Source organism: Silene latifolia, chromosome 9 (assembly GCF_048544455.1).
Source record: "Silene latifolia isolate original U9 population chromosome 9, ASM4854445v1, whole genome shotgun sequence".
In the NCBI taxonomy this organism is placed as follows: domain Eukaryota; kingdom Viridiplantae; phylum Streptophyta; class Magnoliopsida; order Caryophyllales; family Caryophyllaceae; genus Silene; species Silene latifolia.
The window spans coordinates 7,859,739-7,931,827 of NC_133534.1; the positions used below are offsets into that span (position 1 = coordinate 7,859,739).

General features: G+C 40.8%; 2 protein-coding genes and 1 long non-coding RNA gene across 5 annotated transcripts; 2 read left to right on the top strand and 1 right to left on the bottom strand.

The window, feature by feature from the left end:
* The first annotated feature begins 5,155 nt into the window (after positions 1 to 5,155).
* Positions 5,156 to 6,426, top strand: LOC141600548 (protein SIEVE ELEMENT OCCLUSION B-like). Its single transcript, XM_074420792.1, has 4 exons — positions 5,156 to 5,499; positions 5,588 to 5,694; positions 5,770 to 5,891; positions 5,980 to 6,426. Exons 1-4 carry the CDS (start codon positions 5,363 to 5,365, stop codon positions 6,424 to 6,426), a joined length of 813 nt encoding a protein of 270 aa, XP_074276893.1. The 5' UTR covers positions 5,156 to 5,362.
* Positions 6,427 to 16,376: 9,950 nt separating this feature from the next.
* LOC141600549 (uncharacterized) lies at positions 16,377 to 18,350 on the bottom strand. Its single transcript, XM_074420793.1, has one exon. The coding sequence runs from the start codon at positions 18,348 to 18,350 to the stop codon at positions 16,377 to 16,379; it is 1,974 nt and encodes a 657-aa protein (XP_074276894.1).
* A 20,097-nt stretch (positions 18,351 to 38,447) lies between these two features.
* On the top strand, positions 38,448 to 47,410 carry LOC141602387 (uncharacterized). Of its 3 annotated transcripts, XR_012524421.1 has the most exons (4): positions 38,448 to 38,840; positions 38,938 to 39,045; positions 45,157 to 45,264; positions 47,045 to 47,410. It is a non-coding gene; the product is annotated as an uncharacterized LOC141602387 (long non-coding RNA). The 3 variants fall into 3 exon arrangements; XR_012524423.1 differs by lacking the exons at positions 45,157 to 45,264; positions 47,045 to 47,410 and adding an exon at positions 40,819 to 41,235 and having other exon boundaries at positions 38,652 to 38,840; XR_012524422.1 differs by lacking the exons at positions 38,448 to 38,840; positions 38,938 to 39,045 and adding an exon at positions 44,871 to 45,059.
* Positions 47,411 to 72,089: the final 24,679 nt, after the last annotated feature.

A 72,089-nucleotide genomic window follows, 5' to 3' on the forward strand; every position in this document is an offset into this window, starting at 1 on the left:
ATTTTTCGATAATTTGTTAAATCCCGAGTCGAATGTTTGGAATGTTAGGATATTTCCATTCCATATTTCACAAATTTTATCTTTTGGCAAATAATATCCCGTAATATTCATAAGATAATCGAATTAATTCCGTCCTACCATAACTTAAACACGGAAATCTTTCTTAAACAGGAGGAAACCTCATGGGAATAGACGCAACGGCCAGTCTTTGCACCTCTTCCAAGAGACGCAGTGGCGCTGCGCCTCTTCCAGTGCCCTTCTTTGCATAATTTACGTATCTTTTTTTTATATCTTTCCGAAATTCACTTCCAAAGAGTCTCCAAAACCCTATTCCTTCACGTGATTAGTATAAATAGGAGCCTTCGTTCCTCATATTTCTCACGCGAGTGTCCGCCCTTCTCTTCTCCCTTTGCATTCTAGACTTCGTTCTTACTAATTGGCGCCTACGTGCTTGGACTTCCGACCACGTAAGCTCGGATCTTCCGGTATTTTGACCTCTCCGTTGCATGACCGACCAATTTGACCACTACACTCAATCAATCTAATTAATCAACTTGTTAAATCGTTTTCCTCTTTCGAGGGCACTCTTTCCTTACGTTCGCGTCGAGCATCACTAATCGATCTTCTTAGTTCTTCTCGTTCCGTCAACATGTAAGTCTGAGGGTGTATTAATCTCTCTTTTATTTATTGTATTTTATTATTGTATAACAATTGTAAGGTTTATGTCGAAAGTACCTCATTAAAACCGATTTCTAAAACCGTCTTCAAAACCTTTTTGCGGATTTCCGGTGAAGACGGGGCGTCGAGAAAAGACGCAGCAACGCGCGCCTCTTGAAGGAGCGCGCACACTGCTGCGCCTCTTCGTGAGGCTGCCGCGGTTCTCGCTTCTTTTCTTCTTCCTCCGTCTCTCGTAATTCGTATCAAATTTGTTTCTTTTGTTTTGTTAAATCTGTTAATTCTTCATCGTGATAGTTTAATAATTCACATGTATATTAACCACTCTCATTAACATGTTTTAATCGTCATAAATCCGACTCAAATCCCAAATAATCAATATTTGCGGGTTTTTCGTCATTAAATTCAATTCGAGTTTTAGAGATTCAATTCGTTCATGTTGAGTTTCTGGGATTCATTGTTGATATATTTTCACCTGTTTAGTCATTAATCCGTCGTCAATTCATCATGTTTAGTTAATAATTCGTTTAGTTAGTTAGTTCATTAATCATTCATTAACATCGACCCTTCACATAATTAATTCGTTTATTTCCGTCTCATCCATGTTTTACTGTTTTATGACCTCAATCATATGTAAATAATCTGCTAATAACTTTCATCCGAGTCTAAAATCGCAATCAATCCATTAATTTACCAATTAACATTAACGGTTTTGCAGGTTAAAGCTATGACGAGAACTCACCCTTGGAACAGGCGCAACAACTGCTGCGCCTCTTCCAAAGGGCGCAGTACCTGCTGCGCCTGTTCCAGGATGAGTTCTGTCTCTGAATTCCTTTTCGGCCTTGACGTAGTTTAATTAGTTTACGTATTAATCAACTAATATTCATATTATCACCTTCTGATCTGTCGTGTTTTATTCGTTTATTCCTTTTTCTCAAATTGTCCGTTTTAAGGGTATTTTCGACATAAATCGCCTATTTCAATGTAATTAATGTAATTTTAATTATTGTAATTTTCTTTTATTGTATTTCTTTTATTCCTTGTATGCTTTCACATGTAAATGAACATTAAATCCAACTTCGACCCAATTGTATGCCTAATTAATTGTTCACCGACTTAGTCTAATCTTCACATGTTAGGATTAATCTATGGATGTTGCATTGCATGCATATAGCCGACGATATATCGAGTATAAACAACTTCCCTAATCATTAGTAGAGGCCGCTATCGAGGCGGGCGGGATTAGGTGTTCGATCAAAAGAGCTTCCTAATACGTACCCTCACCCCTTACTCCAGATCTCCGTGAGCACCCGTGTTCATTGGCATCCACGAGAGTCATTCTAGACATAGAATGCTAAGGGTAACGATTGCTTAGTGTTCATGTCTCTACTTTGTGTCTTGACATGACACGAGGTATTCGAACGGTTCCAATTTCCCATAAAAATTGGTGGCGACTCCATACAAAATGCAAACGCTTGTTTTCGAGCCCCTTCACCAAGCGCCCCCGTGGGCGGCCCGCTGTCCACAACTTGGTGCTGGAAGGACCGGGGGAGCGGATAGTCATCCGGCACTTCGACATACACCCACCGCCCCTTCCAGTCCTTGCAGGAAGAAAGCTTATCAACAGAGACGTAGCCCGGCTCCATCTGCACGCTGTACCACCCCATTTTGCCAGGGGTCGATGCCCGAATATGATGAAGCCGGCGGAATAAGTTAACCGTAGGGACCTCCCCCTTAAAAAGACAGAGCCACACGAAGCCAACTATCGTCCTAATGGCCAACGGATGCAGTTGAGCCACGGCGACGTTCATAGCTTTGATGATGGCCGTGACGTATTTATTCAAAGGAAATCGGAGCCCATACTCCACGTGCCTGATATATACGCCGATATGACCCGGGGGAGGGCAACAGACCGCCTGACCCTCCTCAGGGATAACAATTTTGTACCCCTCGCCGAAGGAGAAATGACCCTCGAAAAGAGTTCCATCGGAACAACTGGCGAATTTATTGGTCCAGGCACGGTCAGGACCAGTCATGCAGGCCTCGCCGTGATACAGGATATGCGGCCTCTCATCACCAGCAGGAATCCTTTCCTCACCGACATCATCATCGTCATCATCAGCTTCATCCTCATCCTCCCAATCCTCCAAAGCTTTTGGATCGACTTCGGGAGAAGGAGGCCTAGGGCCCCCAGACCTTATCGGGATGGCATCTAGTATCTCCTCCTCATCAAGACGCGACAGGGAACCCCCCCGGTGCATGGTTACTAGGTCCGGCATCAGCGGAAGACATGGTAGCAACAATTACTTAACAAAATAAGAGAAAAATCTGTTTGTTTACCTTGAGGAAAAGCACTAGCCGAAGTAACGACTCCGAAGATTAGAAGAGAAAGAAGCCCTTGAAAGTTTAGAGAGAAGAAAATTTTAGAGAGAATGAAATTGGTGCCCAATTTCAGGGACTAACTGCCCTATTTATAGAGGAAAGCCCATGAAGAGGGTCCAATCAGGGCACAGCCCATGAAATGTCAGCCAATCAGCGAACAGACACGTGTCAGACATGCAACCACGGAATGTCAATCGTTGCAACAGTTGAACGTCAATCAATGCAACAGTGACCAAGCGTCTTCAACACGCCCCTTCATATCTCTCTGCCTGTTCATCTTCCTCAACAAATTCCTAAAGTATCTGTTATCCGCCGGCCACATGATCAACCAAGCTAGATAGCACCGGCCGGGGAGGCAATCGAAAACAACCGGCACTCTCAACCCAGGTCTCAGCCAGCGTCACTTTCTTTTCCACATCGGATTACACATCCATGTGGAGGGGGGATATGGTACGGCCTAAGCAGAACCAAGCCGAGGTAGAAGAAGCCGGGGCAGAAAATTTTTTACTTAACACAGAATATACGCTCAACATACATCGGAGCCCATACCACGGCATAGACTACGCTGGGGGCAAATTGATGGGGCATATTCTGCACCCGCTGACCGAGTCAACACACTGAGCAAGGTCAAAGATATCCACAACAAGTCAACGACTTAGACAGCCTAACCGACGCAGCCTGTCGGCCTGTCTCTTGTGCCTCGGCTTGGACAACTAGCCGGCCGGGGCACATATCCGCGAACTCATATCCAAGACCCCTCGGCGGCGAGTCAACATGGCCCGACGGCCTGCCATGGGTCCCTCGGCCGAGGGTAGATCAGTCTTTCCACCTGCTAGCCACTTGGCCACTTAGCCACTACGAGACAAAAGGTGAAAGTCTATAAATACTCCTCAACCCTCATTGAGGAGAGGATCCACAATTTAACCTAAGAATCACTATTCATCTTGTAATATCTTCCTTATCTCTCTACAATATATATTTCGCCAAGTAACAACTTATCTCTCTAAGTTTACTGACTTGAGCGTCGGAGTGAGTTCGCTCGGTACAAAGCCGAGCCCACAGTTTGTTCATTGTTTCAGGAGACCGCAAGGAGGATTCAATCAAAGACGTCATTCTACAAGCACGGGTGGTAACAAATAACTGCTCTGGAATTACACCCGGAACAGTCATATATAGCTCCAAAAAAGTTTTATAGTATGCTGAAAATGGATGACATGAATCACATGATAATTAATAATTTTGCTACCCCTATTTTTAAATCCTGGATATATGAAAGCATCTTGTTTTTTTCATTTTCTTTCCTTTTTCTTGTCAAAATATTTTATTTTGATATATTCTGTAGTAAACAACTGATATTTGTGCGAACTTGGTGATATAGGATGCCTTATTGGAAGGCGGTAAGGGAACTCATGCTCTTCAGGCTTCCGAAGTTGAACCTTTCGAGCAGCTACAATTCGAAACCTAGCTCACCTGGTACCTTGTAAAAATACTCGTTGATTGCTATTTTGAAATAATATTAATGGTCGTATATCATATAACGATCTATAATAACTTATAAACCTCATTCATCGTTATAATTGAAAATGAGGCACATAAGATCATATAATACCGTATATTTTAATTTGTTTCTCCATTTGTAAATCATAAAAATTTTGAACCTGAAATAAACAAAACCATAAAGAGGAACAAAATAATATGGAAAACAAAAGTTTTATTATTGAAAGATTGAAGGTTACAATTTCGTAACCATCTCTAGAGATTTAGGGTTTTGATAGTGCTACGACGATCTTATCGACTTAATCTCGTAGGGAAATGATGAAGTCTTTTTTTGACTTATTCCATCCAACCTACAATTTGGTAGTAGGAAGACGGGTCGTTTGACTTAATTCATCTACTCCCCTCAAGCCCTAATCACAGCATCTATATTTATTATAGTTGCAGTAGCTTAAAGGTCAATACAATAAATAAATATCATATAATATCTTAAGATATTATCACAATACTTTTTTGATAATTATCTCGAATACTAAATATTATTATATAATAAGTAAATACCAAAAATATAAAATTTTGGTCTCTAATACACCATTGCAGGTCACAAGTGAGATTTTAAATGGCAAGGATGCACACTATATAACAATGGAGGTGTTGATACGTTTATCATACTTCACTTGGTACAAGAAAGTGCTGCTCGTATTAACAGCATTGGCACTGACATTTGGAGATTTCTGCCTCCTTGTTCGGATTTACGCCGATAATGCTGTTAATGAACCCGCAACAGCTGAACAGGGCGAACTGACATGTGATGAGAAGTAAAAAGCTTATAGAAATCAGTTCGAAGCCAATGAATTCATCAATTCCACTACATGTCTACTGGATAGTGAGATGTGCAATTGTTGCAGCAACTCAGATTATTATATTGTCTAGCGAGGGACTTGATCAGTAAGCCAATTGTTGCTCAAATATGTTAATTTAATAATTTTCCATGGGGTTATGCATGACGACGTTTTCTCTTAATTGTGATGGATAGATATTTGGTAGGTAATCAGGGATTTCCAACCCTAAAGGAATTTGAGAAACTCAAATTACTCAAAGAAGAAATGGAGCTCAAAATATCTGAATCAGAAAAGCTCGAGAGTAAGTGAATTATATTCATTTATCTGACCCAGTATTTCAAATACGAATATAAATCTCGAGTGTGATACAATGCAGAGGGATGGGAAGCTATTAAAAGTCGTCTTGTAGATAAAAATGACATTATGATATTCATGAAGAGCCTTATGACCTTAGATAAGGACGTGCCTCCCTTGTACCATGGTGTCACTAAGAATAAGGTATGTGCTTAATTGAATCGATCTAGGCACATATAGATACAAAAATGGATATATACTCGTTATTTGACTTGTGTAACATATATGGCAGGATCACCTTGACGTCTTGAATGGGAAACGTGTGCTGCTACTTATTTCAGGGCTAGACATTGCTCCTGAAGATATAAAAAATCTTAAGAATGTTACCATTGACTCTAATACAGATGAAATTGTCTGGATACCCGTTGTAAACCACTCGATTACAGGGTCAGACCCCGTTGAAACTCAGCTAGAAACCTTGCAAAATTCGATGCCATGGTACTCTGTCCATATACCTTCAAAGACGGTCACAGAAGACACAATTAAGTTCTTCACAAAGGAATGGAACTTTATTAGTAGTCCAATTCTTGTTCTCTTAAGTCCGTGTGCAAAATTGCTCAACAAAAATGCAATCCACATGGTGCGGATTTGGCAAAACCTCTCGGTTGATAAACTTACAAGCGAGATGGAGCCACAATTATGGGAGAAGGAAACATGGAACCTCAAGCTTCTCTATTAGCATATTATTCGGATTTTATTTGGTGTATAGTTAACTGAATAATATGGTGATTGTGTAAATAATTTAGTTCCTAGTTTACGGGATTCGGTTTAGGATATTTGTTATATTTTCCTATTTTACAGCCTTGTATTGTTGTATATATTATAAGCCTTTGAACGTAATACGACACACAAGAATATTTCTTCCACATTCATATAATCGTTTCTAAGTTCCTACATGGTATCGTGAGCAGGATTAAAGATCTTGCGATTTTTTTTTCTTTTTTTCTTTCCAAAATCTTTTCATCAGTCTCTTGATCATTCATCATGACTAATGATCAATCGTCTGGTGTTATCGTTTCTGGCCATACCGAGAGCAGGTATTGGAAAAAGCATGGGTATCCCGACAACCGCAATCCTCGTCGTTCCAATCAAACAGGGGAGGGTTCGACTTCCACTGCCACTGGTTCGCTTCAAGCGAATGTCGTACATGGTGAGCCTCAAGTTGTGACTAATATGGTGCGCTTAAATGGTAAGAAAACTCTTACTTGGATTATTGATACGGGTGCATCGACACACGTTTGCAATAATGAAGGATTATTTGAATATTGCTATCCTATCACGTCTATTAATATTGGTTTACCGAATGGTACGAGTTTGATCGCTCATAAGGCTGGCAATATACGACTCAATGACAAATTGATTCTTTATAATGTCTTACTTGTTCCTTCATTCACTTGTAATCTGCTTTCCGTGTCACAATTATTAGCCTCGGAACAATTACATATACAATTTGCTAATTCTCAATGTGTGATACAGGACCGTGCCTTGACGACGATTGGTGTGGGTGAGCTATCAGAGGGGCTCTTTTACCTGACTATGGAGGAGCCAGTGCGTGTTAATGTTGTGTCATGTGCTGCTGACGCCAACCTATGGCACCAACGAATGGGCCATCCATCATTTCGGGCATTGGAGCATCTTCCTTCTATTTCCCATTTCAACCGTAATTTCATTTCTGAACCTTGTGATATTTGTTTCCGAGCAAAACAAACTCGTACTTCATTTCCGTTAAGTGATAATAAAGCTGCGAATTTATTTGATTTGATTCATTGTGATGTTTGGGGGCCATATCAACCTAATAGTGCTTGCAATTCTCGCTATTTTTTGTCCATTGTTGACGATTTTTCTAGAGGTGTTTGGGTTTATTTGATGAAAACTAAGGATGAGGTACCTCGTTTATTGCGTGAGTTTTTTGCTCTTATAGCTCGTCAATTTATTTCTCATGTGAAAATTTTAAGGAGCGATAATGGGACGGAGTTACGTGGTTTAATTCCATATTTTAAAGAACATGGCATAATTCATCAAACATCTATGGTAAAAACTCCTCAACAAAATGCTCGAGTTGAACGTAAACATCGTCACCTTTTGAATGTTGCTAGGGCTTTGCGTTTCCAGAGTTCCTTACCTATTGATTTTTGGGGTAAATGTAACGCCCCGTAATTTCGGACCGTTAATATATTTCGAAAATAATTAATTAATCAAGTAAAATTTGACATTAATGTATTTAAAGTAAAAATAATTCAAAGAAATATAATTTTATTATATTTTGAAGAAAAGTATTTATTTTGATAGTTTTGAAATGTTTAAAAATAGTTTAAACCGTGTAAAACTTTTTATTTCGAAATAAGGGCGTATCGGGGGGAAAATAACAATTCTTTTGAACGTTGGGTAAACGAAATTGGAAATGGGTCGTATGAATACTCAATTTTCTTGTAATCTCGTGTTTAAAAACTTTGGTCTTGTCGGAATTTGCATTTGACTTACGGTTTTAATTATTATCGAACAGAAAGCAAAAACCGACTCGAAAAATCCCGACTCGAACTCTCGACTCCTTCCTTTCCTTTCTCCCTTACACGGCTCCCCTCCCCCTTTCATTCTTTTTTTCTGATTTTTCTGGTGTTCAACGTCCTCAACCTTCCAAAACAAACCAAAGCACCATTTTCAACAAAAATCAAGCTATTTTGGCCATAATTTCTTCGTTTCTTATCGGATTTTCACGAAATTTACCTTTCCGGAATCCCCTCGACGAGATCTACAACCTAGTATGTTTTAATTTTAATTTTCTTGAAGTTGTTTTAAGATGAAATTTCGGTAAATTCGGTTTTTAGGCTTAATTATTGTGTTTTTATTGTTTAATTAGGTGAAGATTTGGAAGACGAGTTTGGGGACTCGTATATTGTCGAAGAAAGCGGATAGTTGTTGTTAGGGTTTGGGTTTTTGAGGTGATAATTGCTCTTTTTCTAGCTGAAGGTAACATATTTCGAGTTACTCGACGAAAGATCGTCACATGTTTTTGATTTTTGTATGTTTGGTGAATTTTTGTTTGAGTAGTAGTTTTCACATGTTAAAATTTGTTGCATGTATGCTTAAATTATGCCTTTTGTTAGTTTAAATTAACAAAGTTGAATTGGGAACGATTAATTAATGTTCAGACGGTCTTTTACTAAATAAAAATGGAGAAAAATGGTGGTGTAGGGGGACGGGCAGCAGGCCGGCAGGCCGTGGCAGGCCCACGGCTAGCCCACGGTTGGCCCGAGTCGGTCCGTTGCTTGTTTCGCGGTTTTCCATGCAAAATTTGTCATTTAAGGTTTATTAATGACATAGTTAGTATGAGTACACTTTAGAAATTGAATCATATAAGTAATAAAAATTATGTTAATGGTAAAATTGTGCTTATATTAATAGTTATCACATGTTAGGATAGTTTACAAAATGAAATTGTAATTAATAGGCTCAAAATGAAATTTTATAGCGATAATTGTAATGTTTTGCTGATTGTGCCGAAAACTGAGCCTTAGTCCCTTTGACTGATGCGATGTCAGTTAATTGAGTGATTGGTCACCGCAATTTGACCCGCACTGCCGCAGGTGGGGTTGCGGGTAAAAATTCGGTTGAATGAATTAGATAATCGGCCTTTTTCTTGTTTTAGGCCATTTATTATATCTCAATTTCACATGTGTAGTTAGTTGAATTTAAATAGCTTCTTATTTAGTTAGTTGAATTTAAATAGCTTCTTATTTTGTAGTAATGGCCCTAGATTCCCCTAAAGCCTTTAATATTGTTAAAATTGCTAGAATTGGAAGTTAGTATTGAATTCTTATTGAGGACACTGTTGGATTTATCTGCTGAATAGACATTTATATAGCCTTTCACATGATAGAATGTTAGAATTTATATTGGTAAGTAGGACTTTTTGCCTTCTTATGGTTAAGTGGGTGTCTTACTTGACTTGTGTGGTGAGTCTTGTGTGGTGAGGGCTAAAGTATTCAAGCTGGGACTAGCTGGGACTAGGTCCTAGGTGAGTATTTCGGCCTTCATCATAGATAGGTCTTTATAGTCTTTGACGAGTATATGTTCACTACTTGATAGCCTTTGTGTTCCTGACTAGTGGATGTTTATCCAAGTTGGGGCATGACCTCAGTTACTTATTTTGATAGTAAGTGGTCAGCTTAAGTACTAGCCAACCCTTTCGTGGACTCCTTAGGGTACTCACTTCACTTGTTTTAAAAAAAATTTGTGGGTCTTGGGTGCGGTGGTGTGTATCCGCATGTCTAGGTCTGCGCAGATTTTAGGCTAGGGTTGTGTTGTCTCTTGGCCATGTTTTATTAATATTAACCGCTGAGCCAAGATACCGGTTCGATTACCTTCCCTACCTCGTGGTATAGACTCGAGTTACAAAGTGACTATTGACCGTGCTAAGAACTTATGCATGTCTTTGGTATATTGCCCTTTCTTGTATGGTGATTTTATGAACTGTAATAGGTGAGATGTAAGCCGGTTACAGTTGATAAAGTTTGGATTACTATTTGTATTATATGATTCACATGATAGTTAGTTTGGTCAGTTTAGGGGTCATAGGTTAGATTTACTTGTTAATTACATTGATTATCATATTGTTTACATGTTTTACTACATGTTACATTAATTTTGACGATTCGTGGTGGGAGGACTCAAGTTACTCCCCACCTGAATTGTGGCTTTCGTGTTTGTATAAAATGCGATTGACGGGTTGATGATGCTTAGTTGGGGTCACTGGACGAGCTAGTGAGCAAGGAACCTTGGACCTAGTTTGGTTTTCTTTTGTAGAAACCTTTTATCTTTTGGTTATGTATATAATCTTTTAACTTTTGGTTTGTATATAATTTGAAGGGACATATGTCTCCCTTTTCCATTTTGGGTTGTATCATTATGTATTTTCTTACCTTTAGCGGTGTTAAGTAAGTTAGATTGTAGCAATTGCAGGTTTTGGCACCCGTCTATTGGGAATGTTGGATTGGTTGTGAATGGTTTAGGAAGAAATTTTTTTTGAAATTGCAGGATTTGATCTAGTTGAACCATTTACAAACATATCCTACCAGTTTTTCCGTAGAATTTACGCATTTAAGTAATTAGATAACGCTAATTTTTAAGGGTGTCACAGTAAATGTGTGTTAACGGCTGCTTTTTTAATCAACCGGACCCCCACCCGTATTTTGCATAACAAAACCCCTTTTGAGTTGTTATTTGGTCAAGTACCGGACCTTAGTCTTATTCGGGTCTTTGGATGCTTATGTTATGCAAAGAATCTTCATCCCACTGATAAATTCGATTCTAGAAGTCGACGTTGTGTTTTTCTTGGGTATCCCTTCGGAAAGAAGGGTTGGCATTTGTATGATCTTGAGACAGGGGTCTATTTTCAATCCCGTGATGTTCATTTTGTTGAAAATACGTATCCCTTTGCTGCGCCAATTAACCCGAATATCGAACCAGTTGCCACGTCTTTAAATGAGGTTGATGATTCGGTGTTTGTCGAGGTCCCTCCACTCTTGGCTAATGATACTGTTGCTGCCGAGGGGGGGATTTATCCATCTAGTACCGAGGCCACAGATGGTGACGAGAACCAACTTAGCTGTGAGAATAATCTTGAGCCTACACGAGGTGATGGTGATGGTAATGAAACAGTTGAAAATATAGAGGAGAATGATACAGGTCCCACGGTTCCAACGGAAGAAATGGGTCGTGGAAAGCGTGAAAAATTTGCTAATTCCCGACATAAGGATTTTTTGCCATGGGACGCGCTCCAAGAACATATTAACACGACACTGGCTTCCTCCACTCCGTCACCCACATCGATTCCAGTCTCAGGTACACCGTATCCTATTGCTAATTATGTTAATTGTAATATGTTTTCTTCTGCCCATAAACAATTTCTTGCAGCAATTACCACAGAAACCGAACCTACCTCTTTCAAAGACGCAATTCGTAATCCAAAATGGAAAAAAGCTATGGAAGAAGAAATTAATGCTTTAGAAGCTAATATACATGGACCGTGGAAGATTTACCTCCAAATAAGACGGCAATTGGTTGTATGTGGGTATATAAAATTAAGCATAAGTCCGATGGTTCAATAGAGCGGTATAAAGCTAGACTTGTGATTTTTGGTAACCATCAGGTAGAGGGCGTCGATTTTATTGAAACTTTTGCTCCTACTGTCAAAATGGTTATTGTTCGAACTTTTCTTACTCTTGCTGCAATTAATAATTGGGAATTACATCAGATGGATGTACACAATGCATTTCTTCATGGCGATTTATCTGAAGAGGTGTACATGCGACTTCCTCCGGGATTCAGTCATGGCTTACAAGGTAAGGTTTGTCGTCTCCGTAAGTCTTTGTATGGACTTCGTCAAGCTCCAAGATGCTGGTATGCCAAACTTGCCAATGCCTTGTGTTCTTATGGTTTTACTCACAGTCCGTCTGATCATTCACTCTTTATTTATCGCAAGGACGATGTTGTCCTAAATATACTTGTTTATGTTGACGATTTGGTGATTGCGGGCAATAATGGAGCAGCCATTTGTGATTTTAAAGCTTACCTAAGTCGATGTTTCCATATGAAGGATTTAGGTAAGCTAAAGTATTTTTTGGGCCTCGAGGTTGCACGAAATTCCACAGGTATTTTTCTATGTCAACGGAAATATACTCTTGACTTATTGGCAGAAACAGGACATCTTGGGTCCAAACCCGCTTCTGTTCCTATGGAGGAAAATCATCATTTAAGTCTCTCTTTAGAGCCATTATTTTCTGGTCCCTCGAAGTACCGTCGTTTGGTTGGGAAATTGATTTACCTTACTCTTACTCGACCAGAAATTAGCTACTCCGTGCACATGCTGTCTCGGTTTATGCAAGCCCCTTCACAGGCCCATTGGGATGCGGTTTCACGCGTCCTTCGTTATCTCAAAGGTAATCCGGGGCAAGGTATCTTCTTACGAGCTAATGCGTCAATAGAGCTCGAAGTTTACTGCGACGCTGATTGGGGACAGTGTCCCGATAACCGTCGCTCACTTACGGCCTACTTTGTTTTTCTCGGTGGTTCACCAATCTCTTGGAAAACTAAAAAAAGGGCCACTTTGTGTCTCTTTCTTTCGAGTCGAATACCGTGCTATGGCTTCCGCTACGTGTGAGATACTTTGGCTTAAAGGTCTGCTTCATAGTATGGGTTTTGATCATTTGAAACCGGTTACTTTGCATTGTGACAGCCAGGCTGCGATACACATTGCTAATAATCCCGTTTTTCACGAACGAACGAAACATATAGAGATCGCCTATCATTTTGTTCGTGATGAGATAGTTCGTGGTACCCTTGCACCGACCTATGTGAACACCACCTACCAGCTGGCTGATATTCTTACGAAAGCTCTCGGACGCTCTCAATTTCATCGTCTGCTGGGCATCTCGAATCTCCATGCTCCAACTTGAGGGGGGGTATTAGCATATTATTCGGATTTTATTTGGTGTATAGTTAACTGAATAATATGGTGATTGTGTAAATAATTTAGTTCCTAGTTTACGGGATTCGGTTTAGGATATTTGTTATATTTTCCTATTTTACAGCCTTGTATTGTTGTATATATTATAAGCCTTTGAACGTAATACGACACACAAGAATATTTCTTCCACATTCATATAATCGTTTCTAAGTTCCTACATTCTCGTAAATGATATTGATCCACTTATTCAAAAATGGGTATGCTCCACTTCCTCATTAGCCTCGACACTATTTTCATTTTTGAAACTTTCGTTTTTAGGCGGAGACGAGCGCCCCTCTGCTAGCCTCTCTTCCCTCTACCACTTGATTGACCAAAACCGATTTGAATATGCCATGATTAATTTGGGAGTTGCTGTCCAACGTCTGAAAATTTGATGCAAATGCGATGTCTTTATAACTTTCGCAAATTCTTATTTCAGACGGGCTGTTTTCCTGTCTGAAATAAGACGGATAAAATGTTGCCATTTTTTAAGAAAATGTTGTTATTTTCTAATAACATGTTTTTCAGCATATTTCCAGCATAATTTTTTCAGCATATTTTGTTGTTATTTTTTGATAATATGTTAACCCGATCAAATCTCGCCATATTTTCAGCATAATTTTTTACCAAAAAAGTGAAAACAAAATTAGTCTAAAACAATGCAAGAAAAATAATACGGAGTACAAGCTTTTTGTTTTACAAATACCCTAAATATATAACCTAGGGATTTAAGTCTGGCTCATGTTAAACAGATTCAAGATGAAACGTACATTTTCTTGTATGGAGGTAACGACATAGACTGGATACGCACGTTTATACGGCAAGCACGTTCTGTAGCAAGTGTTCTACATATCCATATAGAGATCGTGTATGTGGGATTAAGCCAGAATAAAGACCAAGTTTGCAGGTTGCAAGAAATAATAATGACGGAAAACTTGAGTTATTGTTGTTAATAATAATAATATTACAAAAGATAAACCAATATCCTCCTCTCCATAAATCAAGGAAACAATCAATCAAATTGATTGTCTATTATCATCCGTATAGCAAGTGTATAATATGCATACAATTCCTTCCTTTTATTCTCCACAAATCATGGTATATGATTCTTGATTGACTGATACCTCTCCCATGTAATTAGTATATAAGAAGCAGTGCATTGTAATTGTAATTCATTCAAATATATAAAACCTTATTCTTTACAATTGTTTACCTGAATCGAGCAGGGCATATTTCCGGTCACGACTCGATAGTATGATATACTCCATAACAAAAATTGAAGATATGGGATTAATAGAAAAACTATATAAAATTGAGGGAATCGCGGGTAAGATATCATATTTTGTTATTCCAAATGAAGGAATGGGACTACCGATAGGCTTTGCTTGCGAAAGGAGTGTTGATAAATTATTAAAGGAGATTCAAAGGTTTCAGAGCCATGAAGAATGGGCTTTGCTTGCGAAAGGGTCAACAATCTTAGTCAATGGGTCAGGTCGAATTGCCTTAAACGTCCTTGAACAGATAGAGAAATGGAAGACGCTTTGAATGACTGAAGTAATACTAAAATTTGTGAGGAGACGATCTCCCAGTCTCTCACTACAGGGGCGGCCAATAAATTATGGAGGCCATGTTCAAAGTATTCGGTGGAGGCCCTAAATTACAACCACTACAATATTAATCATCCCTCTGCGCATTAGAAATGACCCTTCTTCATTTGCATGCATTAAAACGCAATTACATTCGAGAAAATATATCAAATTCTAAAGCATAAACTTGATAGATTTGAGATAGTGACCCTAAAACTAAGTCAGTCAGAGTAAATTTATCAACTATATTAATCAAAGAAACCGAGAAAGAAAACAATGAAATTATGCAACCCATAACAAATAACGAAGTAACAAAGAAACCAAAATATAGAAAATTAAAGAAAAAATAATATCGTAAACCCAAAACCAAAAGAAATAAAATTGGAATAAGCTTATACTCCCTAGTCCCTATGTCCCGGTCATTTGTTTACCTTCGGTTTTGGCGCAAATACAAGTAGATAATAGGTTATGTGGATAATTAAATTACTCTTCAAAAATATACCAAAATTAGAAAAGTAAGCAAATATAACACACTCATAAATAGAACACGTAAACAAATAACGGGAGAACGAGTATAATTATTCTTCTACGGAGTAAGAAAAGAGGTTAAGGTGGAAGATGAGAGAGAAAAACAAAGAAAATAATGAAGAAGGAAAAGTCAAATAGTCCGAATATGGTGGTATTGGGTTTGATGTAGGCCATATTTGCGGAACAAATAGATTGTTGTCAGTGTATTTTTTTGGGCCACAATAATTATGATCAACCATGGTTATTTTTCATTCTACACATTAAAGGGTCGGACCCAGAAATTTGGGGTCCTTTATCTTATGGGCCCCGGTGCGTGAGCTGAATTGCTCTACCTCTGGGCTGCCCCTGTCTCACTATGTTATTGAAAGACCATTTTATGGAATGCAAAGACAATAAACGATGTGTAATGTATGTGCCTTGATTGTCTGTGTAACATGAAGATCTGCTGCCCTATATTTTCGTAGCCTTCGCCCTTCTGTTGACGAATCTCTTCTTTGCTTATAAGACTATTCAATTAGTCTCACTTTAGACAGGTATATCGTCTAAAGTGGTGACATCTCACCTGTTGTTTGTCTTATTATTATTATGAAAGTGGTGTGATATTTGAACCGTCTGTAACTTTAGACGGATAGTGTCCGTCTAAAGTGAGAATTTGTGAAGACTATTTTATTAATTCTTTCATACATAATACAAACCTTGTAAATTAATACAACCCTTATAAATTAATTCTTTCATACATAATACAAACCTTGTAAATTAATACAAACCTTATAAATTAATTCTTTCATACATAATACAAACCTTGTAAATTAATTACAGCATAATGTCACTCATAAATATAACGATTGGCGGAGCCAGAACCACTTAACAGGGGTTAAAATTTTCAACAGGGCGAACAACTAATACAATAAGATAAACTCGAAAAAAATCAAAAAATTTAACTAAAAAAATCAAACATTTTATCTTCCAGCGGGAGCGAGCAATACTGTAGACCGTAGAATATTACTATTCTCAATCATGTTCCATGATCAATTTGGTCCAACCAAAGCCTTGATTTTGTCCAAAACGTTCGCCTAAACCGAGTTGAGCCATACACAACCACACCAACGTAATGAGCTCGCCGCCTTGATTCAACCTTGCAAGATGCGATCGAGGATTACATCTAATAGCAGCATAACCAAGCAACTCCACCCACACCTTACTTGTTATCTCCCATTGTTTCTCCTTAAACATCTTCAATTGCTTGGCTAAACGACACGCGTCGAACAACACTGATTTGCTCTTATCTCCCTTGGCTACAATGGGTTTGAGTATCGACTTGACTTTGAGTACTTCTTCGCAAAACTCCTTAAGAAGGACCTCTTCTGTAGTATCTCTTTGATGTATTTCTGTTGACGGCCTGCATTTGCAATTCACCTTCTCGGCGATCTTTGCAAGAATTTCCTTAGACCAAGAATAGGACTTCTTGTAGAATTTTTTAGCCTCGGCACATGTGTCTTCGAATCTAATATCGGAGATGCCTACCACAGGCGACATGAGTTCTTCTCGCTTGAGTAGGAGATACAGCATGTAGTCGGACAGTTTCTTGCTAAAGTCACGGTGATCAAGTGTCGCATTTTGACCAATAGTCTGATCAGGTGTAGCGTTTTGACCAATAGTCTGATCAGGTGTTACGTTTTGACCAATAGTCTGATCAGGTGTCGCGTTTTGACCATTACTCTGACCAACAGGTGTCGTGTTTTGACCATTAGTCTGACCAGGTGTCGCGTTTTGACCATCAGCCTGATCAGGTTTCGCGTTTTGACCAATAGTCTGACCAGGTGTCGCGTTTTGACCATCAGTCTGATTATGTGTCGCGTTTTGACCACCAGTCTGAGCAGGTATCGCGTTTTGACCAATAGTCTGACCAGATGTCGCATTTTGACCATCAGTCTGATCAGGTGTCACATTTTGACCATCAGTCTGATTAGGTGTCGCGTTTTTACCAATAGTCTGATCAGGTGTCGCGTCTTGACCACTAGTCCGATAACAGATATCGGTAGCTAGGTGCCAAATAAGAAGGCTTTCATCATAATCAATGTCGATAGTCCAAGGACTTAAGCATTCGGAAATGAGGTAATAATCCTCTTGTAGGACTAAATTACCTCTAGCCGAGCACACTTGGTGAGTCGTGTTGTTATCTTCTGCCATCTCGGCTTTTATTTGAAGCTCCTTAATGATGAACTCAATTAGCGTATCGTCAAGGGGTTTAGTACGAACATACATCCAACCAACAAAAATATCCCTCACTCGCTTAATCCTAATGTAGTCCAAGATCAAAGGTGGAACCTTGAAGCAACGTTCTAAAAGGTTGTAACTTGATATAGACCTGTCGCTTCGACAACATTTAGGGGTTCGAGCCCATTTAGTCCACTCATATAACATTTTCATAGGTGGTTTAATGAATCTTGATCTGTCATTAATAAAAGTGATAATAACCCACCAGTCCGACATTATGAACATAGCCATCGCGCATATGTCTAGCACGATGGCTCCTCCCAGTAAGGTGAAGGTAATTGTGACATCAACTTCGTAGTAATTCCTCTTATCCTCGAGAGAAAAAAGCACTAGAGATGCTATAACCGAGAGGAAACAAAAAAGTCGCGCATACTGTAGTTTTTTGTTGATTAGAAAAACCTTGGTGTAAAAAATATCGTACATGAGATGGAGTTCAGTTGTTACGATTTTTATAAATTCAATCGGTTTTCTCTTTTTAAAATATTCGCGACTCTGTTTTTTGTCCTTTAGACCTAAAATTGCATCAACTAGAAGGCCTTTGAACTTATTATAGAAGTAATAAGCAATTTTTACCTTTTCAAGATGCTTGTCCTTGTCATTTAATTCGAGAAGCGAATCATCTTCCTTATTATCGGAGGGCAAACTATCCCCCGTGGGTTGACGATCAGAATTTCCATCGGCTGGACCGCCTATGCCATGAATGATCATGGGAAGATGTGCACTTTGAGCAGAGGAATATTCCTCAACTAACCGGGCGTAGTTGGGCCCAAGCTTTTTTGGCAGGCCTCAACGAGTCCCGAAAACTATCCGAACTTGCATAGTACAAAGCGCAAGTACGCTCAAAGTACTTGGTACATCCATCGATTAACATAAGCAATGTGGGTACCCATAATAGCCGAAAAGGGTCTGTTTGCAAAGATCGCCCAAAGACATAAAGCGTAATTGTTACCTGGGTCGCTAAGCTCAACGCGTGCCTATGCCACAGCTCATTATCCGCTAATGCCAGGGCCGTGATCGTGTCAGGCCCACCGAGATGTAACAGAAGGAATGGGGCCCAAAATGGGAATATACCCACTTGTTTCGGGTCTTTTGGACCCGTATCACTCGATATTTTTCCGATTGTGAACAGAGCAACTGCGTCAGCAGATAAATATAACAACCACAAAGAAAACGAAAGAAAACTGTTTGACGAACGCTTTCTAAGAGGTGCTAGAGTTGTAAGTAATATTTGAATAAGGAGACTTACAACCATGAACGAACGTACATCCCATGTCTTCCATAAATCTTTCATACTATTCCTCATTATTGCTTCGATATTTTGATTCTCCATTTAATTATTAATAATTATACTCGTACAAGTACTTTATAAGTATATTATCGATTATTAATTATTGATTATTGATTATTTATTGAGTACGAGTATGATATAATGTTAAATTATTAGTTCCTATGGGATAAGGACATTTATATAAGTTTGTAGGATACTTTGCCCATTTGGGAAATAGAAGTACAGTAGTTTAAAGCAATAAAATATACTTATCTGAAGGTGTAAGATTTGCTTTTACCGTAACAGTAGGAATTAGATTCAATAACTGTATTAAGTAATTGTGTGCATGTACACTTTATTCGACTACTTTGTAAAACTTGTAGCTAGTACTACTGACCAAGATGTTCTAGAATGGACCCGACTCAGTGGATTTTGACATCAACAGCTAGCATAGCTGGTAAAGTCATGAGGAGTGGTGGTAGTGTGGTACTCAACAACTCATGAGTCATGACCTGGGTTTAATTCCCGTTAGCAAAATAGGTGTTTGTAGCGAATGGTTCAAATTTGTCTCAAGACTCTCAACAAAGGTGGAACTTGTAATGGAGAAAACACTTAGTCATTTTTTACCTCTCTCGTCGTGAAGAGTTTACTTACTAATTACTCCGTATATGAATTGGTTGAAGTAAACCTTTAGCCTTTAGGGTGTAAACGAGCCAATCTGAGCTTGTGCTTGGATAGGCTCGGAATTTTGAGCTCGCGCTTGGAGCTTGTCCGACTCCAAAAATTGAAGTTCGTGCTCGGTTAGTTAATACTTCGTAATTAATTATGAATACCAAAATGGTACAAAAGTTTTAATAAATGAGTTTTCTTTTTATATAATGGAATACATAATCTTTATTATTCAGTTGTAATCTTCTTGTTATTATTGTATCTTATTGTTAATATTATTTCCTTAGATTTAGGATCCTTAGTTATTCTTTTACCTAAGTTATAGCTTCTAGTATCCTCCTTTATGTATATATATATACATTGTAATTCTTGTTAATAATCAAGTAATCGTTTAACCTAATACTCTTCCCTTATATGGTATCGAGCTAACGATCATCTCCTTCTCCAAAAATTTTTTCGAAACCCTAGCCACCATGACGTCTTCTACAACATCCATTCCCAACTCCTTTGAACCTCTTTCTCCCTTCATTGTTGTCAATCTCAGTCAATGTATCAAACTCACTCCCCAAACATATCGCTCCTGGACTACACATGTCACTGACTTCCTTCTCGGATTTGATTTATTCAAATTCGTAGATGGCTCTCATCCTTGTCCCTCCTCTACCAAAACAGATACTGACAAGAAAGAAGTCCCGAATCCGGCGTACCATACCTGGGTTCGTCAAGATCGATTCATCAAGGGTGCCATCCTTGGTACCATTGATCCGTCTATCACTCCCCTCCTACTCAATGACAAAACCTCTCATGAAGTGTGGACCACACTACGCTCCACCTACGGCAATCCGTCCCGGAGTCACATTCTCCAAGTCAAAGATCGACTCAAGTCGATATCCAAGGGTGACAAGTCTGCCACCGTCTATATGCAAGAAATTCGTACTTGTACGAATGAACTGGCTCATCTCGGAAAACGAAAACCAATGGATGCTGAAGACATTATTGGTCAGGTAATTGAAGGTCTTGATTATGCGAAATACAAACCTGTTATCGACGCGGTACGTGCTCGTGATACTCTTATCTCCTTCGATGCTTTTCATGAAAAATTGTTGCACCATGACCTCACTTACAAACCCGAAACCCCCTCTCCCACCTTCCCTGCCTCTGTCCATTATGCCACCTCTAACCGTCGCCCTCCCCCACCAAATAACTCCCCTGGTATCCTTCCCAAACCCCCAGCCACGTCCTACAATCAGGCCTCCCCTAATCCTCCCTCTGTCAACTTTAAAGGTAGATGCCAATGGTGCCATAAACCTGGTGACTTTGTTGAAATATGTCGGGACTTCAAACGTCGCTTTCCCAACATCCAATTCCCCCCCATGCCCCGCTACAATTCCCAACCCCAGGCCCACACTGCCACGGCAGCCACCTCCTCTGACCCAAACACCTACCTACTCGACAGTGGTGCCACGCACCATATCACCAATGACCTCAATAATCTTGCTCTCCACAATGCGTACGACGGTGTCGATGATCTCATTATAGGAGATGGCTCCTCCCTCCCAATTGCTAATATAGGTTCTTTTTCTTACTCAAACTCCTCCATTCCGTTACACTTTACTGATGTCCTTCATGTTCCGTCTATTTCCCGCAATATTATTTCTATTCCTAAGCTTTGTTCTGACAATAATGCTCTAGCTATTTTCTCACCCTTTTCTTGACTTATTAAGGATATTCAAACCGGGACACTCCTTCTTCAAGCAACCAAAAAGAACGGCCTGTTTGAATGGACACCGTACCCGCCACAAGCCAACACCAGTTCTCATGCTTCTCTTGCGCTGTGGCATCATCGTCTCGGTCACCCGTCTTCCAAAGTCCTCGTCCATCTCAGTCGTCTAGCTGATTTTTCATTCAAAAACACTCATCTTGAGTCGTGTGCTGCTTGTTCTATTAATAAGAGCCATAAGCTCCCTTTTGCAAATTCTAGAAACTCTACTGCTCCGTTACAACTTATTTTCTCGGATGTTTGGACTTCGCCTGTTTTATCACATGATTCATTTAAATATTATGTCATTTTTGTGGACCATTTTACCAAGTATGTCTGGCTATATCCCCTAAAACGAAAGTCCGACACCGAAGCTACCTTTATTCGCTTCAAAGCCCTTGTCGAAAAATACTTTAATCGACCCATCATTCAACTTTACTCCGACAATGGCGGAGAATACATCAAATTAACCCCTACTCTAGGGACTCACGGTATTAGCCATCTCACCTCCCCTCCCCACACTCCCGAGCACAATGGTTATGCCGAACGTCGTCATCGGCACATTGTTGAGACTGGTCTTGCCCTCCTTTCTCACGGTCAGTTACCCACCACTTATTGGCCTCACGCCTTTACCACCGCCACTTATCTAATTAATCGAATGCCCACTCCCACTCTTAACAATGTTTCCCCTTACTTTAAACTCTTCAATACTCAACCCAATTACACTAAACTGCGTAGCTTTGGGTGCCTTTGTTATCCTTGGCTTCGCCCCTACACGTCCCATAAACTCGATCCCCGCTCCCTCCCTTGCATTTTCGTTGGATACTCCTCATCTCAAAGTGCCTACCATTGTCTAGATCCCAAAACAAATCGTCTATACACATCTCGCCATGTTCAGTTTGTTGAACATACATTCCCGTATCACTCCCTCACTTCCTCGACATCCCCTGCCCTACCATCCCCCTCCCACTGGTGTGATTTTTCCCTCACTGTCTTACAGCCTACCCCGTCACCAACTACACCTCCAAACTCTCCCACACCCTCCTCGACATCTCCCACTGCCAATCCCACTCCCTCCACTCCCCTGTCCTCCTCTTCCCCCTCTGATTCCTCACCACAAACCGTGTCCAACCCGTCCCCTGCCCCAACTCAGTCCCATGTTTCCTCCCCGTCCTGAGAGTCGCCACCTTCAACTCCTACCACTGACTCCTCTTCCTCCCCAGAAACCACACGGCAGCACACTACAATATTATCAAACCAAACCCAAAGTATGCTAAGACTGCCTCCCTTACTAGCTCTTCTCATTCTCTCCCTTCTACAGTCAAACAAGCTCTACTCGATCCGCGTTGGCGTGCAGCCATGGAAGACGAGTATAAAGCTCTCACCAAAAATGCCACTTGGTCCCTTGTTCCCTCTCAATCTCATTTTAATACTATTGGCTGCAAATGGGTATTTAGAATAAAATATAAACCAGACAATACGGTTGATAAATATAAAGCCCGTCTTGTTGCCAAAGGTTTTCACCAACGACCGGGACTAGACTATACTGCCACTTATAGCCCCGTTGTCAAACCCGCGACCATTCGTCTAATTATGTCCATTGCTCTCGGTAATTCCTGGCCTCTCCGTCACCTTGATGTCAATAACGCTTTCCTTCAAGGCTCTCTTACTGATACAGTCTACATGTCCCAACCGCCAGGCTTTACTGATTCCTCATTTCCATCTCATGTCTGTCACCTTCACAAAGCTATCTACGGTCTCAAACAAGCACCTCGCGCGTGGTTTAATGAAGTCCGCACTTACCTCACTTCTTACGGTTTCACTAACTCTATCTCTGATCCCTCTCTCTTTTATCTCACTCACACTTCTTACTCACTCTATCTCCTTGTCTACGTAGATGACATTATCGTCACCGGGTCCTCCACTCCCCACCTCACGGCCTTCCTTCATCACATACATACTCGCTTCTCCTTAAAAGATCTTGGCCCACCGTCGTACTTCCTTGGCATTGAGGTCACCCCAAACCCCCACGGTCTTCTCCTTACCCAAAGCAAATATGTTACCGACCTCCTTACCCGTTACAATCTGTCAGACTCCAAACCCACCCCAACACCCCTTCACTCGTACCCTCCTCTTACCACAACAGACGGCCCCACTATCCCTAACCATTCTGAATATCGTGCCATCATAGGGTCCCTCCAATACCTTGCCTTCACCCGTACCGACATTGCTTTCACCGTGAATCGCCTCGCACAATTCCTTCATGATCCCAAAGAGTGTCATTGGTCCGCGCTTAAGCGATTGTTACGTTACCTCAAAGGTACTAGTGATCTTGGCCTTCAATTACATGCCCGCTCCCCCAATGTCTCTCCATGCATTTTGCGATGCCGATTGGGCAGGTGACAAAGCTAACTCCATCTCCACCACGGGCTTCCTTGTATACCTTGGTCGAAATCCCATCTCATGGGTCTCTCGCAAACAGAAAACGGTTGCCCGTTCCTCCACCGAAGCAGAGTTCCGCGCCGTTGCTGATGTTACTGCCGAACTTCTCTGGTTGCGCTCTTTGCTTTCCGAATTGCACATGCCGAGTACCTCCGTTCCGGTCATTTACTGTGATAACTTGAGTGCTACCCATTACTCGGAAAATCCGGTCTTTCACTCTCGTATGAAACATGTGGCTATATCTTTCCATTTTGTTCGTGAACATGTTCGAAATAATGATGTCCGAGTTCAGCATGTCTATACAAATGATCAACTTGCAGACGCTCTAACTAAACCTCTGCCTCGACCTCGGTTTGTCTCGCTATTATCCAAGATTGGTCTATCCTCCGGCTTGTCCAACTTGCGGGGGCGTATTGAGCATACATAATCTTTATTATTCAGTTGTAATCTTCTTGTTATTATTGTATCTTATTGTTAATATTATTTCCTTAGATTTAGGATCCTTAGTTATTCTTTTACCTAAGTTATAGCTTCTAGTATCCTCCTTTATGTATATATATATACATTGTAATTCTTGTTAATAATCAAGTAATCGTTTAACCTAATACTCTTCCCTTATACGTCTTACATTAGAGTTATTGATAATTTAAAATTAGTATGATTTAAAAAAAACTAAAAACAAGATTTCGATCCAGGCTTTGCTGAGCTCGGAATTGGGTCGGATTTGGATGAGGAAATTGTTTAGCCCAAACCTATTTTCACTCCACTTGGGCTTAGACCAGGCCGTTACGAAAATAATGCATGGGTTTCTCGACTAGCTGAACTCTTCGTTAATTTTCAACGTAAGCCCATGAATGATTTTGTAAGCCCTATTGGTAAAGGTCGTCGACACCTTACTTTAAATTATCGAGAAATTTGATAAACGCCCCAAATTACTCCTCCCACCCCAAACATTTTAATTCTACAATCGACAACAATTCTATTGACAAATATAAACTAACGAACTAATATCGAATACCAGACAATTGAAAACCCTTTCATTTGATCCACATGGGAATACTTTTTTTACCAAATATGTTAATTGAAATATAATAGTTAAACCCGTTAATAATCAATTGACATATACTTCGTATCAAATAATTAAATGTGATCACTTGTTTTGTGCTTATCATCAGTAAGTCTCCCTTAAAAGGACACTATTTTTTTAAAGTTAAAACGGGTCATAAGTATATATATCACTTGTGTATGTAAGAATGTATAGGAAAACGCAATAAATTTATCTTAATTACATATACAAGTAATATGATACGTGATCCTTGTACCATCTTAAATGAAAATATTTGTGTTTATCAGCAGATCATGTGGAGGATACCACGTCGAATTAATAATAGAAGGCGTTGGTTAGTCGATTTATGCAGCTCAACTGATCAAGTACGTGGTACAATAGAATAGAACACTGATACATGTTGAGGACACTGATATCCCTTGCATATTTAGGTGCATGCAGGGGAGGAATCAGGAATAAAATGTATCTAGGGCTAGATTAATAGACTACTAAATTGTATCTAGGGCTAGATTAATAGACTACTAAATTGGATATGTTAAAAAAAAATTATTTGTGACATACCTTTATATCGAGATTGATATTTTACTAGTTTAACTAATTAGTACTATGATACATACACGAAAAAATATATCATGATCGATATGGCAAATCGATAGTAAAGATTAGCATAAGGAAAGGCGGTTTAGAAAACCATTTTTATTTAGAAAACCGATACAAGTATACAATAATTTATATAAAAAAAAAAACGTATGTTAGGGGACTTAAGGAGTACAATGCTTAGTAATACCACACAATCAATAATTATTTGATATAAATAAGTAAAATATTAGGACTTATGGAGTACAATGCTTAATAATACCACAAAATCAATAATTACTTGATATAAATAAGTAAAATATTTATAATAGATTGTCCAATAAGATTAGATTTTTATTCGAAAAGTAAATAATATTAGAGTGTGTATATGACTTGCATTAAAAATTAGAGATAAATTTCCTCATTTGTTGTTAAAAATTAATGTGGTAATAATGAATAAATGACGAGAAAATAATGGGCGCTTTTTCTAACAACAAAAAAAATTAATTGAAAAAATGCTCTAAGTGGGAATCGAATTCCCATTGTTTGGTTGGCGAACAACATACAAACCATCTATTCTTTAGTATACTCATGTAATCTTTGTTCACTCAATTTTTTATGTCAATTCATCCAGGGCTATAGCCCTAGTAAATATGGGCTAAATCCGCCTCTGGTTGCATGCAGCTTCATTTTTGTCTACTTGTGCTTGATTTTTCAATTGTCCATGCCCCCTCTTTTTGAAGGGGCATGAAATACGGGTTTCAAAGCATAAAAAATATTCACAAGTTTATTGAATTTTCGAGAACTTATTGAGTTATTTCTACCCACCGTGGCAGATTTTTTTATAGTTGGAAGTTGGAACTTATAAAGTGCTATTTAATGGATTACGTATGCTGATATTTTTACCTAGATTTAAGATTTTCTCATTACAAGAAAAACAGTCAATAGCGACGAAAATATTGCGACGGATGCAAATTCCGTCGCAAACAAGACCTTGCGACGGAAAATTTAAACTTGCGACGAAATTTGATTTCTGCCGGAAATTTTAACACGCTTCACTTACTCCAATTGTTATGTTTCATGACCTCAACCATCAAATCATTTACGGAGTATATTATAGACCTGGCAAACATATCGAGTCGTGTCGGGTTCGTGTTCGTGTCACATATAAACGGGTCACAAACCCTCCAACCCAAACCCGACCCAATTAAATATCGTGTCGTGTTAATGTCGACCCACTTACATAAATGGGTCATCAAGTCTCAACCCTAACCCGTTAATTTCGTGTCGGGTTCGGGTTCGTGTCGTGTTTTCGTGTCATGTCCATATTTGGAAAGTTTAAGTATATTTATATGATGGAGGACCAAAAAAAATTGGATTACTTGAGTAAACAGGTCATTCGTGTCGGGTTCGTGTTTAAAGAGGTCAACCCAAAGCCAACCCAATTAAATATCGTATCGTGTTCGTGTCGACCCACTTACATAAATGGGTCATTAAGTCTCAACCCAAACCCGTTAATTTCGTGTCGGGTTCGTGTCGTATTTTTGTGTCGTGTCATTGTTTGCCAGCTCTAGTATATTACAAGCATGTCTCATTTTTTGTTGACATCCTTCTTCACTACATTCCAAATATTTTGGGATTTTCGAAACTTTTAATAAGTAAGTACTCTATCAACAATCACACGATTATATTCCAAAAATTTTGAGCTACGACGAAATGACACCAAATATTATACTCCCTCCTATTCTATATATTCTTCCCTATTTCCTAAAACGGATTATTCAGGTTTTCTTCCCCTTTTTTATTTTGGAAACTTTTACTCTTATTTTATTCATTTCTCTCTCCTATCACCAAACCTCACCCAACTCTTTTACTCATATTTTATTACTTTCCTTAATATTTTGGCCCCACCATTTCTTATTTAACTCATAATTATTCATCCCTCTCTCCTACTACCAAACCCCACCCAACTTTTTACTCTTATTTTATTCTTCTCCTTAATTCTCGTGCCCACAAACAAGGGGAAGAATACATAGAATTGGAGGGAGTATCATGTATTTCATGATTCAGAATTTTTTGAAAAAATAGTTAAATAATGTTATAGTACTATCAGATAGAATTGTTCAACAAAATATAAATCCAATGTTTAAAATATGTCTAAAATATAAAGAAGTTTAAAAATATACTCATTATTTATAAGTGGTTGGCTGTAGGGGCGGCCATTAAGTTTTCGTGGCCCTGTTCAATATTTAATACTGAGGCCTTAATACACAAATAAATTTCACTTTAAGGAAATAAAACAAGTCTAAAAATGTTGTTTTAGGAAAAAAAAATACAAGATAAAAACCAATATCTTGTTCATAAATTACAAAAACATTCAATAAAACAATCTCCAATGACATACTCGAAAGCAATAAATTGCAAAAGAGCAATTGGCAAAGAAGAAAGACTAGAAAGTCACCCCTATCAACGAGGCACAACTACAATTGATTATTGATTGAATTACCGCCTTCATTCAATCTTTAAAAAGTTCAACCTAGAATAAAATCAGTGATAACAACTAACTAAAATAGGTATTAACAACAAAAATTGTAAAAAAAAAAAAAATCAACGGACAACATAGCAGGAGAAAGAAGCTTACTGTAACAATTCATCTAAGTAAAATAGGTTATCAAAATAAATAAAATTAAAATATACTCCGTAAATATTATGACATGTTAACTTTAAATTATTCTCGTTTTTATAAAAGGGTAGTTGATCTTCATTTAAATTGCTTTTGAGATGAAATGAAATTTATTTGGGCCAATTGACAAATCAATACATGGACACTTCTCTTACAATTTGAATCACGTTTGACATTTTCTATAATGGGTGTAGTTACTGTTTATGTTGTAAATACCCAATGGGAGTATGTGTAAGGAGTCCGTGTAAAATTCTGCCGCTTATAATTTTTTATAGTTAGGAAATGGATCATGAAACTTTGGTCCCTTTATACACTTGGGCTCCGGTGCAAAGAGCTGAATTGCTCTATATATGGGCCGCCTCTGATGTCATTTTCCCAAAATAACTTGATAACAACACATATAAAACCGGGGAAGTAGCAAACAAGCCCCACGGTTTGGCCTTATGTGCAAATTGCCCCCATAACTTTCCATGAGTGCAAATTAGCCCCAAATGTTTACCTTATGGTGCAATTTAATCAATTGAGAAAAGAACGTATTTTATTGAATAGAAACCAAACAAATGAAATGGAGGGTAAATTGCACCAAAACTTAAACAATTGGGGCCAATTTGCACTCATGGAAACTTAAGGGGGCAATTTGCACATAAGGCCAAACCTTTGGGCTTATTTGCTCGCAATACAAAATAGCCCGAACCACTTGTTTTTCAAATCTTATATTTCCTATGACTCGATGAAATGTTTACATATTTTTCATACGCAAAAATCAAGGTACAAAGAGAGAGGAATTACTTTTAACATTATTAAAATATAAAGTAGAGAGTAGAATATATATCCAAAATAGAAAGTGTAAAAATATTCTCTTCCTCTTCTTCCTCCCAAACTCGTATTCCCCCGAAACCAAATCTGAAAACCTTGGCAAACCCACAAAAATGGCGGGAGGAAAGATAAGAAAAGAGAAAGCAAAAGGAGGAGGAGGAAGTAGCAGCCATTTTCAAGGAGGAATACCATTTCACAAATCAAAAGGACAACATATTCTTAAAAATCCAATGTTAGTTGAATCTTGATGGGACATATTCTGCACCCGCTGACCGAGTCAACACATTGAGGAAGATCAAAGATAAAAGACAGCAAGTCAACATATTAGACAGCCTAACCGACTCATCCTGTCGGCCTGTCACTTGGGTCCCGGCTAGGACAACTAGCCAGCCGGGATACATATCCGCGTACTCATATCCAAGACCCCTCGGCCGGCCTGCCATGGGTCCATCGGCCGAGGGTAGAACGGTCTTTCCACCTGCTAGTCACTTGGCCACTTGGCCACTACGTGACAAAAGGTGAAAGTCTATAAATACTCCTCAACCCTCATTGAGGAAAGAATCCCAAAAATATAACCTAAACCACTCATAATCTAGTATAAACTCCCTGATCTCTCTACAATATACTTTGCCAAGTATCACACAACTTAATCCCTTTAAGTTTACTGACTTGAGCGTCGGAGTGAGTACGCTCGGTACCAAGTCGAGCCCTCAGTTTGTTCATTGTTTCAGAAGAGGCCGAAAGGAAGAGTCAAGCAAAGTCATCATTCAACAAAGCTTACGTGGTAACAACACTGCTCTGTAATCGCACCCGGAACAATTGGCGCCGTCTGTGGGGAAGAGATACTAAAAGCTAGTTAAATCCCTGACAAAAAAAAAAACCAAAACCCACCCAAAAAGCTAAGAAGATGTCAAAACAACCAGAAGCAATTGTGAGTGACGAAACCGAATTCTACCAGGATGACGCAGTCCCTAATTCGGGGATCGGCCAGTCCCCCACCGGCCGAGTATTTCAACCGGCGTACGGGATGGCGATACTACCAGAAACACCGCTGCCTGCCGGCCAAGTCACTGTCATGGGACATGTGGTCGATGCAGCGAAACTGAAGCTATTCCTGGACCTGATGGGTAGTACGCCGCTAACCCCCGTCGTAACAACGGTTACAGCAGCGCACCCACAGGTGAACAGGGCCCGTAAAGTGACTCCGAATAACCTGACCGGAGCAATGCAAGAGGTTGGGCGTACCAAAACGCCAGCGGTGCCCGTGTTGTCAGTGAGTGACCAAAGTCCGTCCCACACTCGCGGGAGGACAGCGTCGCCGCGGCACCAACGAGGCCACCCCCGAAGAAGTGAAGAAAGAAGTCCGACTTTCCAAAGTCGGAGAACAAGAAGCCCTTCCCGTCACGGGGAGAGAAGCCGGACTAGGATTGCAAGGAGCCGATCGCCGCGTGTCATTCGGCACATGGTCAGACAGCCCCTCAACGCCTTTGTCCTCGAAGTCCCGGTGCCAGCTAAGCTGAAGCTGCCAGCCATATCATACAAAGGGGATAGCGATCCCACCGACCATGCCGAGGCTTTCGAGTCGTATATGTCGGTGTGGGAGCAACCCGATGAGGTATGGTGCCGAGTCTTCCCAACGACTCTCCACGGCATGGCTCAGAGTTGGTACAAGGGGCTACCCAATGGCTCGGTATATTGTTATGCCGACCTGAAAGATAACTTCATAGCCCAGTACTCTTGCAACAAGCGGAGGGCCGTGGAGACTTCAGATCTCCTGACTATCCGACAGGGGGATGACGAGTCCCTCCGGAGCTACGTCAAGAGATTTGACGCTAAGGTTCAGCAGATCCGAGAGCTGAACACTGAACTGGCGGCCTTCGCACTGATGAAAGGCCTACCGAGAGGCGATTTCAAAAATGACCTCATCAAGTGTGAAGACCTCAACCTGGACTCCGCCAGAAAGATGGCCGACCAAGCCATAAAGTTAGAGGACTATCTCAAGACCTGGGTAAGCCACAGCGAAGCTGGGCACCCGGAGAGGAGCAGCCGCCGGGATGACAGAGACGAAGGACGCCGTGACAATAATAGTTCACGGCCTGAGAAATGGAATAAGAAACAGAACTCGGCGGGTGCCGGGGGAAGTTCGGAACCATACACCGCGAGGCGGTACAGCAGTCTCACCCCCTTGGTCAAATCTCCGGCCGAGGTCTTCGCCCTGAGCAAGAATGAAGGGCAGAAGTGGGCAAGGCCCCCCAAGATGAAGGGGGGAAGGACGGTGACACGAGCCAGTACTGCGAGTACCACGGCCACACCGGCCATAAGACCGACGATTGTCGGCACCTAAGGGACGCCATCGAGGAGCTAATCCGAAAGGGGAGCCTCAGCAAGTATGTAGCTGGAGACCCAGGTGCAAGCTCCGACGGGATGGATAGAAAATCCGTTTTTCAACGGATGGGAGTAATCCAGTGATGCTCATCCGGGCCCTGACACTAATGTACGTCTCGGACCGGGGGGAAGCACAAAAGAGCCCCTCCTTACGGCAGGAGGGCAAACCGATGATTATCGGCTGACAGACATGGAGGGTGTTCCGAACACGGACAATCTAAGGAAATATTTCATATAGCGGCGGAGGTGTCCAAGACCGTTGTGGGCACCCCGACGTGTGATTATACCTTATAAAAAGTGATCCAAGTTTTCCATCAAAATACTTGTCCCCTCCATAAGCCATGCCAAAGAGAACGCCGCGGCCAGCGCCGGGCAGTCACAGCAAGTGCGGTTGATACTTGCACAAGCAACAGACATGTTCACAACGGCGGTTGGGATAGCAAATCTGACCACCTCGGCTAAGACCGTGCGTGGAGGAGGAAGCGACCAACATGCCAACATGCACAAAAAACGTATACTCAGTACGGTTGAGAAACGCAAATCGGACGCCTCGGCCAGACCGAGAGTGAAAGAGGAAGCGATCAACACGTCTACAGATACGAACACCTCGGCCGTTACCCCGAAGAATGACGGGGACACAACGGCTGATACGTAACATGTTCACAACGGCGGTTGGGATAGCAAATCTGACCACCTCGGCTAAGACCGTGCGTGGAGGAGGAAGCGACCAACATGCCAACATGCACAAAAAACGTATACTCAGTACGGTTGAGAAACGCAAATCGGACGCCTCGGCCAGACCGAGAGTGAAAGAGGAAGCGATCAACACGTCTACAGATACGAACACCTCGGCCGTTACCCCGAAGAATGACGGGGACACAACGGCAGATACGTAATATGTTCACAACGGTGGTTGGGATAGCAAATCTGACCGCCTCGGCTAAGACCGTGCGCGGAGGAGGAAGCGACCGACATGCCAACATGTTTAAAAAAAAAAAAAAAAAAAAACGTTAAGTGCAGTTGAGATACGCATTCTAGCTGCCTCGGCCAAGCCGAGGGTAAAAGCGAAAAGAAAAAGAGCGCTCAACTATTAACGTACGAAGACAACTCAGACGAAAATGAGATAAAGACCTCGGCCAAGCCGGAGGCAAAAGAAACAAACTCTTATTTAAATGTTTACAGGTAGTACAAGAAAGAAGACGACGGCCGTCCCCACAAGGGGTAGCCTAAACTCAACCTACCAAAGTTGTACAAAAAAGAGAAAGGAACAGCAAAAGGTTACAGACATGAGAGTTGAAAGCGCCAAAAGAGATGGCAGGGAGGAAAGGTTCAGTAGTTGGCCCCCGGACAGCTGAAGCTATCCGAAGGGCCAGGTGAGTCCGGTGACGACCGCCCGTCTCCCTATGCTTGTTCTTGCTCTCCATCAGCAGCAGCAGAAAGATCTTGGTGGCGGCCCGGAAGAAGGCTTGGCGGCTTCACGTGCCCTCGCCCTTTCGGCCTCCTCTCGGCCTCCTTCACCTTTGCATCATGGGCCGCCTTGGCCTCGCCTTTCCCGAGCAGCCTTCGCCGCCTCCGCCTTCTCCGTTGATTGCCTTCTCCGCAAAGATCGACCATCTCATCCAAAAGTCGGTCAAATTCTTGCCACGGGAAGGAGCCCTCAGAAACGAGCTTCTTGATTGCCTCCCTGGTAGCTTCTTCGGCCTGGTCCCGGTACTGGGCACACATGTTAGGGATGACCTCAGTTTGGAGCATCTCAATGTCCTCCTCCCTTTGGGCAAGGACAGCCTTTGTGCCCTTGTGCGCCTTTACCTCAGTTGAATGCAGAGACTTCCATTCTTCCCTCTTAAGAACCGCAGCGTCGAAAGCACCCTGAAGTTTGGCTTTCTCCTCCAGCAGCTTAGCGGCATCAGACTCGGCCTTAGCTCTCTCAGCCAAGAGCGCCTTCTCAGTATCCTCCCTAAGCCTCCGCTCATCGAGGAGATCCAGCTTCGCCTTCCCGGCCACCTTCTTAGTGGCGGTAAGCTCAAGCCTAAGCCGTTCAAACTCAGGAGCGGATTGAGCCACGGCCTTCTCCTGCTCTATAATATGAGCACCGGCCAGCTCGTTCCACTTCGCCAGCCTCTTGCACAACCTCGTGCCTTCCGCCACAAGCTGGGCAGGGGAAGCCTTCTGGGATGAAGTGTCAACGGTGACATTTTGATCACCAGCCTGCACAGGTTTCTTCCCCACTTGCTGTTCAGTGAGAGCGACGGCCGACAACGGTTGATCTACAAAAAACTCAGACAAAGCATCCATGTCAACGTTCATCGACATGCCAGAGAGCCTATCATCGGGAATGCCTAAAGAACCCCCTAAATCCGAGCCATGGGTTAGATCCGTACCAGTCTGGACCTTCTTAAATAAAGGGCCGGCTGAGTCCTTCTTCTCCCCTGCCTCGGTGACGGTGGTAGCAGGCATTGGTTTTTTTCTCTTCTTCGAAGGAGGAGGACCTTTTGCAACGGTGACCACCTGCTGCTTTTGGATCGCGGGGATAGAAGGCTGAGCCGGAGTTGACGCCGTCGCCGCCATAGACATCGTCTTCGGTTTACGGCGCGGCACGTTACCAGCTACCCGCGCCTGAGCCGCCGTCACGTCCAGCGCCTTCAACTTCTCCTCCATTAGTTCGTTGGGGGCCGGTCTACGATCACGCGAATCAGCCTTAGGATGCCGCTGAACAACCTTCCCGTCCTTGTCAAGCCCCAACTTCTTCAGGATCTCCACAGATAGATCCTGGCCAAACCGGTCTGCACGAAACCAGGCAAGAGTTAAATAAAAGAAGTAAAACAAAGCTCAAAAACAGAAGCATAAACAAGCAAAGATGGGCCTCACACCGGCCCTACTCACCCTGGTTGAGGGCCGGTATGAGGCCGACGTGGCAGAGCAGCTCATCCTGAAGAATGATCTGCGTCGAGGGCATCCATCCCTTCTCAGCCTCAAACAGCTGCATTGCCCGCTTCTAATCCTCATTAAGATAGACCCTGATGGCGTCCATCTTAAGCTTACTCCGGGAGACATACTTTTCACGCTCCCCCCGATTCTCGCACCGCAAATTGACGCGGCCCTGGAATGACCGGGGCAGTGGGTAATCCTCCGGCACCTCGACGTATACCCACCGCCCCTTCCAGTCCTTGCAAGACGTCAACTTGGAAACGGTAACGAAGCCCGCCTCCGTCTGTGTGACACCCTTAAATAACGCGATAAATTAACACCTAAAATCTACGGAAAAACTGGTAGGATATGTTTGTAATTGGTCCAACTATATAAAAACCTGTAATTTCAAAAAAATTTCTAAACCAATCACAACATTTCCAACATTCCCAAGAGGCGGGCGCCAAAACCTGCAATGCTAACGAACTAATTTACATGCCATAGCTAACGATAAGAAAATGTAATGATACAAACCCAAAATAGAAAAGGGAGACATATGTCCCTTCAAATTATATACAAAACCAAAAGTTAAAAGGTTTACTATAAGAATAGTCAAAACTAGGTCCAAGGTTCTCTTGCTCACTAGCTCGTCCGTGAACCCCAACTAAGCATCAAGTACCTGTCAATCGCATTTTATACAAACACGAAAGCCACAATTCAGTGGGGAGTAACTTCGAGTCCTCCCAGCCACGAATCGTCATATATAATGTAACATGTAATGAAACATGTAAACAACATGATAAATAATTCAATTATCAAGTATTCTAACATACGAACCCTAAATTGACCAAACTAGACTATCATGTGAAACATATAACAAGCAGTAATCCAAACTTTATCAATTGTAACCGGCTTACATCTCACCTATTACAATTCATAAAGTCACCATACAAGAAAGGGCAATATATCAAAGACAGGCATAAGTTCTTAGCACGGTCAATAGTCACTCTGTAACTCGAGTCTATACCACGAGGTAGGGAAGGTAATCGAACCGGTATCTTGGCTCAGCGGTTAATATTAATAAAACATGGCCAAGACACAACACAACCCTAGCCTAAAATAAAACATGGAGACCTAGACATGCGGATACACACCACCGCACCCAAGACCCACAATTTTTCTAAAACAAAGTGAGTACCCTAAGGAGTCCACCAAAGGGTTGGCTAGTACTTAAGCTGACCACTTACTATCAAAATAAGTAACGAGGTCATGCCCCAACTTGGATATAAATCCACTAGTCAGGAACACAAAGGCTATCAAGCAGTGAACATATACTCGTCAAAGACTATAAAGACCTATCTATGATGAAGGCCGAAATACTCACCTAGGACCTAGTCCCAGACTAGTCCCAGACTTGAATACTTTAGCCCACACCACACAAGACAAGTAAGACACCCACTTAACCATAAGAGGACAAAAAGTCCAACTTACCAACCTAAATGCTAACATTCTATCATGTGAAAGGCTATATAAATGTCTATTCAGCAGACAATCCAACAGTATCCTCAATAAGTATTCAATACCAATTTCCAATTCTAACAATTTTAACAATATTAAAGGCTTTAGGGGAATCTAGGGCCATTTCTACAATACAAGACACTATTAAATTCAATCAGCTATACATGTGAACTAAAGCTTGATAAATGGCCTAAAACAAGAAAAAGGCCGATTATCTAATTCATATAAAATTTCATCCAACCGAATTTTTACCCGCAACCCCAGCCCTGCGACAGGTACGGGTTAAATTGCGGCTGACCAATCACACAATTAACTGACATCGAATCAGTCAAAGGGACTAAGGCTCAGTTTTCGGCACAATCATCAAAACATTACAATTATCGCTATAAAATTCATTTTGAGCCTATTAATTACAATTTCATTTTGTAAACTATCCTAACATGTGATAACTATCAATATAACATATTTTTTTTTACCATTAACATAATTTTTAACTACTATTATGATTCATTTCCTAAATTTAACCATATGTCACTTGTTCTAATTATATCATTAACGAACCTAAAATGACGAAGAAAGCATGGAAAACCGCGAAACAAGCAACGGGCCGACCCGGCCAGCCGTGGCTGCCTGGGCTGCACGCGGCTCGCCGCCACCCTTACACCTCTTTTTTTCCATTTTTGTTCATTATAACACCGTCGAACACTAATTAATCGTTCCCAACACAACTATGTTAATTTAAACTAACAAAAGACATAAATTAAGCATGCATGCATCAAATTTTATCATGTGAAAATTACTACTCAAACAAAAATCACCAAACATACAAAAACAACAAAGATTGTGACGATTATTCGTCGAGTAACTCGAAATATGTTACCTTAAGCTAGAAAATGAGCAATTAGCACCTTAAAACCCAAACCCTAATATACACTAGCCGCTATCCTCGACAATATACGAGTCCCCAAACTCGTCTTCCAATTCTTCACCTAAATAAACAATAAAAACACAATATATAAGTATAAATACCGAAATTTACCAAAATTCGTCTTAAAACAACTTCAAGAAAACTGAAATTAAAACATACTAGGTTGTAGATCTCGACGAGAGGATTCCGAAAATGTAAACTTTGCGAAAATCCGAGTAGAAATGAGGGAGTTGTGTCGAAAATTAGCTTGATTTTAAGGTGAAATGGTGTTTTTTGGGTTTTGGGAATGATTTCACATAAAGAAGATGAAGAAAAAGAAAAAAATCAGAAAAAGATAGGGGAAGGGGGAGTGTCCGCGTGAAAGGGAAAGGAGGAAAGGAAAAGAGCGGGTTTGAGTCGGGATTTTACGAGTCGGTTTTGGCTCGTTTCGATAATAATTAGAACCGTTGGTCAAATACAAATTCCGACAAGACCAAAGTTCTTAAACACGAGATTACAAGAAAATTGAGTATTCATACGACCCATTTCCAAAATCGTTTACCCAATGTTCAAAAGAATTGTCATTTTTCCCCCCGATACGCCCTTATTTCGAAATAAAAAGTTTTACACGGTTTAAACTATTTTTAAACATTTCGAAACTATCAAAATAAATATTTTTCTTCAAAATATAATAAAATTATATTTCTTTGAATTATTTTTACTTTAAATACTTAAATATCAAATTTTATTTGATTAATAAATTATTTTCGAAATATATTAACGGTCCGAAATTACGGGGCGTTACAATCACCCCTCCTTTTAAAAAGTTTCGTCCTCGAAACTCAGAAGGAGAAATCATAGTATACAACATCTTAATAATATAATTATAAGAAAATATAGGTATCTTTTCAATGAAACGGTGATACTCTTGTTGATCAGACAAGAACATCCATATTCATATCAAGATATAAAAATATTTCTACACCAATAAATGAGAAAACCCATTATCGGGACGTCGCCAACAACGAGATTTAACATTCACTAATGTTAAAACCATTGAAAATCATAAAAGCATTTTCAAACTTTTAGTTTAAAGTTCTATAATAAGAATAATATCTTTACTAATTATGATTAAATAAGGCTTAGTAACTCGGAAAAAGAGTAAGAAAAGGAATACCTTACGAGAATAATTCAGGATATTTAGCTAACATAGAAGCTTCAGTCTCCCAAGTCTCTTCTTCGACATTTCCACAACGCCAAAGAACACGGACTAAAGGTACAACTTTGCTCCTAATTTGCTTATTGGCTTTTTCAAGAATCCGAATTGGCCTTTCTTCAACCACCAAGTTAGGCTCCAATTCAAGAATCTCTTCTTGGATGATATGGCTAGGGTCACTAATGTACTTCCTCAATTGAGAAACATGGAAGACATTGTGAACCTTGCTCAGATTTGGAGGCAATTCTAAACGATAAGCAACAGGACCAATCTTTTCAATCACCCGGAAAGGTCCAATATATTTAGGGCTCAGCTTCCCTTTAACACCAAATCGTTTCACCCCTTTCATAGGTGACACTTTAAGGAATACTTGATTGTAACGCCCGTAAATTTCGGACCGTTAATATATTTCGAAAATAATTAATTAATCAAGTAAAATTTGACAATAATGTATTTAAAGTAAAAATAATTCAAAGAAATATAATTTTATTATATTTTGAAGAAAAGTATTTATTTTGATAGTTTTGAAATGTTTAAAAATAGTTTAAACCGTGTAAAATCTTTTATTTCGAAATAAGGGCGTATCGGGGGAAAATGACAATTCGTTTGAACGTTGGGTAAACGAATTTGGAAATGGGTCATGTGAATACTCAATTTTATTGTAATCTCGTGTTTAAAGACTTTGGACTTGACGGAATTTGCGTTTGACTTACGGATTTAATTATTATTGAAACGAGTCAAAACCGACTCGTTAAAAATCCCGACTAAAAATCCCGCACGTACTTTGTCCTCCTTTCTTCTTTCACGCGTGACAGCCCCTCCCCTTTCCTTTTATTTTTCTGAAATCTTTGGTGTTCATCCTCTAAAAACACCAAAACCCCATTTTCATACACATTCAAGCTCAAAATCGTCATAAAATCTTCGTTTCTTGTCCGTTTTTCGCATAATTTACCTTTCCGGAATCCCCTCGCCACGATCTACGACTTAGTATGTTCTAATTTCAATTTTCATTAAGTTCTTTTAAGACCAAATTTCGGTGATTTCGGTTTTGTGCTTAATTTTTGTGTTTTTATTGTTTAATTAGGTGAAGGATTGGAAGACGAGTTCGGGGACTCGTATATTGTAGAGGATAGCGGTTAGTTGTGGTTAGGGTTTCGGTTTTGAGGATTAATTGCTCATTTTCTAGCTTAAGGTAACATATTTCGAGCTACTCGACGAATTATCGTCACATGTTTTTGATTTTTGTATGTTTGGTGAATTTTTGTTTGGGTAGTAATTTTTCACATGTTAAACTTAGTTGCATGCAAGCTTAATTTGTGCCTTTTGGTAGTTTAAATTATCAAAATTGAATTGGGGACGATTAATTAATTTTCAGACGGTCTTATAATGTATAAAAATGAAAAAAAAAGAGGAGAAATGGTCCTAAGAAGCCCGTGCAGCCGTGGCAGCCCGTGGTAGGCCCATGGCTAGCCATGGTTGGCCCGGGTCGGTCCGTGCTTGTTTCGCGGGTTTTCGTGAAATCTTGGTCTTTCCGGGTTAATGAATATTAGAATAGTATAAGTAACAAAAGGATAGTAATTTGAATTGAAGCATACTAGTAACAAATATTATGTTAACGGAAAAATTGTGCTTATATTAATAGTTATCACATGTTAGGATAGTTTACAAAATGAAATTGTAATTAATAGGCTCAAAATGAATTTTATAGCTATAATTGTAATGCTTTGTTGATTGTGCCAAAATCGAGCCTTAGTCCCTTTGATCGATGCGATGTCGATTAATTGAGTGATTGGTCACCGCAATTTGACCCGCACTGCCGCAGATGGGGTTGCGGGTAAAAATTCGGTTGAATGAATTAGATAATCGGCCTTTTTCTTGTTTTAGGCCATTTATTATATCTCTATTTCACATGTGTAATTAATTGAATTTAAATAGCTTCTTATTTAGTTAGTTGAATTTTAATAGCTTCTTATTTTGTAGAAATGGCCCTAGTTTCCCCTAAAGCCTTTTATATTGTTATAATTGCTAGGATTGGAAATTTGTATTGAATACTTATTGAGGAACTGTTGGGATTGTATCTTTGTAAATAGACATTTATATAGCTTTCACATGATAGAATGTTAGAATTTATGTTGGTAAGTAGGACTTTTTGCCCTCTTAAGGTTAAGTGGGTGTCTTACTTGACTTATGTGGTGAGTTTTGGGTGGTGTGGGCTAAAATATTCAAGTGGGACTAGCGTGACTAGGTCCTAGGTGAGTATTTCGGCCTTCATCATAGATAGGTCTTTATAGTCTCTGACGAGTATATGTTCACCGCTTGATAGCCTTTGTGTTCCTGACTAGTGGATGTTTATCCAAGTTGGGGCATGACCTCAGGTACTAATTTTGATAGTATGGGGTCAGCTTAAGTACTAGCCGACCCTTCGGTGGTGTCCTTAGGGTACTCACTTCACGTTGTTTTAAAAAAAAGTTGTGAGTCTTGGGTGCGGTGGTGTGTATCCGCATGTCTAGGTCTCCGCAGATTTTAGGCTAGGGTTGTGTTGTGTCTTGGCCATGTTTTCTTAATAGTAAATCCGAGCCAAGATACCGGTTCGATTACCTTCCCTACCTCGTGGTATAGACTTGAGTTACAAAGTGACTATTGACCGTACTAAGAACTTATGCCTGTCTTTGATATATTGCCCTTTCTTGTATGGTGATTTTATGAATCTGTAATAGGTGAGATGTAAGCGGTTGATTCTGATTGATAAAGTTTGGATTACTATTTGTTATCCGATTCACATGATAGTTTAGTTTGGTCGGTTTAGGGGTCATTTGTTAGAATACATGATAAGTAAATGGTTTATCAAATTGTTTACATGTTACATTACATGTTACATTAATTTTGACGATTCGTGGCTGGGAGGACTCGAAGTTACTCCCCACTGAATTGTGGCTTTCGTGTTTGTATAAAATGCGATTGACAGGTTGTTGATGCTTAGTTGGGGGTCACAGACGGCTAGTGAGCAAGGAACCTTGGACCTAGTTTTGGCTATTCTATTAGTAAACCTTTTATACTTTTGGTTTGTATATAATTTGAAGGGACATATGTCTCCCTTTCTATTTTTGGTTTGTATCTTTATATTTCCGCGTCTTAAGCTATGTATGTAAATTAGTTTATCAGTTGTTGCAGGGTTTTTGACACTCTTCTTGAGTTGGAATTTTTTGTGAATGGTTTAGTTAGAAAATTTTTGAAATTGCAGGTTTTTGGACTAGTTGAACCATTTACAAACATATCCTACCAGTTTTTCTGTAGAAATTACGCATTTAAGTAATTAGATAACGCTAAATATCAAGGGTGTCACAGTTGGTATCAGAGCCTATTGCTCTCGACGCACGTTTGTGCACCCCATTTAGAATCACTTGACCTTTAAAATAATAAACTTGAGAGAAGGGTAGGATGGGTAGAATTAGGATTTTATGTGGTAGTCTGTTTGTGATTGCTAGTTGTTAGGTACTAATTGATTTTTTCTTTTGTAAGATGGCTCTCCAATAGATGTAGATAATGCAAGCTTACCTTAGTCTTCCAATCTCGTTGTTTATTCGTATTTCAAATTCCTCTTCTCTTGCCTTGGTAACTACCTTTCAATTCTTTCTCCCGTTTCATCTTAGGTTCGTCTTCTTCTTATAATAAAGTCCATGTGGACACTTTCCTTTTATACCGCAGGATAGTTCCCTTGTCCAAGAGAACCCAGTTTTGAGAGAATGTAACTTTGGAGGGCGTGAACGAGTTGAGAAATTGATTGGTTAAGGTTTGAGTGGTATAGGAGAATATAACTTGGGATCCTTTGGTTAATCTTGTTAGTTGTGCTTAATGTGAGAGTTTAGTGAGTTGAGAAAATACCTTGGGATTTATGTCTATAGAGAGCTTGTTTGTTATAGATGATTCAGTATGGGTACTAACTTAGAACATAGGATGGAATGAACCTAAGCTACTCCATTTGAGAGTCTCGATATTTCTTGTGGAGAATTAAAGGTATGATAGTTAGCCCTAATCCTTGTGGGCCTTGAAAGGAATACAATAGGACATTGATGTTGATTAATGGATTGGTATTGTACTTCAGAATTAGTTAGTTGTTAAACCTTTTAAGTTGACCAAATCTAGTATAGAGTAGCCCTTGTTGACCTTATAAAACATATCTGAATTTGGGAATTTTGGTGGAATGTTGTTCGATATAGTTCGTGAGTTCAAGGATGTGATTCCAATTTATGGTATCGGAAACTAGAAGTATTAAGTGGTGAGATGATGGAGTAAACAAGCCAGGGTACCTGGAGATGACATAGTAAGTGAAGTTCAATGACGAGAATTGTAAAGGAGATACTTTGGGACATGGGTGGTAACAAATGAATTTGTGTGGTGAATTGATTTTGGCTCTTAGAATCAATTGAGTTGAGGAATACTTACCATTGTGGAATCCTTGTTAGTCCTACGATGTAGTAGACATTTAGGGCTTTGTTGAGCACCTTAGTGAAGTAACCTTATCATATCGATCATAAGCTTTGATGAGTGTTTAGTAAGCGGTAACCCTTTCATTGTGCCGCTTCTATTCTCCTTTCCTTCTCTTTAACGATCGTTGAACCTTGTCTTTATGCTAAATTTTACGTATCTTCTTCTTTCCCGAGATATCTTCTTAACTCGAATACCTCTTATTTTTGTCAACCGTTATCTTTACGGTCTGACTCCTTAGTTTCCTAACTTGTCAGATGCATGCACCCTTCAGAAATGTTTTTCATTTCTATTCCGTTATCACTCCTTACCTCCTTAGTATAATTGGTACCCTGTTGACCATGTTTACAGAGTTTGTAAGATGTGATTTGAGGATATAGGTTTGACTAAGTAGCCGAGTTTGGGTTGGGCTTCCATAATCATTTTGGATATGAGGGTTTGATAGTGTATATGTTATCATGTGGGAAATGTTAAATGTGGGATTATTTGTTGGTTTTAGAGGGTGATATTGATTACTACTTGAAGTATGTTATGAGAGTGAGAGTAAGCTACATTGTTGGGAAGTCTTAGCACTTGTTTTGGTAACTAGAAAGGGTAATGGTATGGATGACACCAATTGTTAGGCTAAGGAACCTAATTTCAATTTATGGTTTTAGAAACTCTGAGGTGATAAAGTGTTGTTACAATTATGACCTTGTACCTTGAGAATTTGATGGTAAGTAAGTTTAGGATATCAAATTTGAAAGAATACTCCTTGGGGATGTTGATGACCAGAATGGTTTGGTGATGTGATTTGGCATTCTAGTTGACTCTTGAGAGTTCTTGAGTTTAGAGAGACTTAGTGTTGAGAAGAATTTGTTAATCCTATAGTTTTATAGACCTTGAGGTCGCATTGAGTGCTTGAGATGATGAGACAATGTTGGAGCTGGGTGTAGTTCTGCTTTTGAGAATCCTTAATAAGTAAAAGGATAGAGAAACTTGAGATCCTATTGATTTTTCATAATTTGAGGTTGGTATGTTACTACCTTGTTTTGAAATGAGAACCTTGTGGAATTTTTGAGGAACCTTCTCTTGGAGTTTAGAGCATGGTATTGGGACTCTTGATTGAAGGTTTACTTTTTGAGGAACCCATAGTTGACACTAGTGGGATACAAATACAGCTTTGTTGGAAGTCTTGACCTTAGGCTTGTGAAAATCGTTTCGGGATGTTTGAGAATTTGGAGCGTTGAGATCACACTTATAGTGAAATATCTTGTTCCAGGGAATATGATAGGAAGAGGTAACATAAGCGATTGAGGAAACCCTTGGGAGTGATGTGGTTATGAGTTTGGTAGTTAGGAAGTTTTCGGAGCCGTTTTGAGTGATGTTGTTATTTGAGATAAGAGTGTCTGGTGTTTCCTTGGTGTCTAATCTCCATTCTTCCTTGATCAAGAGCGTTACCGCTCATATCTCTCTTCCTTACATTATCATACTCCTCTCGTAAGTTTGATGTTGGTAATCTATGAAACTCTATCTTTGACATCCTTGTAATTTTGACTTCAATTCTTACCCCATGAAATTCATTATAGCTCTTTTTGATTAGTTAAATTTGAATCATCTTAATATACTTTGTTTTATATGCTATCTAAGTTATTTTCGTGTTGTACAACTTCTAAATTTTCAAGCCACCAGTTTCAATTCATTCATAAAAGTTTAAGTCACTTCTGCAAACCTAACCTATTTTTAAAGATTTGAAAATGAAATTTTGATTTATTTCCATAAGGTATTCTTTTTCTTACTTTTTCCGAGTTACTAAGCCATATTTAATCATAATTAGTAAAGATATTATTCTTATTATAGAATTTTAAACTAAAAGTTTGAAAATGCTTTCATGATTTTCAATGGTTTTAACATTAGTGAATGTTAAATCTCGTTGTTGGAGACGTCCCAATAATGGATTTTCTCATTTATTGGTGTAGAAATATTTTTATATCTTGATATGAATATGGATGTTCTTGTCTGATCAACAAGAGTATCACCGTTTCATTGAAAAGATACCTATATTTTCTTATAACTATAATTTCTCCTTCTAAGTTTCGAGGGCGAAACTTTTTAAAAGGAGGGTGATTGTAACGCCTAAGTAAATTTCGGACCGTTAATATATTTTGAAAATAATTAATTAATCAAGTAAAATTTGACAATAATGTATTTAAAGTAAAAATAATTCAAAGAAATATAATTTTATTATATTTTGAAGAAAAGTATTTATTTTGATAGTTTTGAAATGTTTAAAAATAGTTTAAACCGTGTAAAATCTTTTATTTCGAAATAAGGGCGTATCGGGGGAAAATGACAATTCGTTTGAACGTTGGGTAAACGAATTTGGAAATGGGTCATGTGAATACTCAATTTTATTGTAATCTCGTGTTTAAAGACTTTGGACTTGACGGAATTTGCGTTTGACTTACGGATTTAATTATTATTGAAACGAGTCAAAACCGACTCGTTAAAAATCCCGACTAAAAATCCCGCACGTACTTTGTCCTCCTTTCTTCTTTCACGCGTGACAGCCCCTCCCCTTTCCTTTTATTTTTCTGAAATCTTTGGTGTTCATCCTCTAAAAACACCAAAACCCCATTTTCATACACATTCAAGCTCAAAATCGTCATAAAATCTTCGTTTCTTGTCCGTTTTTCGCATAATTTACCTTTCCGGAATCCCCTCGCCACGATCTACGACTTAGTATGTTCTAATTTCAATTTTCATTAAGTTCTTTTAAGACCAAATTTCGGTGATTTCGGTTTTGTGCTTAATTTTTGTGTTTTTATTGTTTAATTAGGTGAAGGATTGGAAGACGAGTTCGGGGACTCGTATATTGTAGAGGATAGCGGTTAGTTGTGGTTAGGGTTTCGGTTTTGAGGATTAATTGCTCATTTTCTAGCTTAAGGTAACATATTTCGAGCTACTCGACGAATTATCGTCACATGTTTTTGATTTTTGTATGTTTGGTGAATTTTTGTTTGGGTAGTAATTTTTCACATGTTAAACTTAGTTGCATGCAAGCTTAATTTGTGCCTTTTGGTAGTTTAAATTATCAAAATTGAATTGGGGACGATTAATTAATTTTCAGACGGTCTTATAATGTATAAAAATGAAAAAAAAAGAGGAGAAATGGTCCGCAGCAAGAAGTGAGCAGGGCAGTGTGGCAGCCCGTGGTAGGCCCATGGCTAGCCATGGTTGGCCCGGTCGGTCCGTGCTTGTTTTTGCGGGTTTTCGTGAAATCTTGGTCTTTTAGGGTTAATGAATATTAGAATAGTATAAGTAACAAAAGGATAGTAATTTGAATTGAAGCATACTAGTAACAAATATTATGTTAACGGAAAAATTGTGCTTATATTAATAGTTATCACATGTTAGGATAGTTTACAAAATGAAATTGTAATTAATAGGCTCAAAATGAATTTTATAGCTATAATTGTAATGCTTTGTTGATTGTGCCGAAAACTGAGCCTTAGTCCCTTTGACTGATGCGATGTCAGTTAATTGAGTGATTGGTCACCGCAATTTGACCCGCACTGCCGCAGGACCGGGGTTGCGGGTAAAAATTCGGTTGAATGAATTAGATAATCGGCCTTTTTCTTGTTTTAGGCCATTTATTATATCTCTATTTCACATGTGTAATTAATTGAATTTAAATAGCTTCTTATTTAGTTAGTTGAATTTTAATAGCTTCTTATTTTGTAGAAATGGCCCTAGTTTCCCCTAAAGCCTTTTATATTGTTATAATTGCTAGGATTGGAAATTTGTATTGAATACTTATTGAGGAACTGTTGGGATTGTATCTTTGTAAATAGACATTTATATAGCTTTCACATGATAGAATGTTAGAATTTATGTTGGTAAGTAGGACTTTTTGCCCTCTTAAGGTTAAGTGGGTGTCTTACTTGACTTATGTGGTGAGTTTTGGGTGGTGTGGGCTAAAATATTCAAGCTGGGACTAGCTGTGACTAGGTCCTAGGTGAGTATTTCGGCCTTCATCATAGATAGGTCTTTATAGTCTCTGACGAGTATATGTTCACTGCTTGATAGCCTTTGTGTTCCTGACTAGTGGATGTTTATCCAAGTTGGGGCATGACCTCAGGTACTAATTTTGATAGTATGGGGTCAGCTTAAGTACTAGCCGACCCTTCGGTGGTGTCCTTAGGGTACTCACTTCACGTTGTTTTAAAAAAAGTTGTGAGTCTTGGGTGCGGTGGTGTGTATCCGCATGTCTAGGTCTCTGCAGATTTTAGGCTAGGGTTGTGTTGTGTCTTGGCCATGTTTTCTTAATAGTAAATTTGAGCCAAGATACCGGTTCGATTACCTTCCCTACCTCGTGGTATAGACTTGAGTTACAAAGTGACTATTGACCGTACTAAGAACTTATGCCTGTCTTTGATATATTGCCCTTTCTTGTATGGTGATTTTATGAATCGTAATAGGTGAGATGTAAGCGGGATTCTGATTGATAAAGTTTGGATTACTATTTGTTATCTGATTCACATGATAGTTTAGTTTGGTCAGTTTAGGGGTCATTTGTTAGAATACATGATAAGTAAATGGTTTATCAAATTGTTTACATGTTACATTACATGTTACATTAATTTTGACGATTCGTGGCTGGGAGGACTCGAAGTTACTCCCCACTGAATTGTGGCTTTCGTGTTTGTATAAAATGCGATTGACAGGTTGTTGATGCTTAGTTGGGGGTCACAGACGGCTAGTGAGCAAGGAACCTTGGACCTAGTTTTGGCTATTCTATTAGTAAACCTTTTATACTTTTGGTTTGTATATAATTTGAAGGGACATATGTCTCCCTTTCTATTTTTGGTTTGTATCTTTATATTTCCGCGTCTTAAGCTATGTATGTAAATTAGTTTATCAGTTGTTGCAGGGTTTTTGACACTCTTCTTGAGTTGGAATTTTTTGTGAATGGTTTAGTTAGAAAATTTTTGAAATTGCAGGTTTTTGGACTAGTTGAACCATTTACAAACATATCCTACCAGTTTTTCTGTAGAAATTACGCATTTAAGTAATTAGATAACGCTAAATATCAAGGGTGTCACATGATCATCAACCTCAAAGGAAAGTGGTCGACGACGGACATCAGCATATGATTTTTGACGGTCCTGAGCGGCCTTCATCCGCTCCCGAATGATTTTAACTTGTTCAATGGACTCGGTCACCAAATCAGGTCCTAACATTGGAACATTTTGGGTTTGATCCCAACAGACTGGAGTACAGCATTTTCGACCATACAGAGCTTCATATGGTGCCATATTAATGGAGGCTTGATAGTTGTTGTTGTAAGAAAACTCAACCAGAGGTAAACATTTCTCCCAAGAAGTTTGGAAATCTAAAGCACATGCACGAAGAAGATCCTCTAAGGTTTGAATTGTTCTCTCAGTTTGACCATCAGTGGCGGCGTGAAAAGCAGTGCTCATCAATAGTTTACTACCTAAGGCCTCCTGTAATGCAGTCCAGAAACGAGAACAAAATCGAGGGTCTCGATCCGAAACTATATCTTTAGGAACCCCATGATAGCGCACTATCTCATCCACATAGGTACGAGCTAGAACTTCTAATCTCCAGGTCTCTTTGATGGGAATAAACCGAGCACACTTAGTCAATCGGTCCACAACCACCCAAACAGCATTCTTCCCAGTGGAAGTCCTGGGTAAAGCCATCACAAAATCCATGGATATAGACTCCCATTTCCAAAGAGGAACATCCAAGGGTTGAAGCAAACCCCCGGGCTTTTGATGCTCTATCTTTACTTTCTGACAGGTGAGGCATTTACTGACATACTCCATAACTTCAATCTTCATCCTAGGCCACCAGAATTGTAATCTCAAATCTTTGTACATTTTGGTACCTCCCGGATGAATGGAGTAAGGAGAGAGGTGTGCTTCATCAAGAATTCTTTTTCTCAAATCGGCTGCACTCGGAACATAGATTCTACCATGATAACGAAGATACCCATCATCATCAATCTTACAATCCTTAGCTTGCCCAAGTTGAATTTTAGCTCGAATGGATTTGAAAGTAGAATCATCAGGAAGGCAAGTACGGATCTCACGGTGGAAGTCGGGTTCGGTGACATGGCATCAAGATGATGAGAGCCCCTTTTTACAAGGCTTATTCCTAGTTTTTGAAGTTCTAAAGCAAGTTCAGGAGGTAAGTCCCGAAAAGAATTCAAAGAATGACAGGATTTTCTGCTAAGAGCATCAGCCACCACATTAGCTTTTCCTTCTTGATAAATTAGATCGGCATCATAGTCATTCACCAATTCTAACCATCTTCTTTGTCTCATGTTCAGCTCTTTTTGGGTAAAGAGATATTTCAGGCTCTTGTGGTCGGTATAGATGTTGCAATGGACTCCAATGAGGTAGTGTCTCCAAATCTTCAAAGCATGCACCACCGCAGCTAATTCAAGATAATGAGTCGGGTAGTTAACTTCATGAACTCTAAGCTGTCGAGAGGCATAAGCAATGACTTTCCCTTTTTGCATCAAGACACAACCTAAACCATGCTTAGAAGCATCACAGTAAACATCAAAGTCCACTCCTTCTTCAGGTAAGGTCAACACCGGAGCGGTAGTCAACCTCTTTTTCAATTCCTGGAAGGCATTTTCACATTCTTCAGACCACACGAATTTAGACTCTTTCTTCAACAACTGAGTCATCGGCCTAGCAATCTTTGAAAAATCTTTCACAAATCGCCGATAGTAACCCGCCAAGCCAAGGAAACTACGGATTTCAGAAACATTGGTCGGACTTTTCCAATCAACAACGGCTTCAATTTTGGCAGGATCTACCATAACGCCCTCTTTTGAAATGACATGCCCAAGGAAAGTCACTTTAGATAACGAGAATTCACATTTAGAGAATTTAGCATACCATTTTTCACGGCGCAAAATCTCTAAAATAACACGAAGGTGTTGGACATGTTCTTCTTCAGATTTAGAATAGATCAAGATGTCATCAATGAACACCACAACGCATTTGTCAAGGTGTTCTCTGAAAGTACGGTTCATCTGATCCATGAATACTGCTGGAGCATTGGTCAAACCGAATGGCATCACCGTAAACTCGAAATGACCATATCTCGTGATCAAGGCGAGTTCTAGGAATATCGCCTTCTCGGATGGAATTTGATGATAGCCCGAACGAAGATCAATTTTAGAAAAAGCAGAAGCACCACGGAGTTGGTCGAAAAGATCATCAATTCTAGGAAGAGGATATTTATTCTTGATAGTAACTCGGTTAAGTTCAGGATAATCTATGCATAATCGCATAGATCCATTCTTCTTCCTTACAAAGAGAACAGGAGCACCCCAAGGTGAAGAGCTAGGTTGAATAAAACCTTTGGCAATCAAATCATCCAGCTGAGCCTTCAGCTCTTTCATTTCAGAAGGTTCCAGCCTATAAGGAGCTTTAGCAATAGGGCCGGTACCAGGAATAAGATCAATAGCAAATTCAACTTCCCTTTCGGGAGGAATTCCGTGAGCTCATCGGGAAAAACATCGGGAAATTCACATACTACTGGAATGTTCTCTTTAGGAGGCAGAGAAGAAGAATCAGAAGTAGTCACCATACACAAGAAGGCTTGATGACCCTTTTTCATTGCATTGATAAACTTCATCATAGCAGAAATTAGTTTAGTACCGGTTTGTCTTTTAACCATTTGATAAGACACACGGTGACCTGAAGGGCTTGTAAGAATTATTTTCTGGTCTCGACATTCAAATCGAGCATGATAAGTATGTAACCAATCCATGCCCAAAATGACATCAAATTCTTCAAGCGGAAATTGGAAAAGATTTGCTGGAAATATAGATCCCGCAATAGAAATAGGGACTTCAGGATAGATTTTTGAACAGGAAAAGACATCACCAGAGGGTAAGGATATAGATGTGCTTTCTTCTTGTGATGATTCAAGTGATAATTTATTGGAGAGTTTCATTGAAATAAAAGATAAAGAGGCACCCGTATCAAATAGTACCAAACAAGGAACATCAAAAATAGAAAATGTACCAAAGTAATGATATCGGGATGTGCCTGCCTACGCTCGGCTCGGCTCATGACGAAAATACGGCCTTTCGGCCTCACTGGCTTCACTGGCCTCACTGGGGCAGTAGGAGTAGTAGGAGCTGTCACCTTCCTCTCCGGGCAAACATTAGCCTTGTGGCCCGGTTTGTTACAAGAAAAGCATATAATAGGATCAACGAAGCATTTACCAGGGTGTGCTGGTTTCTTGCAGTTATAGCACACTCGGTCTTTAGTACCTTTATTGTCATTAAAAGCTGAAGATTGACCACCCCGGTTAGCTTGCACATTAGAAACAAATTTCCTCTTGTTTGAGTCAGAGGGAGAAGAGATGAACCTAGGTGAAGGAGTAAAGGGCCTAGAAGATGGATATAAAGGCCTCTTGCCAAGATTAGAACTGGTTGCACGAGCTTCATTTTCAATGTCTTTTAGGGAATTTTCAGCCCACAAAGCATCGTTGTAAATTGAAACAAAGCTAGTGGAGTCTCGGCGGACCATACTCTTGATCTTAGGAGAGAGTTTTTCAAGATAAAAGAAGGCTTTTTCGTTGTCATCCTTCACCAATCTAGTGGCATAATGAGCCAACTCATTGAATCTATCGGTGAAGGTTTGAACTGGAAGGCTTCCTTGCTTCAACTCCATGAATCCCTTCAACTTCTGCTGTTTCAGTTCTTGCGGATAGAAACGGGCCTCCACTAACTCCTTGAAACGTACCCAGTCAAATCCCGGTTCAGCTGAAACGGTAGGCCCAGTCATGGACCACCATCGATCTGCTTCTCGTACTAGGAAATGAGAGGCTAGCTTCACTTTATGTTCCTCCTTGACATCATACAGTGTAAAGCTTTTCTCCAATTCCCGAAACCACCCTGTAAGAGCAGCTGGATCAATCTCTCCACCATAAGTGGGAGTGTTGATTCGGGTTAACTGATTAGCCACCCAAGTATAGGTGCCAGGAGTACCCTCAGCAGGCGGAGGAGGAGGAGCTTGTTGATTCTGCTGATTTTGTTGGTTTTGGAGAATTTGAGTAAGAACTAGTAAGATAGCATCATCAATGTCTCTTCTTGGCGGAGCCATCTTACAAAAGAGAAAATTAATTAGTACCTAACAATTAGCAAACACAAACAGACTACCACATAAAATCCTAAATCTACCCATCCTACCCATCTCTCAAGTTTATTATTTAAAGGTCAAGTGATTTTAAGTGGGGTGCACAAACGTGCGTCGGGAGCAATAGGCTCTGATACCAACTGTGACACCCTTAAATAACGCGATAAATTAACACCTAAAATCTACGGAAAAACTGGTAGGATATGTTTGTAATTGGTCCAACTATATAAAAACCTGTAATTTCAAAAAATTTTCTAAACCAATCACAACATTTCCAACATTCCCAAGAGGCGGGTGCCAAAACCTGCAATGCTAACGAACTAATTTACATGCCATAGCTAACGATAAGAAAATGTAATGATACAAACCCAAAATAGAAAAGGGAGACATATGTCCCTTCAAATTATATACAAAACCAAAAGTTAAAAGGTTTACTATAAGAATAGCCAAAACTAGGTCCAAGGTTCTCTTGCTCACTAGCTCGTCCGTGAACCCCAACTAAGCATCAAGTACCTGTCAATCGCATTTTATACAAACACGAAAGCCACAATTCAGTGGGGAGTAACTTCGAGTCCTCCCAGCCACGAATCGTCATATATAATGTAACATGTAATGAAACATGTAAACAACATGATAAATAATTCAATTATCAAGTATTCTAACATACGAACCCTAAATTGACCAAACTAGACTATCATGTGAAACATATAACAAGCAGTAATCCAAACTTTATCAATTGTAACCGGCTTACATCTCACCTATTACAATTCATAAAGTCACCATACAAGAAAGGGCAATATATCAAAGACAGGCATAAGTTCTTAGCACGGTCAATAGTCACTCTGTAACTCGAGTCTATACCACGAGGTAGGGAAGGTAATCGAACCGGTATCTTGGCTCAGCGGTTAATATTAATAAAACATGGCCAAGACACAACACAACCCTAGCCTAAAATCACTTGGAGACCTAGACATGCGGATACACACCACCGCACCCAAGACCCACAATTTTTCTAAAACAAAGTGAGTACCCTAAGGAGTCCACCAAAGGGTTGGCTAGTACTTAAGCTGACCACTTACTATCAAAATAAGTAACGAGGTCATGCCCCAACTTGGATATAAATCCACTAGTCAGGAACACAAAGGCTATCAAGCAGTGAACATATACTCGTCAAAGACTATAAAGACCTATCTATGATGAAGGCCGAAATACTCACCTAGGACCTAGTCCCAGCTAGTCCCAGCTTGAATACTTTAGCCCACACCACACAAGACAAGTAAGACACCCACTTAACCATAAGAGGACAAAAAGTCCAACTTACCAACCTAAATGCTAACATTCTATCATGTGAAAGGCTATATAAATGTCTATTCAGCAGACAATCCAACAGTATCCTCAATAAGTATTCAATACCAATTTCCAATTCTAACAATTTTAACAATATTAAAGGCTTTAGGGGAATCTAGGGCCATTTCTACAATACAAGACACTATTAAATTCAATCAGCTATACATGTGAACTAAAGCTTGATAAATGGCCTAAAACAAGAAAAAGGCCGATTATCTAATTCATATAAAATTTCATCCAACCGAATTTTTACCCGCAACTGACCTCGCGATGTGTACGGGTTAAATTGCGGCTGACCAATCACACAATTAACTGACATCGAATCAGTCAAAGGGACTAAGGCTCAGTTTTCGGCACAATCATCAAAACATTACAATTATCGCTATAAAATTCATTTTGAGCCTATTAATTACAATTTCATTTTGTAAACTATCCTAACATGTGATAACTATCAATATAACATATTTTTTTTTACCATTAACATAATTTTTAACTACTATTATGATTCATTTCCTAAATTTAACCATATGTCACTTGTTCTAATTATATCATTAACGAACCTAAAATGACGAAGAAAGCATGGAAAACCGCGAAACAAGCAACGGGCCGACCCGGGCCAGCCGTGGGCCTGCCGGGCTGCTGCCGGGCCTGCTGCCGCCACCCTTACACCTTTTTTTTTCCATTTTTGTTCATTATAACATCGTCTGAACACTAATTAATCGTTCCCAACACAACTATGTTAATTTAAACTAACAAAAGACATAAATTAAGCATGCATGCATCAAATTTTATCATGTGAAAATTACTACTCAAACAAAAATCACCAAACATACAAAAACAACAAAGATTGTGACGATTATTCGTCGAGTAACTCGAAATATGTTACCTTAAGCTAGAAAATGAGCAATTAGCACCTTAAAACCCAAACCCTAATATACACTAGCCGCTATCCTCGACAATATACGAGTCCCCAAACTCGTCTTCCAATTCTTCACCTAAATAAACAATAAAAACACAATATATAAGTATAAATACCGAAATTTACCAAAATTCGTCTTAAAACAACTTCAAGAAAACTGAAATTAAAACATACTAGGTTGTAGATCTCGACGAGAGGATTCCGAAAATGTAAACTTTGCGAAAATCCGAGTAGAAATGAGGGAGTTGTGTCGAAAATTAGCTTTGATTTTAAGGTGAAATGGTGTTTTTTTGGGTTTTTGGGAATGATTTCACATAAAGAAGATGAAGAAAAGAAAAAAAAATCAGAAAAAGATAGGGGAAGGGGGAGTGTCCGCGTGAAAGGGAAAGGAGGAAAGGAAAAGAGCGGGTTTGAGTCGGGATTTTACGAGTCGATTTTGGCTCGTTTCGATAATAATTAGAACCGTTGGTCAAATACAAATTCCGACAAGACCAAAGTTCTTAAACACGAGATTACAAGAAAATTGAGTATTCATACGACCCATTTCCAAAATCGTTTACCCAATGTTCAAAAGAATTGTCATTTTTCCCCCCGATACACCCTTATTTCGAAATAAAAAGTTTTACACGGTTTAAACTATTTTTAAACATTTCGAAACTATCAAAATAAATACTTTTCTTCAAAATATAATAAAATTATATTTCTTTGAATTATTTTTACTTTAAATACTTAAATATCAAGTTTTATTTGATTAATAAATTATTTTCGAAATATATTAACGGTCCGAAATTACGGGGCGTTACAGTCTGCACGCTGTACCACCCTGGGCCACCTTGAGTGGACGACCGAAGATGATGAAGCCGGCGGAACAGGTTAACCGTTGGGATCTCACCCCTAAACAAACAAACCCATACAAAGCTCACAATCGTCCTAATGGCCAACGGATGCAGTTGTGCCACGGCGACGTTCATAGCTTTGATTATAGCAGCAACGTGTACATTAAGAGGAAACCGGAGCCCATACTCCAGGTGTCTGATGTACACGCCGATACAGCCTTTGGGAGGACAACAAACGGCCTGACCATCCTCAGGGATAACAATTTTATACCCCCTGCCGAAGGAGTAATGATCTTCAAAGAGGTCAGAGCCGGAGCAACTAGCGAACTTATTCGTCCAAGAACGATCAGGACTGATCGAACAGGCGTCGCCGTGATCCAAGAATTGCGGCCTCTTCGAACCAGATGGGGTCGCCTCATCATCATTATCCTCATCAACATCTTCATCAGAAAAATCCTCGAGATATTTCTCATCCACTTCAGGAGACGGCGACCTTGGACCCCCAAACCCTATCGGGGCGACGGCCAGTGGCTCCTCTTCATAAAGGTGCGACGGTTCGCCCCCCGGCGCAGAGGTACTGGGTCCGGCATTAGCAGAAGACATGTTGACAACAAATAATTAACAAGTATAAAGTTGAAAAATTTGTTTGATTACCTTGGGAATAAGTGTTACGCCGAGTAACGCTTTGAAGACTCGAGATAAATTTCTTCGAAAAAATTAAGAGAGAGGGAATTTTTTGAGAGAATGAAGATTGTGCGGAAAATTGAGGGCATACTGCTCTATTTATAGGTGCAAACCCCACTCAATTGACCAATCAGGGCAAAGCCCATGAAGACGAAGCGTCCACCAACCGACACCAGGACACGTGTCACGCATGCAGACACGGAATGTCAATCGACGCAACAGTTACCAAACTTCTTTGACACACTCCTTGGTATGTACTTAGGCACCGGCCAGCTGATCAACCAAGCTTGGCAGCACCGGCCGGGGGCAATCAGAAGCACCGACACTCTCAACCTTGGTCTCGGCCAGCGCCTTTCTCTTTTCCACATTTGATGTCCATTACACAACCATGTGGAGGGGGGATGGGATATGGTACGGCCAGAACAGAACCAAGGGAACAGAGCCAGCCGAAGAAGAAGAAGCCGATGGAGAAATTCAACATGCGCAGAATATACGCTCAACACACATCGGAGCCCATACCACGGCATAGACTACGCTGGGGGCAAATTGATGGGGCATATTCTGCACCCGCTGACCGAGTCAACACATTGAGGAAGGTCAAAGATAAAAGACAGCAAGTCAACATATTAGACAGCCTAACCGACTCATCCTGTGGGCCTGTCACTTGGGTCCCGGCTAGGACAACTAGCCAGCCGGGATACATATCCGCGTACTCATATCCAAGACCCCTCGGCCGGCCTGCCATGGGTCCATCGGCCGAGGGTAGAACGGTCTTTCCACCTGCTAGCCACTTGGCCACTTGGCCACTTGGCCACTACGTGACAAAAGGTGAAAGTCTATAAATACTCCTCAACCCTCATTGAGGAAAGAATCCCAAATATATAACCTAAACCACTCATAATCTGGTATAAACTCTCTTATCTCTCTACAATATACTTTGCCAAGTATCACACAACTTAATCCCTTTAAGTTTACTGACTTGAGCGTCGGAGTGAGTACGCTCGGTACCAAGTCGAGCCCTCAGTTTGTTCATTGTTTCAGGAGAGGCCGAAAGGAAGAGTCAAGCAAAGTCATCATTCAACAAAGCTTACGTGGTAACAACACTGCTCCGTAATCGCACCCGGAACAAATCTATTGTTCAAAAAGCTGGTATTAAACCTTCTGATGTTAAATGTTTGTATAGGTATTAACTTGCATGCTTGTCATCCACTATAGTTTCGGAAAAGTATTTAGCTCTTAATACAACATTGCACTCTTTAGCTGTTGATAAGGTTTTAGCACTCTGATAGCGTCTATGATTTACCTTCAACTGTACTACCATAGAATAGATGATTGCTTGCCATTAAGGTTAATGTGAGACGGAATCAGGGTTTATAGTTATGCTTGCTACTATTGTCCACTTATCTTGTGTGAGACACTCTCACAATAATGTTAGGGTGAGACCTCTCAGATTATAGCTAGTTATTCATTTATATTATTTGGCGTGTCTCCCTAATTTAATGTGAGACAGTCTCTTAGAGCATCCGCAAAGGTGGGAAAATAGCTCTCCATATGCACCCTCTCTCCTTATATGGGCATCCTCATTGTTGCACCAACCTCCTCATTATTTGAGGCTCCACTGTTTTTAGGGAAGGTCCCCAAAAAAAAAAGCAAGACAATTTGTGTTACTTTTGGGGAGGTTCCCAAATGTTTGTGTGTGAATTGGGGAGCTTCATTATTGCATAAATGTAATTATGAAATGGGGAGGGTAAATGAAAAAGTTAGTGGAAAATGAGGTGGACGAATAATAAAAGGAAAGAGAAAATATGGGGAGCCCCATTGTTGCGGATGCTCTTAGGAGACTTGCTTGAAATTGTCAGGGGCACGAACTTGTAGTGGGATAAAGTAAGCTAGGAAAAAAGGGATAGTTTTAGTTGGAAGTTTCGAAAAATTTCAATTGTAAGACGATCGCTCGTGCTAGCCCCCCCTTATTTTCAACACCAGTAGTTCTTATTTGATATAGTCTAGTTTGCTATTGATATCTCTGACTTAGTCGACGAAAACGTTGATAAAATCCTATTTATCGATCAAAATATTGAAGATATTACTAAGTCATAGTTTGCTGGTATATAGGATACTTGTTGTACGTTTCTTGCTCCTATTCTTTTGTATGCTGTTGCTAACTTCCCTAGTCTTCCTCCTCTTATTTAGGGTTAGTTATTTACTTAGTCCTCTTCTCCTAAGTGTAATTATAAATAGCTTGTAATCTCCTCTACATCAATTCATTCAATATACAACAGTTCACATATCTTATATGGTATCATTCCCACATCGATCCTAACCACTATACCCCTTTCTCCTTCGAAACACCATGGCCAACCACTCAAACAACCTTATCCCGAATGCCGACGAACCGACCAAACCATTGATATCCATATCCTTCCCTACTTGCACTAAACTTACACCAACAACCTATCGCTCTTGGAGATTCCAAATCACCCGTCTCCTACAAGGCTTCGGCCTTTTCTGTTTCCTTGACGGCTCGCTCACCCCTCCACCACAAACAACCACACCCGCAGCCACCGAAGCCAAACCCAATCCGGACCCCATATCGAACCCTGCCTACAACACCTGGTTTAAGCAAGACCAACTGATTCTCGGTGCCCTAGCCGGTACCCATTTACAGCCGATGATGTTGTGGGCTTGTGAACGGGGAACCAGTGTCCATGTTTGGTTTCGAATGAGAGCTTGATGTTCCTCAATCATAGCAGCTCGCCATCGGCTATGATACCCCTTTCTCCTTCGAAACACCATGGCCAACCACTCAAACAACCTTATCCCGAATGCCGACGAACCGACCAAACCATTGATATCCATATCCTTCCCTACTTGCACTAAACTTACACCAACAACCTATCGCTCTTGGAGATTCCAAATCACCCGTCTCCTACAAGGCTTCGGCCTTTTCTGTTTCCTTGACGGCTCGCTCACCCCTCCACCACAAACAACCACACCCGCAGCCACCGAAGCCAAACCCAATCCGGACCCCATATCGAACCCTGCCTACAACACCTGGTTTAAGCAAGACCAACTGATTCTCGGTGCCCTAGCCGGTACCCTCCACGAGGTTATGGAGGTTGATGGCGGAAAAGAGGGTGATGATGAAATGGAGGTAGAAGCTTCGGATGACGAAGCAGATGATTCGAGTTTTAAAAGTAAACTTGTGGGTGTGCTGAAGAAGTATGATTATGCTGATAAGAGATCCTCCAAACTCACTCAAAATGAGTTCATACATCTACTCTCTATATTTAACCAGGCTGGTATTCACTTTACAAGCAGTAAATAATGGTGTACTCTGCCACTCAATCATGTTAGAGCATTATTTCGACCGGGTTAGCTTTTTTATGGTGTTTTTCAAGCGATATACAGTAGTATATTTCCAAGTGGCGTTGCGACTCATGACTGCCCTATATATTATGTCGAGAATTCAGCATATGTTTGCCTCTGTGAGAAGCCGCTTACCAATTTTGTTTCATACTTTGCTAGTGTGTTTTGATTATTAACTAGTTTTGTGGCCCGTGAAATTCACGGGATGTTTTGTTCTGAGTGTGATGTTTCTAGTGTTTTTTGTAATTGAAAGTTTATAAAATATCAAAACATATACGAAGTAGTAAGTTCACCTTATGAATAAGTCACCAATAATTGCGTACTAAAATTACGGGCATTTACAAGTTAACATAAAGATCAAAGTCGATAAATTAATAAGCCAAAGTAGGTGAATCTTGCTATTTTTTCGAAGGTAAAATGATGAAAAAAAAACAAACAAATACCAAAATAAAATATACATTTGACCAACTGATTCTCGGTGCCCTAGCCGGTACCCATTTACAGCCGATGATGTTGTGGGCTTGTGAACGGGGAACCATTGTCCATGTTTGGTTTCGAATGAGAGCTTGATGTTCCTCAATCATAGCAGCTCAATCATAGCAAGACAATTTGTGTTACTTTTGGGGAGGTTCCCAAATGTTTGTGTGTGAATTGGGGAGCTTCATTATTGCATAAATGTAATTATGAAATGGGGAGGTTAAATGAAAAAGTTAGTGGAAAATGAGGTGGACGAATAATAAAAGGAAAGAGAAAATATGGGGAGCCCCATTGTTGCGGATGCTCTTAGGAGATTGCTTGAAATTGTCAGGGGCACGAACTTGTAGTGGGATAAAGTAAGCTAGGAAAAAAGGGATAGTTTTAGTTGGAAGTTTCGAAAAATTTCAATTGTAAGACGATCGCTCGTGCTAGCCCCCCCTTATTTTCAACACCAGTAGTCTTATTTGATATAGTCTAGTTTGCTATTGATATCTCTGACTTAGTCGACGAAAACGTTGATAAAATCCTATTTATCGATCAAAATATTGAAGATATTACTAAGTCATAGTTTGCTTGTATATAGGATACTTGTTGTACGTTTCTTGCTCCTATTCTTTTGTATGCTGTTGCTAACTTCCCTAGTCTTCCTCCTCTTATTTAGGGTTAGTTATTTACTTAGTCCTCTTCTCCTAAGTGTAATTATAAATAGCTTGTAATCTCCTCTACATCAATTCATTCAATATACAACAGTTCACATATCTTATATGGTATCATTCCCACATCGATCCTAACCACTATACCCCTTTCTCCTTCGAAACACCATGGCCAACCACTCAAACAACCTTATCCCGAATGCCGACTAACCGACCAAACCATTGATATCCATATCCTTCCCTACTTGCACTAAACTTACACCAACAACCTATCGCTCTTGGAGATTCCAAATCACCCGTCTCCTACAAGGCTTCGGCCTTTTCTGTTTCCTTGACGGCTCGCTCACCCCTCCACCACAAACAACCACACCCGCAGCCACCGAAGCCAAACCCAATCCGGACCCCATATCGAACCCTGCCTACAACACCTGGTTTAAGCAAGACCAACTGATTCTCGATGCCCTAGCCAGTACCCATTTACAGCCGATGATGTTGTGGGCTTGTGAACGGGGAACCAGTGTCCATGTTTGGTTTCGAATGAGAGCTTGATGTTCCTCAATCATAGCAGCTCGCCATCGGCTATGATACCCCTTTCTCCTTCGAAACACCATGGCCAACCACTCAAACAACCTTATCCCGAATGCCGACGAACCGACCAAACCATTGATATCCATATCCTTCCCTACTTGCACTAAACTTACACCAACAACCTATCGCTCTTGGAGATTCCAAATCACCCGTCTCCTACAAGGCTTCGGCCTTTTCTGTTTCCTTGACGGCTTGCTCACCCCTCCACCACAAACAACCTGCTCCGGAATCACACCCGGAACAATTGGCGCCGTCTGTGGGGAAAGATACTAAAAGCTAGTCACTTCCCTTGCAAAAAAAAAAAAAAAAAAAAAAGAAAACCAAAAAAACCATTCAAAGAGCTAAGAAGATGTCAAAACAGCCAGAAGTAATTGTGAGTGACGAAACCGCATTCTACCAGGATGAGATGTTCCCTAATTCTGAGATCGGGCAGTCCCCCACCGGCCGAGTGATTGAGTCGGTGAAGTACGGGATGCCGAAAGACCCAGAAACACCGCTGCCCGCCGACCAAGTCACTGTCATGGGACATGTGGTCGATGCAGCCAAACTGAAGCTATTCCTGGACCTGATGGGTAATACGCCGATCACCCCCGCCGCAACGACGGTGACGGCAGCACACCCACAGGTGACCAGGACCCAGAAAGTGACTCCGAACAATCTGACTGGAGCGATGCAAGAAGTTGGGCGTACTAAAACGCCAGCGGTGCCCGTGTTGCCAGTGGCAGACCAAAGTCCTTCCCCCCCTCACGGGAGGACAGCGTCGCCGCGGCACCAACGAGGTCACCCCCGAAGAAATGAAGAGAGAAGTCCGACTCACCAAAGTCGGACAATGAGAAGCCCTTCCCGACAGAGGGAGGCAAGCCGGACTAAAGGTGCGAGGAGCCGATCGCCGCGTGTCATTAGACACGTGGTCAGACAGCCCCTCAGTGCCTATGTCCTCGACGTCCCGGTGCCAACTAAATTGAAGCTGCCAGCCATATCATACAAAGGGGATAGCGACCCCACCGACCATGCCGAGGCTTTCGAGTCGTACATGTCGGTGTGGGAGCAACCCGATGAGGTATGGTGCCGAGTTTTCCCAACGACCCTGCACGGCATGGCTCAGAGTTGGTACAAGGGGCTACCCAATGGCTCGGTATACTGTTATGCCGACCTAAGGGACAACTTCATAGCCCAGTATGCTTGCAACAAGCGAAGGGCCGTGAAAACATCTGATCTCCTGACTATCCGACAGGGGGAGGACGAGTCCCTCTGGAGCTACGTCAAGAGATTCGACGCTAAGGTTCAGCAAATCCGAGAGCTGAACACTGAACTGGCGGCCTTCGCGCTGATGAAAGGCCTACCGAAAGGCGATTTCAAAAATGAGCTCATCAAGTGCGAGGACCTCAACCTAGACTCCGCCAGAAAGATGGCTGACCGAGCCATCAAGGTGGAGGATTATCACAAGACCTGGGTAAGCCACGGTGAAGCTGGGCACCCAGAGAGGAAGAGCCGCCGGGACAACGTCGATGAAAGGCGCCGTGACGATAATAGGTCACGGCCTGAGAGATTTAATAAGAAACAGCACTCGGCGGGCGCCGGGGGGAGTTCGGGACCATACACCCAGAAGCGGTACAGCAGTCTCACCCCCCTGGTCAAATCACCGGCCGAGGTCTTTGCCCTGAGCAAGAATGAAGGGCAGAAATGGGCAAGGCCCCCCAAGGCGAAAGGGGACGGCGACCTTAGCCAGTTTTGCGATTATCACGGTGATAAGTAGCATTTTAGTTGTATTTTACCCCGCATTTATACCTTATTCCGACTCGATTTTGCGTGCTTAATGATTAAATAGCTCATTTAATGTACTAATTATAATAATTAGTCGTCGTAGTCATATTTATTAATTAGTCGGATATTTATTTAATATTATTATTATTAATATTACTTTATTATAATAATGTGTAGGTAAAGAGGAATAACGAGACGGAAATAAAGCGGGTTAAGACGGAGTCACGTGAAATGGTGGAAGAATGTGTTGAATCATGTCCCACAAAGTCAACGTTTGCCTATTGTTTTATGCAAAATTACAGCCCAAGTTGACCCTGCTTTCTTCGTTGGAATTAACCAAGAAGCACCCAAATTCAATTCACCATTGTCAACTACAAAATTATCACCATTTCCACCATTTCCAATCACCATTTTCACCGTCAATTTCCACCATTAATCATTCATCACCATTATCAAACAAGCACACAGAGCCATTCAATATACCACCATTATCGTCCCCTTCCCTTCACCAAACCCGACACCATCAGCTCCTCCGTGCTCCACAATCAAGCTCGGAATCGAAGCCGCCATCACCATTTCAGTTTAGCCATCTGAACTAATTGAATTCGAACTCGGGATCGAAAACTGAGTTTTTATGAAGCTTTGTTCTCCGTGCCAATGCCCCGGCAGTCGACTCCCTCAACCGGCAAAACACACCCATTTTTCCTCCTTTTTGTGATGGCCTCGCTACCGGTATAGGGACCGGCAGCCGGCCTACCGGCACAACACACCCAATCTCTCTTCTCGCATCAACTACTGCTGCTCTCTACCGGTACACCGGCAGCCGCTCCACCGGCATAACGCACACCCCATCCTTTTTCTGCTTTTTCTTCAATGGCCTCGCTGCCGGTGCCAACCCCGGCCGCCGGTGGACCGGCAGGACACCCCTTGCTGCGTTTTGAGTCCCGTGTTTCCCCTTCCCTTTTTCCTTTTCTTTGTTTTTGATTGTTTGGTCTCCTTTGGTTGTTTTGTCGTGAAGGAGGAGATTTGGGGATTATTGTTAGTACTATTATTATAACTATTATTAACATATTATTATTATTATTATTATTATAATTATTAGTAGTAATTAGTAGGAGTAGTATATAAAGAGACCTTATATTATTACATTAGACACTACTCACTACTCACAACATTACTACCTTAGAATTAAATTAGACTAGTTCATCTTATTCTCTCTCAATATTGTAAAACCCTCATAATTCCTCTCTTATTTTCATTCAATAAAAAGTTGTTATCTTTCTTTAATTATTAGTTTAATTCTTCTTTTGTTCATTCAAGTTCTTCTCTTTTCATTAGTTTACAATTAGTAATTTTGGTTGTATTTGGAGAATTGAAGAATCCTTCCATATTTCAATCCAAGTTCCTTTCTTTGCTATTGAGTTGGTATAATTTCTCTTCCTAATTTCATTTGTTTACATTTGCTTTTCTTTCAAGTTTTATCTTAATTGTTTATGTTAGAATTCCTACCTTTGTTGTTGGATTGTTATTATTTTCTCTCTTGTTCATCTTTTCTTTGTTTTTCCATTGTTGTTGCTCTCAAAGATTGAATCTTTGAGTTGCTTATGTTAAAGTTTGTGTCTTTTTGCATTAATCTCTTTCCATCTCAGATTAATTTGTCTTTCCTCATAATTTTGTTGATTAATTGCATGATTAGTAGTAGAATTTATTCTCCCACCATGTTTATGCTTAAAGACTCAATCTTTATTGTTTTTATTGCTCTTAGCAACATGATTAGTGAGTAGTCTCCTTCTAGGACTCGGTTTGACCCAATATGAGTAATTTCACTAATTGAACCTCATAAAGGCTAATTATTTGGGGAAATTGGTGAGGGTAGTTTAGAGGATTGATTTGGGTTTATGGATTGAATTTTGGGTAGTGTCGATTTATGACCCTTGTCCACCAACGAGAGTTGGTTAGGTTGTGATTTGGATACCCGGAATTCGACCCTATTGCTAACCTAGGTTGAGACCGAAAGGGAGAACCGGGTAGAACACCTCTAAATTAGCGTTTGAAATCGACCTCCGAGAGGAGGAGTGGGATGACCCGGAAATTGATGGGGCTTAATGACCTTAGCAAATATTAGACTACCTTGGGAAAATGCATGTTTTTGGGGTAGTCGGATGTTGAGTTAGGGATTCCAACCTTCGAACCCGAGAGGGGGGTTGGTGGGTAGTGCTAGTGTCCTATTTCGAACCCGAGAGGGGGGTCTTAGGCGAATTAGAGCCGTCACCTCCTCACCTAGCTACCCTTGTGATTAGCCTAGAGATTTGATTGTGTGAAGTTACAAATTGTTTTGGGAAGAACCGAGTCTTAGGTTTTTAATCTATTTGATTTACAACTTTTCATTTCCCTCTTGCTAATTTACCTATTTCTATTTAGTTTAATTTTTCCTTTGTCTTAAGTAGTTCTAGTATAACCAATTCATCCCTTATTGCCGACTTAGCTAAACAAAGATTTAAAACGATTAATAATCACCCATGCTCCCTGTGGATTCGACCTCGACTACCCTACTACATTAGTTGAGTAAATTGTTTGATCGGGGGAGTGCGACAAATCCCGTTATCACACGGCCAACCCGGCCATAAGACCGACAAATGTCGGCATTTGAAGAACGCCATCGAGGAGCTTATCCGAAAGGGGGCCCTCAGCAAGTATGTAGCTGGAGGCCCGGAAACAAGCTCCGACGGGGCGGATAGAAAATCAATATTTCAGATAATGGGAGTGATCCAGGTTGTCATCGGAGGAAACGAGAACGGTGGGTCAGCTAATGGGCACAAACGGCACTTAAATGAGCTTTACCAAGCCATCAACTTTGTGCCCACCACAGCGATCCCCACTTCCACCGTCCCCGATATAACCATCGGAAGGAAAGACTACGAAGGAGTCGTAGCCCCACACAGCGACCCGCTGGTGGTCCACCTGGACATAGCCAACCACTTGGTCAAGAGGTGCCTAATTGACACAGGCGCCTACACGAACATCATGTTCAGGGAATGCTTTCTCAATCTCGGCCTGAAGATTGAAGACCTGAGCCCCTGCACCAACCCGCTATACAGCTTCAGCGGGGCCGGCCTGGTACCCCTGGGGTCAATCAAACTGCCGGTGATGTTCGGCCAAGCCGATGCGGCTAAGAATGTCTTATCTGAGTTCGTGGTGATCGACGGTTCGTCCGCCTACAATGTTCTGATAGGTCGGGTCACTTTGAGCGAGGCTGATGCCGTGATGTCCATCCGGGCCCTGACACTGATGTATGTCTCGGACCGGGGGGAAGCACAAAAGCTCGTCTCAAAGGACGAGAGAGATGAAATCGTCAACATCCAAGTGTCGGCCAGAGGGTGCAACATGCAATCCCTCAAAGTGGCGAAGAAATCGGAGAAAGGAAAGAGCCCATCCGTGCAACAGGAGGGCGAACCGATGAATACCGGCTGACAGACATGGGTGGTTGAAGAAATGAGGCCGGGTACATACCAGCTGACAGACATGGAGGGTGTTCCCCTAACGAGCCATTGGAACACGGACAATCTAAGGAAATATTTCATATAGCGGCGGAGGTGTCCGAGACCGTTGTGAACACCCCAGCGTGTGATTATACCTTATGAAAAGTGGTCCAAGTTTTCCATCAAAATACTTGTTCCCCCCCATAGTCATGCCAGAATAGACGCCGCGGCCAAAGCCGGGCAGTCACTACCGAAGTACAAAAGCGTATAAGCACTGTTGAGACGCAAATCTGACTGCCCCGGCCAATCCGGGAGTGGCAGAGGAAGCGATCAATATGTCTATAGATACGGAAAGCGATCGAAACGAACTCGGTTGCCTCGGCCAAAGCCGGGAGTGACGAGGGAAACGCGATTTGCCAACAATGATTGATACTCGCCACAACGACCAACATGCTTAGGAACGTATAAGTACGGTTGAGAAACGCAAATCGGACGCCTCGGCCAGACCGAGAGTGAAAGAGGAAGCGATCAACACGTCTACAGATACGAACGCTGTCGAGCCGTAACCCCGATTGCCTCGGCCAGACCGAGAGTGACGGGGACACATCGACCGATACGCTAACATGTTCACAACGGTGGTTGGGAAACGCAAATCTGACCGCCTCGGCTAAAACCGTGCGCGGAGGAGGAAGCGACCAACATGCCAACATGTTGATAAACGTTTAAGTACAATTGAGTGCGCCTTCTAACTGCCTCGGCTAAGCCAAAAGTAAAAACGAAATAAGCACTCAATATGTTGAAACGTAATACCTCGGCCAAGCCGAGGACCAACAAACAAACTTTATTGAAAAATGTTTACAGGTGAAGGCAAAACAAAGACGACGGCCGTCCCCACAAGGGATAGCCTAAACACAACCTACCAAAGTTTAACAAAAAAAACAAAAGGTACAACAAAAGGTTACAACATAAGACTTGAAGCGCCAAAAGCTTGGCAGGGAGGAAAGGCTCAATAGTTGGCCCCCGAACAGCTAAAGCTGTCCGAAATGCCGGGTGAATCCGGTGACGACCGCCCGTCTCCCTATGCCTGTTTTTGCTCGTCACCGGCAGCAGTAACAGCATCACCATCAGTAGGCGGTCCAGAAGCCGACTTGGCAGCTTCACCTGCCTTTGCCTTCTCAGCCTCCTCCCTGGCCTCCTTCACCTTCGCATCCCGGGCCGCCTTCTCCGCAGCCTCCTCAGCGGCCTTCGCCGCCTCTGCCTCCTCCGCGGCCTTTGTCTCCGCAGCAGCCGCCTTCTCATCAAGAAGCCGGTCAAAATCTTGCCACGGGAAGTTACCCTCGGGAAAGAGCTCTTTAATCACATCCCTGGTAGCATCTTCAGCCTGGTCCCGGTACTGGGCGCACATGCCAGGGATGACGACGGTTTGGAGCGTCTCAATGTCCTTCTCCCTTTGAGCAAGGACAGCCTTGGTGTTCCTGTGCTCCTTCGCCTCGGTGCCATGCAGGGACTTCCATTCTTCCCTACGCTCAACCATGGTCTTATAGGCGACCTCAAGCTTGTCCTTTTCCTCCCGCAGCTTAGCGGCATCAGACTCAGCCTTAGCTCTCTCAGCCAAGACCGCCTTCTCAGCATCCTCCCTAAGCTTCCGCTCACCGAGAAGGTCCAGCTTCGCCTTCCCGGCAACCTTCTTAGTAGCGGCAAGCTCAAGCCTAAATCGTTCCAGCTCAGGAGCGGATTGAGCCACGGCCTTTTCTTGCTCTATAATGTGAGCGCCGGCTAGTTCAGTCCACTTCGCCAGCCTCTTGGACAACCTTGCGCCTTCCGCCACAAGCTGAGCAGGGGAAGCCTTCTGGGATGAAGAGTCAACGGTGACATTTTGATCGCCCGCCTGCACAGGTTTCTTCCCCAATTGCCGTTCAGTGAGAACGACGGCCGACAACGGCGGATCTACAAAAAACTCAGACAAAGCATCCATGTCAACATTCATTGACATGTCAGAGAGCCTATCATCAGGAATCCCTAAAGAACCGGCTAAATCTGAGCCATGGGTTAGATCTGTACCAGTCTGGACCTTCTTGAATGGAGGGCGGTGAGTCCTTCTTTCCCCCTGTCTCGTAATGCGGTAGCGTGGATTGGTTCTTTCCTCTTCTTTGAAGGAGGATCCTCCACAACGGTGTCTTCCTCTTCAACATCGATGACCACCACCTGCTCCTTTTGGACTTCGGGGATCGAAGATTGAGCTGGAGTTGACGTCGTGGCCGCTGTAGACGTTGTCTTTAGTTTTCGGCGCGGCACACGTCCGCCAATCTTCGACAAAGCCGCCGCCACATCCAGTGCCTTCAATTGCTGCTCCATAAGTTCGTGGGGGGCCGGTCTGCGATCACGCGGCTCAACCTTGGGATGCTGCTCAACAACTCTCCCGTTCTTGTCAAGTCCCAACCTCTTGAGGACGGAGGCGGAGAGTTCCGGGCCAAATCGGTCTGCAAAAGAAACGAAGCAAGAGTCAAACAAAAGAAGTAAACCCAAGGTTCAAATACAGAAACCTAAAAGCAAAGGTGGGCCTCACACCGACCCTACTCACCCTGGCGGAGGGCCGGTATGAGGCCGACGTGGCAAAGCGGCTCGTCCTGAAGAACGATCTGCGTTGGGGGCATCCATCCCTTCGACGTGCCGTCCTTCTCAGCCTCAAATAGCTTCATTGCCCGTTTTTCGTCCTCATTAAGATAGACCTTCAAGGCGTCCATCTTAAGCTTATTCCGGGAGACATATTTATCATGCTCCCCCTTATTCTCGCACCGCAAATTGACGCGGCTCTGGAATGACCGGGGCAGTGGATAATCCTCCGGCACCTCGACGTACACCCACCGCCCCTTCCAGTCCTTGCAAGACGACAACTTGGAAACGGTAACGTAACCCGGCTCCGTCTGCACACTGTACCACCCCGGGCCGCCTAGGGTAGTCTGCCGCAGATGATGAAGCCGGCGGAACAGGTTAACCGTTGGAGTCTCCCCTTTAAAGAGACAGAGCCATACGAAGCTCACAATCGTCCTAATGGCCAACGGATGCAGTTGCGCCACGGCGACGTTCATAGCTTTAATTATGGCAGCAACGTGTACATTAAGAGGAAACCGGAGCCCATACTCCAGGTGTCTGATGTACACGCCGATACAGCCTTCAGGAGGGAACAGACGGCCTGATCCCCCTCAGGGACAAATATTCTATACTCCCTGCCGAAGGAGTAATGGTTTTCAAAAAGATCGGACCCGGAGCAAGAGGCGAATTTATTTGTCCAAACACGATCAGGATTGATCGAGCAGGCGCCGCCGTGATCCAAGAAACGCGGCCTCTTCGAACCAGATGGGGTCGCCTCATAATCATTATCATCTTCATCAGAAAAACCCTCCAAAAATTCATCAGCAATTTCCGGAGAAGGCGACTTGGGACCCCCAAACCCTATCGGGGTGGCAGCCAGTGGCTCATCTTCATAAGGATGCGACGGTTCACCCCCCGGCACAGAGGTCTTGGGTCCGGCCTCAGCAGAAGACATGGTGACAGCAAATAATTAACAAGTAAAAAAGTTGAAAAGTTTGTTTGTTTACCTTGGGAATAAGTGTTACGCCGAGTAACGCTTTGAAGACTAGAGAGAAATTTCTTCGAAAAACTAAGAGAGAGGAAATTTTTTGAAAAAAAAATGAAGGTTGTGCGGAAAATCGAGGGGCACACTGCTCTATTTATAGAGCAAAGCCCACTCAATTGACCAATCAGGGCAAAGCCCATGAAGATGAAGCGTCCACCAACCGACACCAGGACACGTGTCACGCATGCAGCCACGGAATGTCAATCGACACAACAGTTACCAAACTTCTTTGACACGCTCCTTGGTATGAACTTGCCAAACGGCTAGCTGATCAACCAAGCTTGGCAGCACCGGCTGGGGGCAATCAAAAGCACGCGGCACTCTCAAACCTTGGTCTCGGCCAGCGCCGTTTCCTTTTCCACATTGGATGTCCATTACACAACCATGTGGAGGGGGGATATGGTACGGCCTGAACAGAACCAAGGGAACAGAACCAAGCCGAAGAAGAGGAAGCCGATGGAGAAGTTCAACTTGCGCAGAATATACGCTTAACACGCATCGGAGCCCATACCACGGCATAGACTACGCTGGGGGCAAATTGATGGGGCATATTCTGCACCCGCTGACCGAGTCAACATATTGAGCAAGGTCAAAGCCAAAAGACAGCAAGTCAACATATTAGACAGCCTAACCGACGCAACCTGTCGGCCTGTCACTTGGGTCTCGGCTAGGCAACCAGCCAGCCGGGAGACATATCCGCGTACTCATATCCAAGACCCCTCGGCATGAAGTCAACCAGGTCAGCCGGCCTGCCATGGGTCCCTCGGCCGAGGGTAGAACAGTCTTTTCCACCTACTCTGCCACTTGGCCACTACGTGACAAAAGGTGAAAGTCTATAAATACTCCACTTCTCTCAACGAGAAAAGGATCCCAAATCTATCTCACAAATCACATAATCTGCTATAAACTCCCTTATCTCTCTACAATATACTTCGCCAAGTATCACACAACTTAATCCTTTTAAGTTTACTGACTTGAGCGTCGGAGTGAGTACGCTCGGTACCAAGCCGAGCCCTCAGTTTGTTCATTGTTTCAGGAGAGGCCGAAAGGAAGAGTCAAGCAAAGACATCATTCAACAAAGCTTACGTGGTAACAAATCCTGCTCCGGAATCACACCCGGAACAATTATTATTATTATAATTTATTTTTTTACAAGATCCACTATACGGGAGATTGATTTAAGATGTTGTCTTATTATGTAATTAAAATATGACATGTAAATGATGATAGTTAGTTTTGCTTGCCTTTTAATTAGATTTATATATTTTATATTTAGATTATTGAGTTATAGATTTTTCTCATTATTATGAAATTTAATATAGACATAAATATGGAGCAAAGGAGAAATGGAATGTAAAATATTTGCTTGTTATTATTTATTTATTTTTTACAAAATCCACTTCGCATAAGAGTGCTTTAGAAATTATCTTATGAAATTTAAAATATGACATTCAGATAATGGTAGATAGTTTGGCTTACTTTTTAATTATAAATTCTAGTTTTATAAATTCAATTATTATTCCATGCATGTCATATTGTCAATATAATTAAATAATCAATAAAAATGAATAAGAATTGATGGGGTGTGAAAATGTCATGTGAAATGAAATTGAATGTTCTAAGCTACCTTGGCCTTTTGATTAGATAGTATAAATTTCATGCAATGTTATTGATAATTGAGTATGCCATCTTCCTGCAATTTCAATACAAACACAAAAACAATAATAACTAAATAATATTTTTACTATTAATAAATTTAAAACATAATAAGGATAAAAAACAAAAGAATTCATTTAATTATCTATGTATGTATACTTTACCTACCAAGTTTTTGAATAAAAATGAAAATTAGGATTGTTATAAGAGTTATATAGGAAACTTTTTGTTATTAATTTAGTGATTAATTTCAACAATTTATTCGAGGGAAGATGAACGATTTTATGAATTAAAAGAGAGATAAAAAAATTATGATAACTACAAATTATAATGATGGTGAGAGAAAACCAAAAAAACCATCCTATTAAATAAAAGAAATTAAAGGTTAAATAAATAAGTAGATTAATAACCAAATTTATGTGTGGAAAATAAAAAGTTTGTATTAATTTATTTTTTGAGTTTGCAATTAATATTTTTTTAATTTTTTTGTACTTATAAGCATGTGACAGTTTTAAAGATAACTTTTTATTACATAATCTAGACTTTTATAATACTGTATAAATAAATAATCAAGTAATCAATATAGATGAATTAGTATTTACCAATAAAAAAATCGACATGTGGATTAAAAATTAAATGTTTTAAGTAGCCTTTTAACTATATTATATAGACACAATTTTTTTTTGTTTTCAACTTCATTTATTCTTCTTCGTTCTTAATTTCATGTATTCGGTTTTTTTTATTTCAAATACATATAATACTACTCCATATGAAATATCTTAAAATTATTAACTTATAGTTAATGCATATTTTTTTATTGTAGTATTTTTTTGAGTTAATTAAGTTTAAAGCTAATGGAATATGGATGGATTTTTAAAGAAAATAAGTGAATTAAATTAATGAAATATAATAAATTGATAATCCATGTCATATGAGTTTATTGCGTACGTGGCTTTTTTCATCTCATGTGCCATTGTCTACGTGGCTTTTTAGGCTAGCCTTTTAATAATGTTTTATAGATGCATATTTTTTTATTGTAGTATTTTTTTGAGTTAATTAAGTTTAAAACTAATGGAATATGGATGGATTTCTAAAGGAAATAAGTGAATTAAATTAATGCAATATAATAAATTGATAATCCATGTCATATGAGTTTGTCAAGTCACATTGTT

Coding starts and splice junctions, on each gene's coding strand:
- LOC141600548 (XM_074420792.1), top strand. CDS start 5,363: ATGAGAAGTAAAAAGCTTATAGAAATCAGTTCGAAGCCAATGAATTCA. Junction 5,500..5,587: donor TCTAGCGAGGGACTTGATCA/GTAAGCCAATTG, acceptor TGTGATGGATAG/ATATTTGGTAGGTAATCAGG. Junction 5,695..5,769: donor TGAATCAGAAAAGCTCGAGA/GTAAGTGAATTA, acceptor GATACAATGCAG/AGGGATGGGAAGCTATTAAA.
- LOC141600549 (XM_074420793.1), bottom strand. CDS start 18,350: ATGATCATTCATGGCATAGGCGGTCCAGCCGATGGAAATTCTGATCGT.